The sequence below is a fragment of the Pholis gunnellus genome, assembly GCF_910591455.1.
Source record: "Pholis gunnellus genome assembly, chromosome: 8".
NCBI classification, from domain to species: Eukaryota; Metazoa; Chordata; class Actinopteri; order Perciformes; family Pholidae; genus Pholis; species Pholis gunnellus.
The window spans coordinates 5,195,506-5,267,124 of NC_136534.1; the positions used below are offsets into that span (position 1 = coordinate 5,195,506).

General features: G+C 43.1%; 4 protein-coding genes across 5 annotated transcripts in view; 3 read left to right on the plus strand and 1 right to left on the minus strand.

The window, feature by feature from the left end:
- The first annotated feature begins 3,164 nt into the window (after positions 1–3,164).
- fbl (fibrillarin) lies at positions 3,165–12,033 on the plus strand. Its single transcript, XM_079164566.1, has 9 exons — positions 3,165–3,269; positions 4,787–4,936; positions 5,256–5,387; positions 6,024–6,118; positions 6,494–6,664; positions 6,926–7,058; positions 7,822–7,934; positions 8,254–8,399; positions 10,922–12,033. Exons 1-9 carry the CDS (start codon positions 3,260–3,262, stop codon positions 10,941–10,943), a joined length of 972 nt encoding a protein of 323 aa, XP_079020692.1. The 5' UTR covers positions 3,165–3,259; the 3' UTR covers positions 10,944–12,033.
- An 838-nt stretch (positions 12,034–12,871) lies between these two features.
- Positions 12,872–50,908, plus strand: dyrk1b (dual-specificity tyrosine-(Y)-phosphorylation regulated kinase 1B). Of its 2 annotated transcripts, none has more exons than XM_079164224.1 (13): positions 12,872–13,247; positions 41,393–41,559; positions 43,329–43,448; positions 44,309–44,497; positions 44,674–44,821; positions 45,667–45,816; positions 46,619–46,755; positions 47,115–47,261; positions 47,381–47,521; positions 48,412–48,532; positions 48,838–49,020; positions 49,820–49,923; positions 50,095–50,908. In XM_079164224.1, exons 2-13 carry the CDS (start codon positions 41,491–41,493, stop codon positions 50,608–50,610), a joined length of 2,025 nt encoding a protein of 674 aa, XP_079020350.1. In that variant the 5' UTR covers positions 12,872–13,247; positions 41,393–41,490; the 3' UTR covers positions 50,611–50,908. The 2 variants fall into 2 exon arrangements, with proteins under 2 accessions (XP_079020350.1, XP_079020349.1); XM_079164223.1 differs by lacking the exon at positions 12,872–13,247 and adding an exon at positions 28,667–30,821.
- A 5,177-nt stretch (positions 50,909–56,085) lies between these two features.
- Positions 56,086–62,515, plus strand: ppox (protoporphyrinogen oxidase). The gene is made up of 13 exons (XM_079164990.1): positions 56,086–56,174; positions 57,157–57,243; positions 58,134–58,268; positions 58,484–58,599; positions 58,719–58,851; positions 59,016–59,160; positions 59,749–59,942; positions 60,143–60,203; positions 60,390–60,508; positions 60,603–60,716; positions 61,429–61,578; positions 61,702–61,744; positions 61,829–62,515. Exons 2-13 carry the CDS (start codon positions 57,160–57,162, stop codon positions 61,960–61,962), a joined length of 1,428 nt encoding a protein of 475 aa, XP_079021116.1. The 5' UTR covers positions 56,086–56,174; positions 57,157–57,159; the 3' UTR covers positions 61,963–62,515.
- Positions 62,516–62,556: 41 nt separating this feature from the next.
- The window catches only part of rbm42 (RNA binding motif protein 42), a 9,524-nt gene continuing 461 nt past the window's right edge, over positions 62,557–71,619 (minus strand). Inside the window, exons 1-12 of the mRNA XM_079164991.1 lie at positions 71,484–71,619; positions 71,182–71,238; positions 69,960–70,095; positions 69,681–69,750; positions 67,363–67,425; positions 66,914–67,068; positions 66,563–66,727; positions 65,299–65,433; positions 63,995–64,112; positions 63,504–63,601; positions 63,101–63,197; positions 62,557–62,948 (exon numbers count right to left, since the gene is read on the minus strand). The exon at positions 71,484–71,619 is cut by the window's right edge and continues 461 nt beyond it. Coding sequence (XP_079021117.1) covers positions 62,836–62,948; positions 63,101–63,197; positions 63,504–63,601; positions 63,995–64,112; positions 65,299–65,433; positions 66,563–66,727; positions 66,914–67,068; positions 67,363–67,425; positions 69,681–69,750; positions 69,960–70,095; positions 71,182–71,237 — 1,206 coding nt within the window. The 5' untranslated portion in view covers position 71,238; positions 71,484–71,619 and the 3' untranslated portion in view covers positions 62,557–62,835. The remainder of the gene's footprint in view (positions 62,949–63,100; positions 63,198–63,503; positions 63,602–63,994; positions 64,113–65,298; positions 65,434–66,562; positions 66,728–66,913; positions 67,069–67,362; positions 67,426–69,680; positions 69,751–69,959; positions 70,096–71,181; positions 71,239–71,483) is intronic.

Genomic DNA, 71,619 nt, shown 5'->3' on the forward strand with positions numbered 1-71,619 from the left:
CCCTCCAATCCTCATGACAACCCCATATGGAATAATAAGTATACTTTACACAGGCATCACATTTTATATATTTATTTCAAGGACGGTGGTTTAACAGTATATTGCTGTGATTAAACTGAGTGGAAGAATGAGAGCATTATTCAATTTAATTAGATGTATTTGTTTGGAAGTTTTCACCAATACCTTAATGGAAAGTACACCATTAAAAGTACATTGAAAATGTTACCTAAGTAACAGTACAGGACTGTTATCAGCTAAATGCAGTTCAAGAGTCAAAGGTACTCTTTATGCAGTAAAATGTCTCCTGTCAGTTTCATGATTACACTGTGGTATCAATATTACTAAGTTATTTATGTGTAAGTATTTCAATATTGTGGCGAGGGCGAGGGCAAGCTTATGTCAAGGATTACCAACTGGGCAAAGAGGGCAAATCCCCGCAAAACCCTGACACGCCCCAAAGACCCCTGTTTAAGTGAGTGCAACTGCTTTGATTAATTACACATTTGTTCTGTAATATCCATAAGGCACAATCTAAATAACGAAATAAGGACCTTAAAGTGGCTCCATCCTGAGGCTCGGTCTTGAAAAGGGACCGTTTAAAGATTTAGTTGATATTAGACTTCCATGCAGTCTTGAATACTTTTATTTACTTTTTGAGTCAAATGAAAAACAAACCGCCCTTTAGCCTCATGGCCACCTTATTCTGGTCCTGACTGTTGGGGATGGTTTGATCCATAAGAATGCCTCATTTTTACAGAAACTCATCAAGGCTTTGTAAAATCTTAGACTGCAAAGCAACAAGTAGTATATACAATCTAAATACGCAAGTAAAATATGACTATGAAATATGAAAATGTACTTACATTAAGTACTGTACTTTACTAAATGTACGTAATACATTCCACCACTGGATTCTGGAAAACTATCTATCTTTGCGCAATAGGCAGTCTGGTGTTAGTGGGCAGGTGTGGGTGAATAGTGGGGCGCTGATGAATGAATTCACTTTATTTTTACAGCACCTTTCATGCACAAATGCAACACAAAGTGATTTACAATTCAGCGACAAAAAAAACATTCATAGACACAAGGAGGAAAAGAGACATTGTGTTTCTATTATCTAAAAATTACACCAACAGCAACAAATCATAAAAGGTTAAAACGACTGGACAGGCAGAATTGCATGATTTGCTTAATAAATCCAATTTGACACATCTTGGGTGGATAAAGAATGCAAGTCCAGAAAGTGTAAGCCTGCTCAATTTATAACACAGTCCCACAACCTCCCCCATGGTTATCATCATTTGTGCCTCCTGCCATCAGACAGTACCACAGTCGTGGAGACTAATGCCTTACACTTTCAACTGCCACCATTGTCCCCTTGCTTATCTGGTCTTGTTCATGTTCACCTCCGCTTTGTTGGTATAATATTCATATTTTGTCATGGTACAAAACAGGATGCCATCTGTACAAAGTAGACTCACACTGTAATCTGCCAGAATCAGTGCAGTGTTTTTCCATTTAAGGGCACCCTAGAGGGCACAGCTGCACGTTTTCTCTACTGAAAGGGCACCCTAGGAAACTGGATCCTGTTTTCTTTACTTGAAGGGCACCGTTGAGGAAACTGGATCCTATTTCCTCTGCTGGAAAGGGCCCCCTTGAGAACACAGCATCATGTTTTCTCTATTGGAAGGTCCCCCACGAGGGCAACACATCCAATTTTCTTTCCTCTGAGGGCACTTAATCATGTTTTCTCTCCATCAAAAGGTGACCCCTTAAGTAATGAGGCGGAAAGAAATATATCAGAATCAGAATCAGAACCGTTTATTAACATGGTATGTTGAACATACAAGGAATTTGAAATGACAGGTGATGCATAACATTTAACAATACATAACAATCCACACAGTGCAAAGTAGAAAGATATTACAATTTACAGTAAAATATAAAATAAAGTGAAATATAAAATAAAGTGCGCAAACAAACAGATAACAGGACTATAAACAAGTGAGATGTAAAAGTGTTGAGTGTATTTAAATAAGAAACCTAGAAGGGATGTGCAGGGGAGTGACAATTGTCCTGGGGATGACAGAGTCAGTGGGGGTCCCAGGCTCTGTTAATGAGCCCGACTGCGGATGGGAAGAAACTGTTCATGTGTCATGAGGTCTTGGTCCTGATGGACCGCAGCCTCCTGCCAGATGGAAGGGACATGAACAGTTTGTGTCCAGGGTGAGAGGGGTCGGCTACGATCTTTCTTGCTCAGGGTCTTTGAAGCGAACAAGTCCTGGATGGACGGAAGATCGCAGCCAATCACCCTCTCAGAGCGAATGATGCGCTGCAGCCTGCCCGTGTCCTTGGCAGTGGCTGAAGCGTACCAGATCATGATGGGGAAGCAGAGGATGGACTCAATGATGGCTGTGTATGTGCACCATCATTGTCTTTGACAGGTTGAATTTCTTCAGCTGCCTCAGGAAGTACATCCTCTGATGAGCCTTATTGGTGACTTCACCACTTGAAGTCCTTGGTTATTGGTGGAGCCCAGGAAGGGGAATCTATATATATACCGAATCGACGAGGGAGTCACACAGGGTGATAGGGGCAGGTGTTGTTCAGTCCACACCAGGTCACCAGATGGTCAATCTCCCACCTGTATGCGGACTCATCCCCACCAGAGATGAGTCCAATGAGGGTGGTGTCATCCGAGAACTTCAGGAGCTTGACGGACTGGTGATTATAATTATTTGTGTACAGTTATTTTTGTTATTGGGGATATTTCACGTTTACAAGAAGAGATGGGCAGACTCCAAACCAAATTGTGGAATTACATTTTTTTTTTAAATCAAGAACTGCATCAATACGGCAACACGATAAGAAGCCTTAGAATAAGAAGGCAATTAAAACTAATGATGTGTTTGATACATTTCATATGGATCAATGATACATTATTTTGACTTTGTATTGCTTTTCTTAATAAACTTTTGTATGTGTACCCCTGGTACGATAAGTTGTATCCACTCAAACTGTTAATGTAGCTATGTTTTCTAAAAGTAGGACAATGGTTCTGAAAAAGTAGAATCCCTCCATACCAGTAGGTGGCGGTAGCGTTCGCTCGGCTGTTAAACATGAGGCATCATTGCTACAGTAGAAGTAGCAGTGAGTTAGTGTGGTCGCTGTACATGTGGTCACACACGTTCGTTCAGTGAGAGCAACAGGAAAAGAGCACAAGAGTCCCGTCGGCAGCACCAATAAAACACCAGATAACATGAGGCCAGGTAAGTTACAATAGATACCAAAGTGTTTTAGTTGTTTCTTTTATAATTTGAGTGTCTACTTTGTTAAGCTGTCCTCGGTGTGTTTGAAGTTAAAGGCGCTGATACGTGTTCGGCCTACTTCGCCACGCTGTTCCGTTAACCGTACGACAAACTGTTAGCAACTGAGAGAAAAGTGTCGTCAAGTGTATGGACGCTCTCTCCATGAATGTAGTTGACATGTAACGGCTAAAATAAATGTTCATGTTCGGTTAATGCGTAAATAAGCATTCACCAGCAGCAAGCCGTGCAGCCCACGAGTCGCTAAACACACGTGTTCATCCTCCCGTCACCAGCACCAAACCAGACACGAGCCATCCGACATTATTTACTTAATGTGTTTTATGTCAAATTATTGCGCGTATTGCATTGTTTACTGTGCAAAGTCGAAGACGTTTGACGAGGGTGCCTTTTTTCCGCGACACGAGGCTACAGCTTGAGAGTTAACGTTAGCTTCAGCTAACATTAGCCCGGGTCGGAACCTCGTGTGGCCAGACGTGTATGCGTACCGTGATTTTTAAGCTTTAGACCTGGGGTGTGGGCACACGTAGAACTTTGAATACATTGTATGTGATATGGACACATGAGGTTGAATAACACAATACTGCAGAAATACCTTAAAATCTCACTGTTAAAGGTACGCTGTGGTGTTTCGGGCTAACACGGTCACAACACGTTTTTCCTGGGTAAGGGTTCCATGTTGCCATTGGCTACCATTTTGAGAAATTGGCAACCAATTCTAGTCCTTACTTTTCAATATGTAACACAAAAGACGGTCAAAACGTCCATCCCAAATATGTACATTTTTAATTAATCAATACATTATTTAATATAAATAATATTTAGATATTGCTGTTAGTCAGAGCCGGAACCAGACAACGCTGCACGTGCGTTCAAGTATCTGTTTAGACACAACAGTGAAGCTAATTGTTTGACTAGCTCTCCGCCTGTTAACCACTACTAAAAGTTAGCACCGGGTCTCGTTTTCTCGGAGGTCCATTTTGTCTGTCTCGTGGTATTCCATTCCATACACAGTCGGGGGTGGTAGTGTGTTTTAGAAATGAAACCAGCTAAAGGTAGCGGGAAATAACAATGCTAACTGCTAAAGGTGTATGTAAACAATGCACGTTTCTTCAGAAAATAGACTTTACAAAGGAAATCCACAGAGCATGCCTGTTACTCCTCAAGCATACAAACGATATGTCCACAGGGTAGCCTGAAATAAGCCACAGACCACTCAGGCTTATTTCAGGGTCACATGTGCAGCCCTTTTTTTGGATCACATTGTCATCACTCCTTGCTCTTCCAATCAACAGCAGTGGTGATGGAGCGCCACTGTGATGAAATAAAATGATGTTCTTCGTCACTACAGTGTATTATGAATAGCCCCCGCATGGTTTGAAGAGGTGCACAGGGGCTATGTGTGTTAACTCAGTCAGTAGAACCACAGCCCCCTAATGTTATCTGTGTTTAATTTTAAGGGTTCAGTCCTCGTGGAGGACGAGGAGGCTTTGGTGACCGCGGTGGAAGAGGAGGCTCCGGTGACCGCGGAGGAAGAGGGGGCTACGGTGACCGTGGAGGACGAGGAGGGTTCGGTGACCGTGGACGAGGAGGATTCAGAGGAGGAAGAGGTGATAATATAAGTGTTGTCACTGTCATGCCATCTGTGTTATTGAATCATAGCGGTGTTAAAAAATAGAGTATCGATTGTCAAAAACACTATTACTTTTTAATTAATAGTTTAGAGACTATCTGAGTCAATACTATATGCAAAGATCAGCCCTGCATATGTGAACGTGTTTAACCTAAATACAGACTGAAATGTGTTTGACAGGAAGTGAATTAACAGCGATGAAACGCAACACAGTTTGGGTATAACCTCCGATAAAAGCATGAGTGTGTTGGTATAATCAGGGCACGGATCTATTTATAATGAGTCTGTTTTTTTAGGTTCATTCCGGTCCCCAGAAGGTGGAGGATTTCGTGGCCGTGGGGGTGGCAGAGGCGCCCCGAGAGGGAGAGGCGGCAGAGGAGGCTTCGGAGCAGGGAGGAAGGTCACGGTTGAGCCGCACAGACACGAAGGTTTGTTTTAATATGGGTTATACCTCATTTGGGCATCTATTTATGCATACGGGTGGAATGGTACCTTTTTGTACGCCCTTAACCATTCGACCCAAATGGTCTTAATGTCTACTACTCGTGTACACGGATGAAACAATTCTTGAGCGCGAGTTTCACCGGGTAGGTTTGGCACCAAGTCAAAGTGGTTGTCACTAACAGCAGTAGCATGCTAGTCGGATCATCCAGGTTAGCCACGTTAGTTAGGCTCCCTTTAAGGCAATTTGTATCACACTGTATGCCGACATAGTTTAACTGAAGTTGCCACTTAAAACATCTAATATACTGCAGCATCACCCAAATGTGTGGATTCGCGGAACAATTATTATAATAAATTCTATATTGGTCATGTTTTTTCCCCATAATGTATTAAAAAAATACCATACCATGAGTTTTATGTACTGTTTCACCTCTACTAATGCAAATGTAACGTTATGTAGTATAAAACCCAGTGAAAGCATATAGCTACCTTTTTAGGTGGCAGGGGGGGGAAAACTGTTAGTTTGCCCAAACTGTTAATTTGTTAGTTGCACACAAAGAGAATGCAACACATTTCTAATTGATTAGACACTGACTCGTGGTGTGTTTGTTTCCACTCAGGAGTGTTCATCTGCAGAGGGAAGGAGGATGCCCTGGTGACCAAGAACATGGTGGTGGGCGACTCTGTGTACGGAGAGAAGAGGATCAACGTTGAGGTGAGAACGTGGTTCCTCGCAGCACCGCAGTCAGCTCCTAGCTGCTGACCGTTGCCACATTGAAAAACGAATAGTTTCAAATGATAACTGTGGTGGAAAAAATTCCCACGCCCGCTTTGCGTGAGTCTTACTGCTGAAATAAATAATACCGAAAACCAGAGAAGGTTCAATCATCACAACAGAATGCGTACAGTCTCAGTGAGGAAGAACTGTTATTGTTCCATGGAGATTGTGGGTAGTCTCTTCTCCAATGTCCGGATTGGCGACTTTGAGACACACTAACAACAACTCTGCATCGTCTTAAAGACTTTAGGTCTTGTGATTCAGCAGCTTTTGTGGACAGACTGTTAAATCCTGTTTCTCTCTGTCTGTTAGGAAGGAGATGTGAAGATTGAGTACAGAGCCTGGAATCCATTCCGCTCCAAGCTGGCAGCAGCCATCTTGGGAGGAGTAGACCAGATCCACATCAAGCCCGGAACAAAGGTCATGTACCTGGGAGCTGCGTCCGGCACCACGGTGTCCCACGTCTCTGACATTGTTGGACCGGTGAGTACTAGGAAAAGTTTGAGTTGTCTTAATGTAAAGGAATCCAATACAACACATCCGCATTCAGAAATCACCACGCTGCCCTTTTCCATCAAACATTTCCAGGAACTTGAAATTATTAAAGTTCAGAATGGCCAAACGGCATGGTGCTAAATTCTCTAGAACACTGACTGTATCATCCAGCCAAACCATAAAAGAATATTATTTTTAAAGACCCCCCTACAGGTTTCATAGAAGTGACCCGTGTCTTGTGTGTTACAGGAGGGGCTGGTCTACGCTGTGGAGTTCTCCCATCGATCGGGTCGCGACCTTCTCAACGTGGCAAAGAAACGCACAAACATCATTCCAATCATCGAAGATGCCCGCCACCCACACAAATACCGCATGCTTGTTGGTAGGTAGTCCCGAGCCACAGCAGTAACGCTGCAGACGATGTCATTGTTCCAAAAGGGATTTCATGATAACAGTGATTCACATACTTTATCACCAAGTCAATGCCAAAATTCTGAACATGTGACGGTACCTGTTTTTCTACAGTATCAGAGGTACCTGGGATGAGGGCTCAAGACTAACGCCACCCTGTTGATACATAGTCGGCAACAAATCAGTATTGAAATCGGCAGGAGAGCGAGTGAATGTTAGCCGGTGGGCAGCATAATAACAGCAAACGGCTAATGTACAAAGGTTACATTCAGTAACGTTATGGCGGGTTCAAGCTCTTTAATATGTTAAGATATGAGTGTTGGGCAAAGGGAAATTATAACATTTGTCACAATGTGTTCAGCTGTAATCTTACATATTTGGCAAGAAACTTGAGGCAGATCATCAGGGATTAATAATAAATTCACAAAAAATGCCAATAAAGGAGTGCATCTTGAAGTACATGTGATTTATCTGTTTTTGATTGAACTAATAGTTTTCTGGTATCGTGACATCCCTAGTTCCAATAGCGGTCTGCTTTGAACCACAAATCCTACCACTTTACCTACACGGTGCACACTTGAACATATTGATCATTTTACATTATCGTCATGTAGCTTGATGTATTGTAAAGGCCAATGGACGGGGGGGAAAGCCTCAGTCAGTGGTCGGGCTCATCTCCAACATGAAGCCAGAAATGAGTGACTGGTCAGTAATGGTCTCTCTCCTCTCTATAGGCATGGTGGATGTGATTTTTGCTGACGTCGCCCAGCCTGACCAGACGAGGATTGTTGCCTTGAACGCTCACAACTTCCTGAAGAACGGAGGACACTTTGTTATCTCCATCAAGGTACGCCGGTGTCCGCAGCCCTCCAAACCTTTAACACATGAAGCACTAAATAACTCCAGCTCAGGCTCACTTAAGGCGGGCTGACCTTTTTTAAGGTGGACCTACTATTCTCCTCAAAGTGACATGCTGCGCCTGAGTTTTGCTTTTCTTTTATTATTTCTTTGAACTGTATATTAACTATATATTAAATTGACAAAGTCCCCAGTGTAAAGTACTTTGTTGTAGCTGAACTAAGCTGCTTGTGACTCATTTTAATCAGTTCCCTCATACTGAGTGTATCATCGCCTGTGTTGTCTAAAATCTTTTTTTTTAACTTCAGGCTAACTGCATAGACTCGACGGCGCCTCCAGAGGCCGTGTTTGCCTCAGAAGTGAAGAAGATGAGCGCTGAGAACATGAAACCACAGGAGCAGCTCACACTGGAGCCCTACGAGAGAGACCACGCCGTGGTGGTGGGCATCTACAGGTAAGCCACATCCCACTGTCCCCGAGCACAGCGCATTCACGCTGCTCCACTATAGCACTGTTTTAGTCTAAACATTACATTAGTCATTTAGCTTACATTTTAGATGCTATCATACCGCAGGCACAGCTACGGGAGCAATTTAAACAAATGCCGTCAAACTGTTGTAAAGGGTAAAACGGTTGACTGCAGAAGTACCCACCCTGTTTACCAAGCCACACCTAAATGATCACTAATGAAGCCAAAGTCTGCCAAAGCGAACAGAGATAATCTTTGTGTAAGCAAATGTATCCGTTTCACCAGCTACTCTGATAGCAAACCAGACCAACTGACCCCATGGTGGTGGTGCTCAGTAAGGCTGCAACTAACGATTATTTTAATAATCGATTAATCTGTTGATTATTTGTTCGATTAATCGATGAATCGGATAAAAAAACAAAAAAGCATTAATTTCTAACCCTTTTTTCAAAAACAGAGCTGACAGTGTAAATTCACAGTTCAAAACATCTTCAGAAAGTGCACAAACAGGTTGCTTGAACATCCCTGAGCTGTTAAAGTAATAATTTAAAAAAAGAAATGGACTAATATCAGGAGTGGGGTTCAGTGGGTTACCCAAAATACTCTGTCTCTTATCACCTACAAGTATAACAGTACTTTAATGAGTTAACTGAATAAACTTTACCGTGTTCGCCTGGTAGACCAGCAGTAGAATAACAGAATGGGAAGAAAAAATTCGCTGTTTTCACCCGCCATTTCTCATCTTTCTGAGCTCCGCTTAACTTCCGGTTTAATGGTCATGTTACAAAAACAAAAGCTCGTCTATCATAAGTAAAACGGCGAAGCAGTTACGAGTTTAACACAGGTACCCAAAATGGCAATACATGTAATGTATTATAATACAAATACAATAATACAAATCGCGTAAATCAACTTCCGGTGTTGTCATGGCAACGTTTATACGCCGGTCAGCGTCAGCTACAGAACCGGAGTCCTGTTCCGTTATTCCGAGCTGCTGTGAACACTCAAACATCTCCGCGACTTATTGAGTGGCGTAATAATCGCGCGACACAACGAATCGATAATGAAATTCGTTGCCAACTCTTTTGATAATAGAATTTTATCGATTTTATCGATTCGTTGTAGCAGCCCTAGTGCTCAGACACTCCTATGTTGTTTTCAGTAACGTATGAACAGATCAGATTAAGTATAACTGCATTATCGGCTTGCTCCAAGGTTCACTGTAAAATCTTGGGTCACTCTAGCCTCTAGGCGACGCCTCAATTTCAAAAAGTTGATGCATCATGCAATCAAATCGACGAGATCTTTTCTGATGAAAGTGGATGAAGTTTACGCCCACAATACAAAACTCACCAGAAGGTCGTAGACTTTCATGTTTTTGTAACGCATGTAGAAAATGTGAATGAATCATTGTCTCTCTGAACCCCATGTCTGGTAAAAACCAACCAGTTAGTCGTATTTGGACCGTCTGATAACGAGCTAAACCCCCTCGTCTTTGGCAGCTATAGTTTTTTGTCCGAGCTCATGTGTCGAGTTAATAAGTTTGGCCCATTCCTGAAAGGATTTTCAACCTTCTCTTTGGGTATTGACAGAAAAATGTAATCTGTGGTAATATTTTCATCTTAATTGATCAATGATTACGTAGGACTTGCCAGTCTGCATTAAGCTGCTGCGTTGACTACAGCTCCATCTGGTGGACTGTTTAAAAAGTTAAATTCTTACATTTACACCACATATGACACACATGAGCTCAAATGGATTGCCTCGTAGCAAAGTGTGAATAGAGAGCTGCTTCCCTCAGTCCTGTTTATGTACATGTACTCCTTGCAGGGTTTTAATGAGTCTGCATTCAGTTGAAATAGTGGTTTCAAGATAATAATGTACCACACACTATACTTGTAATAATTCTTGACAAATCTATATTCAAATATGGACCATTGTATACACCAGTGCAGCTGAAGCTCTGCTCGTACTCCTTAAAGGGATTTTTTTCTCTTTTTTATAGTTTAGATCTTCTTTTCATAGTTTTGACCATAATTTCTATCGGTTATGGCATTGTATCACTTACCAAAGTCATTCGGCGGGATCTGCTAATCCCGGGTCAAAAAGCTCGAGCAGTCAGATGTTCAGATTTGGTGGAATGTTGCTCAGAATCCCTCGGTGTAAATTGGGGTGTCTACAGTATCTGCAGGTAAACTCTAATAAAACGTTAAGCAGTTTGAGGTAGTGAGTACCGTGACCTGTTAAAACAAAAAGGCGTTAAGTTGCACATCCATGTTGTGAACTATTAAACTGACATGAACAAATGGTCCCGGTACTGCTCCGTGACCAGGTTTATGAGTTTAGAAGGCTTCCCTTTCCTACTAACGTTCCCAGAGTTGAGTTACAGTGACAGGGTTGACACACACACTCCCCCAAACCGCTGCAGTCAGCTGGACACACAGCGGCCTGCTCTTTTTCATTTTGTTTCCTACATATTGTGGTAACGCGCTCTTCTCTCTCCTCAGACCTGCACCCAAGAAGAAGTGAGGCGTGCTGAAGAAGGCTCTGGGATTTCCAACCACCATCTTCTTTTTATTCTTGTCCATCGCTCTCCTCTCCTGCCTCTCATACCACGAGACCAGCAAGCGGACTCAAACATGTCTGGGTTTCCTTTTGACTTCACTGACCAAGCATCAGCTGCTGGAGTCTTTCTATAAACGATGAGGTTGGGAGCACATCGCATAACATTTGGTTGCCAGATTGGAGAATGTCATGTCAGTAGTACAAGTTTTCATAATATGTAGAGCTTCACCACCCTTATTGTCACACCTGTTATGCACAAGTGATGCGTATATATCCAACTGATGAGGATGTTTCTGTGTAACTGCACACCAGGAAGATGAGTAGAATTGATTGACACTGTAAAATATCCAGTCTTGTGTGGTGAGTTGTACGGGAATTATTTTTTAATTCACCTGCCGCTTGCTTGTGAACAATGTACTTTCTAAGAAGTATTTAAAATAACAGAATAAACTGCTGCAAAGCTTTGTTGAATGACTTTGATGCAGTTAGGCAAGTTTAAATATCAGCGACATGGTTTTAATTTGGCTCCAGTGAGGTTTTTTGTTTGGTCAGTGCTTGTATTTCGATTTTTTTATCACTTCTCTATGCTCTCCATTCTTGTCTTATAGAATGTCTTTTTTTTCTTTTCTGATTACCCTCTTTTTATCTGAGCGCTCCTGAATCCAGATAGCTCAACCCCGCTTTGGTACGGATATCCCAACTATCCACACATCATACAGCTCAGATGGCTAGTGTTGGTGTACAATACGTCATCTGTCAGAACTTGTCTACGGGCTTAATGTTGTGTACTTATTGCACAATACCCACACTTAGTTAAGGAACCTTAATGCTGATCTGTTCAGCGGTGAGGCAGTAAATGTGTGTACAGACAAATAGAGATGGTGCCGTTTCTCCACTCTGACATGTAGTTTGATAGCAGAATCCTTTGTATTCAGTATTCAGAGTATGAAGGAGAGTGGTTGTAATTTGCAACAATGTATGCTTTGAACAGTTTATATATTTTTTTTTTTGACATATAACGGCAACTTTGTTTTAATAAAATGTTTGATTGCTATATGATTGTTTCTAATCTTTGACCACACAAAATATTGCCTTTAAACCATTACGAGCAATTCGTGGTTATTAAAAACACTGGACGCCCTCCTGTTAACAGATTTCCAAAAGTGACAGTGTCGGTTCAGGTCCCTGGTGCAGTACCAGCATGTCTGAGATGTCTATGGTATTAGTAAAACCTGGGTTTAGAACTAATACATTTGTCTTCAGTCCGCTAGTTTGAGTGAAAGTCTTCCGATGCGGAGTGTTGGCTGTAAACGTTATTAACGTTAGTTAAATGTAGCCGTTAAGCAACACACCGTTAACTCTGCCGGCTCGCGACGGCTCTGTGTCCTCGAAGCCCGTACGCGGATTCCGGAGAGTTCCGATAGGATTTTGCATGAAAAGAAAGTACAATGTTAAAAAACAACTCTTGGAAGTTACTTGGGTGACTGTCCGCGGTGGATTTGTTTTGGCAGCCATTTTGTGGGAACATTTCTCTGGAACGCGCTGGGCCGTACTTGCCTGGTGTCGGGAGTGCGCTCTCAATGCAGCCCCTCTCCTTTGACCGATATTAACATCACGGAGGGGCTGGCCAGCTCAGAGCTAGCTGTAGCTGTGCCTGCTAAAACACATTTACTTCTCATAACGCCTGCCTGGATTGTCCAGCGGCCAATCGGCTGGACGTTGCCCGACAAGCAGCCTGCAGTGTGAGGACTGTCTTCCTCTTAATTCCAATGGCAGTGTTTTATTAGACAGCTAGCATGCTAGCTAATAGCTAGCTAATGTTAGCTTCTTGCCTTTTAAATTAATATTAAAAAAAGCTGACGGCCTTGTTAACCCGACCGGCCCACGCTGTAAATGTATGGTAGCATCTTGTATATCTGAGAATAAATCTTGGAACAAGTAAATTACGTTTGCTGAGTGGAGAGAAGAAGAGTTGGAGGTGGTCGAGGTGCCCACCTCCCCTTAGGCACGGCTAGCTGCGCCGGCAATCAGTCCCCATCCACAACCTGCTCTCTGCGATCCGGAGAATAACGCAATCTTACTGGAAATTAATTTCACCGGGATTTTATCGGCAAACAATTCTGCAACACATTACTTGGATTTGTGCTGTGGAAGAGGGCCGCCTGACCCGGGGGAGGGGGCTCGGTTCGTGTGGACGGAGGGAGAGAGGGGTTCCGAACATGGCTGCTACTGAACATGGCTGGAGCTTGGTTCGACACACCGCCTGAGGTAAGACATAGCCGGTCGTCGGTGTCTTTTTTTCCCATTCATGTATGAATTTGGGGTTGGTTGGTTCTTGTCTCTAATATCTGTGTTAGAGGCGTGACAGTCCATCAGTGGTAACAGTTCTTCGTAGCATGATGTTACCGCTTCCTTCGTTATTCGCCCCTGTCACCCGGCCTCGTGTCCCCATTCCTCTGCTTGTCAGATGGCTAATGGGGGGTGGGGGGCAGGCTTCGGTGATATAGATGGGTTAATGTCGGCGTTGGACAATGGGTCGTGTTGAACAATTAAGGCTTGGCTGTCGTAGCTACAGTAGCGGAGACGTTCAGTATGATGATGGACTACATAACGTTACCCCGTTTTAGCAGCATGCAATGTCCTCTAAGTAACGATAGCCCCTTCTAGTGTACCGTGTGACCGTGTTGTTTCTAATAGCTAACCATCTGGCGACTTCACCAAGTGTTAGGTTAGTCATAAAGAGGCTAACAATTGATGCGATCAGTGTGTGTGTGTATATATGTGTGTGTGCGTGCGTGTGCGTGTGTGTGCGTGTGTGTATCTAGGCAAGCTTCAGTAGCAGAGGTATCGCGACCTGCCCTGAGTCAACGCACGACACCAAATAGAATGGGAAAGGATGCCGGTTAATAATGGGAGACATGGGAGATGGATGGATGTGTTGCTTCATACATATCCTCTCGTGTATAGTAGGTGGTTATAACCCGATGTGACATGTGGATGGCCAGCCGGCAACCCCCGACTGTCCTCTGCAGATCTGCAGCAATCATCTGCTAGAGCAGCTAAAGGCTAGCCGCTAGCTTAGCTACCGCATCAGCCCCAGCCCCTACCCTGCCCTGGAGTAGAGGGACACAGGCGCTCAGTTGCCGGGAGATGGCTGCTCCCAGGAAAGGAACAGGACTGTGAGGATGAGACCAGTGCTGATGCACAGCTGGAAGACATCTTGACATCTCCTCTGTCTGCCTATATATGGGGGTCTCCTCTTTCTGTCAATGACTAACTAGAGACGCCATGGTCTGAAATGTTGCCGATTTAAATAAGGAGGTTTGTAACAAATGATATACCCCCCCACACACACGCACACACACACACACACACACACACACACACACCCTGGCTGAAGTTGGGGTTACTGCTTTTCTTTTTTTGATTCTCAAAATGGACATTTTCCTCCAACCTCTTCTCCATCTCATTTTTTTCATTCATTCTTTCTCTTCTCAAAACATTTCTTGCTGCTTTTGAACCATGATGGTGTAGTCATTTATCCACTTCCATCAAGAGGGCCACGTATAGGCCATTATGGGAATATCAGATGGGAGGAAGGACACGTTCCCTCAGGTTGAAGCTTCCCTCAGAAGTGTCCTGCTGACCAGTGAAGACGCGCTTACTCGATATTTGAGGTTCCAGTAGAATTTGACTTATAAATCCAGGCAGTGGCATTGCCATTTAGCTACATGTGACTTATGTTGCGGGAAAAAGTCGTTCTGAAAAAAAAACACAGAGTGAAATAAGTCTGAATGTTTTTTTCCCCGATTGCTGCTAGGTTGTCCTGTAGACATCCCATCACAGCATCAGTTGCACCGTCACAGAGGATCCAGTTAAAACATTGAGTTTGTGCCGACTGCCAGCTATGGCGCTCTGTTCATAATGAAACCTGTTCCGGCTGAACCTGCTGCTAAGTTTCAGTCAGCCTCTAGTAGGCATAAGTGGGAGAAAGCACCTGCGCCCGCTCGGCGGATTAGCCGCTTTACCATCACCACGGTTTCTCTGATTACATTTACCTTCTGTGGTTGTCTCATATTTTATTATTGGACAGAAAAAAAAATGCATAAAATAACAAAAGTACAATGTCATGAATACTTATTTCATTTAAATGTATATCAATTAAGTGCTTGGTGTTTATGTTAAACTCTACTCTGACACTGGTAACAACACTGTGGCCACAATATGCACGAGGACACGATATCAAGTCTTGTCAAATGGGACTGGGTGCATAGTGGGAGTGGAGCATCTAGGAGCGTCTCTCTCGCTCCAAGATAACGCTCCATCCCACTGACACAATGTTAAGTCCATTCTGTGTCTTTTGGCCTCAAACAGCCAATGGACTAGATCCCTGACTGACAGCACAGCTGTGACAACAAGCTCGGACTGTGTGTGTGGGTGTGTGTGTGTGTGAGAGACGGGCAGCTCTGACACACTCATTTAAACATGTTCTAGTCTCCGATAGACTAATTCCAAAACTTAACCGGGAACTCTTGTGTCGCTTACCTTCCTCTTCATCCTCTACTTCCTGTCGTGGTCCCGTTTTTTTTTTGCACACAGGTCCATTGACTCACATGGCCTCACCCCTCTTCATCATGAGGCCTCGTCCACAACATTTTGCCCCCCCTCAAAGATGCGACCGTTAGAAAAGTTACAAGTTAGCCAGAGCGGCTAGCTTAGAATTCAAACGTTGACATTATGAACGAAGCGTCCAACTGTTCTGTACAGCCCTAGAATAGTCTTCTATTGATGAGTTTCACATTGTGTACACTGATTAGAGGGCACTCCTAACTGATAACCGATGTGTGTTGAATATGTATGTTTGTGCGTTGAGCTTTTTGTGCTGTGCACTGGATGTTAGATAGGGCCCATAGTATATATCATGTATGTGTTTAGTATTCATTTTCGTTTTATTTGATTGCAGTTTAAATATATGTTTTATCTGTGTGTAGCGAGAATGGGCTACAACTTATATTTCATTGTGCAACCCTGTGTTGTAAAGGGACAAATAAATGAACCTTGTTACCTTGTATACAGGTATGCAGGCTTCTCATATCAGCCAACTTTTGAAGTCGCAAATTAGATCAGCTGGTTAATGTTAATTCAGTAGCGGACAAAATGCTTGGCTGAGGTCCGTGTTTATTTTATTTAGATTGTGAGTGAAAAGACTCTCTGTAACGTGTGTCTAACATGTGACGCTCTGTAACGTGTGTCAGGTATAGGAATGTTCATCTGATCACATCACGTCTGTTTAAGAATCGCCACATTAAACTTTTGACTTTCAACATTTGAACGTGATCAACGTCATAGTTCTGAATCTGGCCCTTTTGGAGGAAGGAGCTTGTGAAGGACAGTATGCCACAGCTGTTATCTGAATGAGTCCCATACATTTGAATTAACATTTCATATATTCTGCTGCTCGTACTGTACCTGTGCTGCCTCTAAAAACTGCAGTGTTTCTGCCTTCTCAGCCAACAAGAGGAGATTTGATGAATGGATTTGATGCTGGATTTTAATTCAATGACATGCTCTCAGATCCCATTCACAGACCGAGCAAGTGGCAACTCCTAGATGAATGCACATGTAGCCTGGCTGTAGTTACTCTTTTGGAGGAGATTCCAACTTGGTTCCCTCCTGCTTTGCAGGCAGAATTAGCCTTTAGCTGTCAGTGAGGACTCAAACAGACAGAGCGAATTTCCAGACGCTCTCTTTTTGGGTTTGTGTGTAAATAGAAGAACATAAAAGGTGACCAAATAACGTCGTTCCATCCACCCACAGTGTCCAATGAGGGTATTAACCCGGCAGGATTAATATGCCGATTATCATTATGCATGCTGTTCAACATGACCCCAGAGTTTGGTCTACAGACTAGCCTTTAAATACGGTCCTTCCGATCACCTAAACTGCTGCTAATCAAAATCAAAAATACAAAACTACTGCAATGGACTGGGGATATCTTTCTTTTCTTTTCTCCTCATCACATTTCTTAGATTTCTTCAGTCTCAAAGTAACCCAGTGATTGTTGCCTCTACATCCATGGTTACAGGAACTGCTTATAGCTAATTTGGTATATTTTGAATGATGAACTATAGACTTAAAAAATGTAGCCCGCAGCTAATTAACTAACTCCTTTGCAACATTATACTTCCTAGTTCACATCTGCCAAAGCGCCACCATATTATGGAAACCATATATTACCAACCAAAATTAAGAGCATAGATATCCCCCAAATAGAAGAAGGGGATGTAAAAACAGTTAATCTCCACAACGTCAAAGAAGGGAAGTGTGTGCATCCTTGTCATAGTTCAGATAGAGCTGAAGCATCGGTTCTCGTGATATCCTTACAGCAGGCGATAACCTTGGTAGCCGACTAGCTTAGTTAGCTACTGCGCCTATCAGAGGAGTTAGCTAGCAACCTGCCAAGATAGCTAGGCTACAGGCTAACTACCAAAGCTGAATTTAACTGAGGTTCATAAAACAAGGTGCGTAACCAAACCATGTACACTTCTCATGTGGGGTTGTGGAAAATAACAAAAACAACCCTCTAGTGCTTCCCTACTCCCTTAGTAACGTTAACACTACTAGCAGTCAGAACGACCTGCTCAATTTTCTGATTGGCTGGAATTGTAGCTCGAGCGAGGGCCGAGAGAAGAGTCTGCAAGGTCACAGAGCAGGGACCGTGAGATGGGCAGTAAATTGATTCTTATTTGCACAGAATAAATATTTTATTGTGCTATAATAGCTTTGCTACAAAAATATATTGTACATTCTTGCAAAAATATATTTTTCAGTGCTCAAAACGTCCTACTGCTCAGGAATGTAACTCCATGCAGACCTTCCTCTGTAGAGTACACTGATATAAATGAAAACCCAAATCTTTCCTCAGTCCTCGTTCTGTGCAAAATTGCATTTTTTAAGTTCAGCCGGAGCTCGTCACACCCTTTATCCTTTGGCCACGTTTTTAGGAATCAAGTGTTCTATAAATCTGGATATGAATGTTATATGAACAAAGAATATAGTTAGGAGGGAAACTGGAAAGTATTTTTGAATAAACGTTCTTTAAAGACATGTTGTCAACAGGTGAATAGGGTAAAAACAAAACCACTAATGGATATCCATGAAACTTCCCCAGTTGATTACTTACATCAAGTTTCAAGAAAATGTTTCTTTAAATTTGACAATGAGGCAGAATCTAATGTTAACTTTTGGTGAATTTTGGAGAAATCTCCAGAGGCAAAAAGAAAAAGTGTAATTAAATACAGTTTAAAACACTCACAATGTGCTGTGTTGTCAATGTACCACAAGATACAGAACATTAGATTACATTTACAATTAAAGTATTTTTGTTGGTGATGACATCATCACCCCAGCATTGCCATAGAGATGCATTTAAGTGTGAGTTCTTCCATAATGAAATGAGGAAACGGCTTTATTAGCAGACGTGGACAGTGGAAGATGCAATGATAGATGGGGGGGCATGTAGTGGTGTTTTCTCTTAAGTATTTGTTGATGACTTTATCAAGATTACAGATTATAAAAATTGCTACATTTCTATTATTTTTCATGGGGATGAGGGAAAGTACAGACATAAGGATAGAGTTTGATCAACTATCATTGTCTCTATGAGAACACAGCAAACTGCTGAGGAAGACTGAGATGTGGTTTAAAGCACCAGAAAAAAAGCTAGTTAGTGGACCTTTAGCTCTCTCTCTCTCTCTCTCTCTCTCTCTCTCTCTCTCTCTCTCTCTCTCTCTCTCTCTCTCTCTCTCTCTCTCTCTCTCTCTCTCTCTCTCTCTCTCTCTCTCTCTCTCTCTCTGTGTGTGTGGGTAATTTGGGCGATGGGGTTGTTGCATGTGACCCTTCCACCTGTCCTTACTGGGACTCTATTTCTGGGTCTCACACTGAACCTGACTATGCCTCGCCTGGCAACAGTGTCTGTGTGTGTGTATATATATATATATATAATATGTATGCACGCTGTATGTGTGTGTGTGTGTACATATGTTATTCCAGTCTTGACTACAGCTGGACCAAAAGCTGTATAGGCTCATATGGACCGGCTGTAACAGCAGAACTGTGACCCGTTTGAACCCCTCAGCTATAACAGGGATGGAGCTGGTGTTTCTGTTTTGGTGAACGTGACTTGTTCTCGACGTGAGGCGCACCGTCTTTGGCTGGACCGCAGCAAAGTGTGTGGGGGGGGGGACGCACAGTTTCCCCATTGGCCGCTGCTCTTTCAGCTGGTAACGTCGTCGCCTCTGCGATCAATCCACTGATGCACTTCCTCAATATATACGTGATTGTTGTTGCTGCTCAGCATGTTTGTTGCTCTACTTTTACCTACTTTAGACGAGTAATCCAAAACTAAAGTTTTTTGAAAATAGCATGATTTATATTGTGCGAAACCTGAGGGATGGTGTTTGACCTGGGAATGAGAACGGGCTCAATAATATACAGAGAACAATACAAAATACAAAAATTGCAGATAAACGTGTGTGTTTGTGTGTGTGTGTGTGTGTGTGTGTGTTTGTCAATTTTGCTGAAGTCACGATAAGTTAGCTGAACTTTAGTTTTTCTTCGGTAAAACATTTAGCTGTGAAAACAGGATTGGTGTCGACTGTTTTCAACAGAGGAAGTGGCAGCATTAGACAAGCTTTTGTTTCCTGTCCACTTGGTGGTGTATAAAAAACAAAAAAGCAATAGACTTTTCAACCAGACTTGCTTAGAGAATTTGTTTGTATCCACATGTGTATATTTCTTTTACTGGGAGGTTGACCTTTTCAAGGTATAACTCACCGAAGCTATCAACCCTGTTTGGGTAGCCTAGTATTTAAAGGGCAAGGCTTTTTTCCGACGAACAGCTCCTTAAATTGATTTAATTTAGATTAAAAACTCTCATGTTCCAGCTAGTGGTAGATAACATGTGACTTTCTTTTGGCTTTTGGGCTTCAGCTGAATGTAAAGTAACACTTTGACAAACCGCTCTGATCACAGCTGAGACGCCATGTACAGTAATTTCCAATTTGCTTTAACAAAATGACTACTAACTACCAACAAACACTCTAAAAAAAACATATGTTTGTACCATTGTAGCCATAGGAAGTCTGTCACCCTTAAGGTGTCAGATCAGCACCTGTCGGTCACAATATTTGCTGCGTCTCCCATTCATGTCAGTTGAAGCCCATGTGACTGACAACAATTACCCCCCTTATATTTTAACTACCCACATTGAAACGATGAGGACGAACCAAAACAATACAGCTGTAGGCAGCGAAACCCAAAAACAATGAGCCGAAAGAGCCTCTACAGAGCTGAGGGGAACTGCAGTGTTGGTGTTAATTCTCTGTGAGTTCATCACTGTTCATCACCTTTGATATTAGGCTACATGTTGGCCTTTGATCCATTGTTCAAATGGAAATATGGACTGCTGCCGTTTGAAGTCAGAGCACAGCTGAAATGCCAGTAACCGATCAGCAGCCGCTCACGCCAGCTGTTTGAGTTTACACTGTCATAGTCACAACATATATATTTTACAAACAATATCAACCCTTCACATGGAACTTGCGCCACCGAAGCAATATCAGATATTTATTAGCATATAAACTGTCAGTCAGTTGTTGTAAGTTTCAACTACAGGTTTGTCGTTTGATATATCATAAGGTCATATATGTCATTGACATGTCATTGTCTAACTGACATACATTATTTTGGTGTGTTCAAGCATTATTTCTGACACAAAGGTAACGATGTTTCTGGAACAGAGTCACTGTTCGTGAGACCTTGATAAGTTCATGGACCTCATCTTGGACCAAATGTTCCAGGAAACTGTCCCGTGTGGATTTGGTTTCGGAGATCTCCGAGCAAAATTGTGCCCAGTTTGACAGGCCAGCAAAGGAGAATCAGAGCTCAGAGGTCCACTTACCAGCTGTCAGAACTCTTCCAGTTTCCTCAGACCAAAACCAGCCACAGTCATGGACCAGGAGTCTGTAGACAGCCGGAGAAAGATCGAGGGCCACATTAACACCCAAAGCCCATCAGTGATGACCCCCCATCTACAACCACCTCCTGTCATGTGACCAAAGTCCATTGGCTATATGAAGACTGTGGGATGGGTTGAAGGCTAGTAAGTGAGTCTTCGAGTTTAGATTATTTTGTTACAGCTCCAAAAGGTGAAGAACAGACTTCCATGCTCAAGTGCAATGTTGTTGCCGGGGAACTGTGTTCATGATGCTTAGATGAGAATAAATGTTACATAAACTCATACTATAGATTCTGTTTGTGACTTGTTTGTTGTCTATCAGCATAGGAAACAGGTTTAGTTTGTTTTTATGAATCTACCAACGACGTCTATCACGTAATTACTCGGGATGCACTGATCCAAACCGGCATTCAGCTGGTTGCCCATGACAGGGGACCCGCTGGTCAGTTTCATATGTTTCATGAGTCCCTTACATTTACACAGGTATGCTGCGTGGTAGTTTTACATTGGCACAATGCAGCAAAGACGGTAATGTCGCAGACACACACACACGCAGAGTGTTGTTCACGTCGATCAGCGTGAGTGAAGTATGCTCGCAATTTGTCTCCTTGGCACAGTCACACTTATAACCTAGCTAACGCAACGTGATGTGTATCTCATAAAATGACGTTTTTGGTGAGAAACTTGAATAAGTACAGTTGTTTGAAGGAGACTTTTTCACAGCAATATAAAAAAAAAACTGAAGGGTCAGATTTTAAAAAAATTGGAGAATTGGTGCATCTCGAGTAATTACAAATTGTGTGATGCTGCATTGGAGGTATGCGGTATCTATTCCCTCTGCTACACGTTTTAATTTGTTGTAATTTCATCTTGTATTACGTTGTAATTATGTTGAAGTTAGACGAATAAACATCGGAAAAGGACAAAGTGCAGCGGACCTTGAGAGGATCAAAGCCCACGGCATCTTAGAGAATAAAAACCTGTTACACATAATTATGCCTGTTTATAACCACGCCCTTCACTGGTTCAGGTTTACTACCATGTACGGGTACCATATTGTATTATGGTATCTAGGATTGATGGGTAAAACTACAGAAATATAACTTGGGATATAACAAAGGATTGAATAATTAATCCGAATTTTATCAAAATCACAAGATAGCCTATTGCAATATCCAAATCGCAGGAGGTGCAATATGTGGTATTGTGGTGCCGCAGAAACGTCCCGTTATACAAATCATATTCTACAAACAACTTTGCTTGGTACAGATCCTCGCAAAAAAAAGACCATGATCATTTGAATACATTTTAAATGAAAATGACAATACTGATGCAAAAATCACATAGCAATGGCATTATCAGCTGTAGTATTCAAGGTAATATAAGGGCTGGGGGCCCATTTACAAGTCTTAGTTAAATGTAACCTTAAAACACATGCTTACATTCACGGTTCATAGAGTGAAAAATGTAGTTTTGCCTCAGTTGTTCATCTTTCATAACAAAACTTTAATGTTTCTCAAAAACGATAGTTAAAGGCAAGTATTCACATCTTTATTTAAGAAAACAATATTTGTATACTGTACTAAGTAAAAGTCTTGCATTCATAATTGTACTGAAGTAAAAGTATGTAGGTATTATTATCAGAATGTGAACACTTGTTTTTCTTATTTGTGTTTTTAATGTTTTATTACATCATGTAAAGCACTTTTAACTGCCTTTGTGTATGAAATGTGCTACACAATTAAACTTGCCTTAAAAGTAAAGGCACTGGCCCCTGCTAATGTCTTACAATGTTATGTATTTTGTTATTGACTTAATTGTTTTGACTGATGCATTAACATATTTGCAGCATGATATTATTGTACTATGTTATAACAGTATTTTATATACTCTTGGGTATTTTGATTTACTGTAGAACAGTGCGACATATTTTATATGCTTATTATAGGTTCTGAAAAGTTTAACTGCAGTTACTTACTAGAACCGTGATGGGTTAGGGTCGGGTTAGTCTTGGGAAGAACTCATTCTTATGATGTGAAAAGGGTGTCGGTTTCGTGAAGTTTTCCGAAATTGGCGTTTGCAGGCACATGTCACAATTGGGAAAGCGGTATGCTACAGTAAACGGTACTTGAGTAAATGAACTTAGTTACATTCTACCACTGGGTAGTGGCAGGCGTTTGGAAAAGCCGTTCATCCGGAGTAAGGATCGGCGTGTACCAAGTCTGATGTGAGTTTGTCAAACGCCCTTTTTCTCCCAGTATGGAGTGACCAGTTTCCTTCTGCACGTCGGCTGCAAGCAGACAGCTGCACGTCGGCTTTGATCCATTCAGAGTCAGCAGCCACTTATTCTCACTGATCACTGAGGATGTTCAACAGGAGGGTGTGTAATGTGTGTGTGTGTGTGTGTGTGTGTGTGTGTGTGTGTGTGTGTGTGTGTGTGTGTGTGTGTGTGTGTGTGTGTGTGTGTGTGTGTGTGTTCGCATCGCGGTGAGAGTAGCTGGGGAGGAAACACTGTGTAACCATATACTGTACACACACACACACACACACACACACACACACACAGTGTATATGGTGTGATACAGGGATGTCAGCGAGCTGAGCCCAGACCAAAGGAATGAGAGAGGCAGTTGTCATTTATGCTTCTAGCTTTCTCTGCCGTCCAGAAGAAGTGATATTTGAATTTATAAGTAAATGCACTGATTTCACATAAAAGTTAAGTACATATTTAACAGGCCAATACCAATACAGATGGAATATGCAACACTCAAATGAACATGACAACATGAGAATCCATTGCTGGGCTCGTGAGAGTCGTCGGGTCCTGATAAGAGATCATTAAAACAGAAATCCAGAATGGTTTTCTTATCTGAAACAACCATCAGCAGTACTGTCACCATTCAATGTGGAACATGACTTCTTATAGCTGACTGATGCTAACAAACTGTATTAATTTACCACAGACTTAAAGTCCGTTTGTATTAGAATATTTAAACTGTTTTTTATATATTATTTACATTAGTAGGTTATTTTTTTTATTAGATTTACTCTGTTTCAGTGTGGAGGCAGCATAATTCTAAACTTATTTTCAAATAATTGTTTCAGTAAATCATATCATTGTTTGAAGAAAGTAACGGTAAAATAGGTTGCTGGTTTTCTCTATAGGCTAGCTTCGTGTACATTAACGGCATTTGTGCGTGTGGAACAATGGCAGCACCGTTCCCACAGGCTTTCTCCCCGTCTTTTTATTTTATTCCGCTTTGCCTGTGTCATTCCCGCTTCGTTTTGTTTTTTGTCTCTCTGGCACCGCCAAGTGAGAAGGGTATCTCCGAGTGTGAAGCGCTCCCTCCTCCACTCCTCGCTGAAATCACCCTGCAGTAGCAGCATGGCAATTCTGCTCCTCTATCTTTCCTCTGCATCATGTTTACCTAGCAACAAGCATCACCCGCGGCTGGCCATCCCATTGGTCATTTGAAAACGCACCGGGGACCAATGGCAGGGCTGTTGCCATGGTACAGCGTATAGTTGCCGGGTGGAATTTTGCTGCAAGGCACGTGAGTCTTGAGTCTGCTTGCCTCCTCGCGCTGCCGTTGTAATCTCCGCTGTCTGGTCGTTAGTACAGCTGAACGTGATTTGGTGGAAGCTTGTCAGTAATTCTGTGAAGGGAAATACTAATCAGTGATATAGTGATATAGGCATTGCAATGCGTTTCAGAAGTAGCAACAGACAGAAGAGAAAGACAGGAAACGGCTGCATCTAATTCCACTGTTGAGAAGCTGCTTTTCCTTTTTTCTGCCAGTGCAATATGCTGTATCACTACCCAACAATGTAATGAAGCAGAATTTGAGGTTATAATGAGGTTTAACGCTATCGGAACGATGTTTGATATTTTAAATCAAACAAAGTAAATCATCAATAAAATTGCATAAAGGAATAACCTCAGAATGAGGTTAAACTGCTGGAAAAAAAGAAGAAAGAGTGAAGACAAAAAATCAGAAAGACAAAACAATTTAGTTACTGATGATTTATGTTGGGACAACTTGCAGCACAAAAAGCTTTAAACACAGAGTGCTTATTCTTTATATGCATTTATTTATTACTGCAATAGTATATGTAAATATATATAAATCCAAAAAAAGTATTATTAAATCTTTTTGAATGTGCATTCCAGTAATGTATGTTAAATCATTTCTGTTGTGGACTCTAACAATGAAGCAAGATTGTTTTATACAGGGCATTGGGTCAACAAGTATCTTACGTTATATATACATCTGATAGGTGCCAACATATTAGTTCAATGATTTAGACACTGGATATGAATATTGCTTTATTCTTTCCACCATGAGGATTGTACTTTCAGTTCTATTTCTTTGTCTGTTTGAAAAAAAAAAGAAGTTATTTTCATAATTTGTGTTGAAGGGCCTGTGCTTGGTAACAGTCATTTTATTGTACGAACTCCCTTATAATTAACAGAGAAACTACTGAACAATTATGCAGGTCAGCCGTTGTGTGTGTTTGTACTATACAAATGTCCTGTCATCCCCAGCACACACACACACACACACACTCGTTTACCTGTTGCTCGTCTGTCTGTAATTGTGGAGCTGGTATAATTGTGGGCTTTGCATGGCATGATAGGGGTAGAAATGCGGCACACTCCAATGCTTCTCCTCAGTGCAAACAAACATATGCACACAAGCTGCCTGACAGTAGAGTTAAGCTCCGTCTTTTTGTCTTCATACATACCTGTGTGCCCGACCACCTTGTTGGCCGTGTATCATATCTGCCCAGGCAGAGCACAGGTGAAATGGCCTGTTTGTGGCCTAAAAGAATGTGTCAAATCGTCACTGAAAACCTCAAAACACATTTTCCTGCATCTGATCAGGAGTGGCTTTTTATGGGTTTTGTATGTGTCCTTTGAACTACATATTTTACAGTTTGTACAGTCCTTGGTTTACATATTTCCAGTGTACAATCCCTGCGATGTGTTGATGCCTATCATTCTCTTTCTGTTCTCTAATTTTCACATTTTAGTCATGAAATCAACTGGTTTTCGTTTAAACCAAACTCAAAATGTCAAGCTATGCATGATGTAGTAATGCCATATGGTCATGAAGTCCATTATGTATTTGCTTTTGTGATTTATCTATTATGTCCGCTCCTTCATCACAGCGTGCAAAGTCCAACTTCTAGAGGTAGACGGACAGACCTTCAGATCCAATGACCATACTGGCATTTGCACTCAGTGCTGTCCTTTCAACCTTTCAACTCAAGTTTAATACCATTTGGACGATATAGGAGCCTCCTGGGTGCCAATCGCACAGAAAGGGTCCCTAAAAACATGGCACCATCCGCTGTCTTCCCAAGTGTGGCAACGTGCTTTACGTTATCCTGGCTCCCAACTCAGACAGATCCAGTCACTCTGAGCTGGGCATTAGGCCTTTTTTAAAGCAGACCACCTGTAGTGATGCATCTGCATGTGATTAACATCGTTAGCGTACATTGCCGCCGTGCTGTATTGCTGTATAATCTCACTTCCTGCTTGTTTATGGGTTATCTCTTAATGCAAGGCCTATAATTATAGCATGTTATTAGGCCACGCTATCTTATTTTAGCTGTGACTGGTCAGCTGTTTTTCAGTGTGTGGGATTGCAGTGATTTGAACCATGGGTTCTGGAGCTTGAGTAGATTACCATGGAAAGCTGCAGGACCTGGAGTCTATAAGGGACATTGCGAAGCCAAAATGCAGTAAAAACTTTCTGAGGTTTGCCTTTGGAATTTAGCTCAATTTTGCAAGCGATACTAGACAGTAAATTAAAGATTCCTAAATCAGTTATTACAACATCTCTAAACAAATTGTTATTTTACATGATCATTATAGGGCTTTATGTGCAGTATTGGCGTATTACGGCTCATATACTGTTATTGAGCATACTGCTGTTTCAGTCTGATGTGCATTAGTAGAGGATTATCAGGGGAGACCTTACCTTTGTACAGTCGGTAATTACAGTAAGCAAGCTTCTGTGGACTTTTCACCATCACTTTTTTTTATTACATATTACTGAGTGATTAATCTCCACACGTTAAAGATATAAAAAAATCACATTAAAAATAACTCTGGTGACACACATTTCTCGGTGCAGTGTGAGTTGCATTGGAGGGTAAGTTTTCCTTTAAGGAGCCGTCAGCTGGTCTGTGACACGGCTCGTGTGCAGAGCTGTTCCCAGGCAGCATTGTGCCTGATTTAGCCGGAATGGCCGGATAGCAACAGTAACAACTTTTAGCTTTGGCTGGTTTGCGAGGAAGGAGAAGTCGCACATCTCAGCTGTAGAGAGTCACTCAGTGACCATGTGCTCATGGAAGCCTCTCGCCCCGCTCCCCCGGCTATATCTCCACCCACAGCCCCTCGGTCTCCCTCCCTCCCTCTCTCTCTTTCCATTTCTACCTGACATCTTCAAACTATTTCCGCGTCATTCCTGCCTCGCGCCGTTTGAAGAGAGACTGGGAAACTAAGCCGACCGCCCCGCCCACAGACCCGTCCGCTACCCAATCACGGCCAAGGATGGGACTTTATGTAGCCAATTGGGTTGCAGCTGCCTCCGCGTCGGGTAGCAACAGAGCCCATAGCGGGTGTGTGCTGAGTGAGGGTAGAGGCTGCGTTTACCCGAGCACATAGAAGTTCCAACATTTTGAAACACTGAATGAACCAAATGAGCCTTTTGTGTGTAACACGGTGGCAATAATATAACATAGTTATCCACTTAGTATTAGTGCAGGTCTGTCATATTTGCCTGAGTCACATAAAAGGTTATAAAAATGGTCATCAACGTCGGTGTCTACTGTTTTAAACTTCACTGCAAACTAGCTCTTTCTTCACCAAATATGTTTGCAGCTATAAGGGCGGTATATGTATTAAGATATGAATATGTTGTAGAAGGGGAAACGTGCACGTTTTAAAGGCGGTTTGTCAATATCTCCTTGTCTCCTTGTCCCTTTCTCCTTCCCCCTCCCTCCAGCCCGGGTCTCCTTATAAACATTGCACAACTCGCTTGCTTATGAGCACACCACAATATATTTCTGTCAGACCCTTAACTGTTTTTAATTCACGATTAAAGCTGTATTTTGCTAAACCTTTTGGAAGTATATTCAATGTATTTTAGAATGTTCTTCTGTCAAGTTTTGGTTAAACGTAATACCTATCCTTGGCCTGTAGGAAGTGGTTATAAGTATGTAGCAACTCGTTTTATTCGGAGCTGTATCCATAAAACTGGATAACGAGTTTAAGTAAAGGTTGTCTAAGTATGCGTGAATATAAAGTTCCAGTATATATATCCTGCTGTTACTATAAATGGCCAGGACAGCGGAGGTCTGCTTGGAACAGACCACTGTGGTCAGAGGGGGGGTTACTGTCCCGCTAACTCACTTGGGTCGTTGATAGCGTGCCATAAAATAAGTTGCAGTCAGATTAATGGATAATGTGAAATACCCCATGAAATGTCAGTAACGTCGTGTTTCCGTCCCGTATGCGTATCTGTCCTGGTATCACCAGGACTACGCGAAGCTGCGCCAGACAGGCCCGCGTCGACCCCCGCCACGGGCACATGGTACAGTCCCCATCGCAGGGTGGGGGAGCAGTGTGGGAGAGCAGCACAGATTCCGTCTAACGGAGGAGCACGGAAAGGGAAACGGGCGACAAACATGAGTCCAAATCGCCCTTGTGAAGGTTTCCACCTTGAAGGAATAAAAAATCTCCCGCAATTGTAAGAAGGAGGCGTAAAGGAGGACATTGAATGTGAGAAAGAAGAGAGAGCGGAAGCAGACGAAAGAAGAGGCGCGTCAAGAAGCGATCAAAGGCGTCTGACAGCAAGCTCAGGAACTTCACTGGATCTGCTTTCTTTACTTTGGAGACGTGTCTCAAGTTTTGGTTCGTTGCTGTTCAGACGCTATTTGTGTTTTTTTATTTTATTTCGGCGAGATTACCTCAGAAGCTCGACTTCTTCCTGGATCGAGCTATGCTTTGGTAAACAGAGGACACCGTCGGAGTTTGGGAGTACAATGCAGGCCGCCAGCGGCTGGTTCTGTGCGTTTCTTCAACACGGGGAGACATTTGGCATCTAATCCCAAATACCGGATCTAAACTTTTGTTCCCCGACGTCTCCCCCAGCTTTGCCCCCAAAAGGGAAAGCGGTTTGCGGTTGAGGTGCAGTGTCCCTGCTCGTGAATGGTACGTCACTTTGTTCCTGCACACAGCCCCGTTGGCCCGTGAGTTGTGGATATCCAGTTAGCGGAACTTTCTCCGGAGCCGCACGTCTCCGTGAAATCAACACGTTGCAGCGGACTGGTTTGTTTACAGGCGTTTGTGCGAACTGCTTGTTGTCACAGAGACATCCCCGCGCAGTGTATGTGGGATTACGTTATTGTCTGGCTTTTCTAAAAAGGGCTCCTTTTCACCCTGGCAGAGGCCAGCCACCTTCTGCTGTAGGCGGGTGAAGAGGAGCTGAGGCTCCGAGGAGCTCTGGCTGTACAGGCCCTGTGACATTGCCAGTGGAGGGCCGCGCGTGTGTGTGTGTGTGCGTGCGTGTGTGCGTGAGTGCGCGCGCGTGTGTGTGTGTCACTGGGATTAATCCGAGTGGTAGCATCACTCCCCACTGCCCTACTCTGTCCAGTGACGGGTCCACCCCGAGAAAGCGCCAGTAATTGGAGCTATTTTTAGCGTAAGGGATGGGGTAAAAGCAGGCAGCTGGAAACCCAACTCCCCTCCACCTCCTTCTCTTCCACCCCTTCTGTCACACCACCTCGCTCAGCCCACCTGGCAGCATGCTGGGCGAGCCTGGTTAGCACAGACTTGACTTGCAGCTAGTTAATGTGTTTTTAGTGTAGCAACAACAATTGGATGAATTTATTCCGCTGAGTAACATATGATCTGTTGGAACCATGCTGACCGTGGAGTCTTATTAACCTGGGAATACTAGCTCTACTGTGTTCTACTGGTGAAGGCTGCACTGGACACACACAACCCTGTACTGGATTACTACTAAGATGTCTGAAGAACTATTAGCTGTGTACTTTTGGTTCAACCTGCCCTGGACTAAGTGAACCTATCACAAGCAAGTAGAGTCTATTCTCAAACTCCTACTCAGAGTAACCACTCATTACCATACTGTAATAGAAGAAAGGCCTACTTTTTAACTCATTTAAAATATCAGTCACCAGCGCTCTGGAGCGGTACAAACCTCCAGCACACAGAAAGAATGCATGAAACTGCCGAAACCAACGAAACAATAAAGCTAACCTGACTAACCAAATATTCTATTTCCCCAGACTCCCCATACCCACAGAGAAACAGAATATATATGTAGAATGAGAGATCTATATCTATAGTGTAACTCCACAGAAGACAGAGATTACATCCTTTATATTTTTACTTCAGAGAGACAAGCTGCCTGTACACCAGTTGGTTGCCTTAGAAACCACAGTCACAAAAAAAAAAAAGGAAAAGAAAGAAGCCAGAGAAGAAGGTGCCTTTTGATTGGTCGGTCGGTTTCCCACCATTTCAAGATTCATTGATTCAGTTGGATGTAAACTGTTGAAGCGAACTCTGGGATTGAAAAAAACGCGTCTCATGACAGACTAAAACTCCCTTCACAAGCCCCGCCCACCGTTCAAAGCGTTTTGATTGACAGTGTTTCCCTGCTGGATTGATCCCTTGCCGAGCATTTCCATGGTGATCACGTCATCCACCGTGGAGGACAAGCCCGTGCCCTCTCTCAGGATGGTCCAAACTGAACCCTGGATCTCCTCTGCCCTGCTGCGCAAGAACAAGAGTCAGTACACACACACACACACACACACACACACACACACACACACACACACACACTCCCACAGATAAAATCCCTCTCCCTTGTACAGCCACAAGTGTGTGTGAATCTACTGTCATAGTAATCTCTGTGTTGATACTTGTGTGTGTAGTTGTATGATAATAATGTAGTTTCTGTCAGTAATTTAAAGAGGTTCAATGTGCTTTAGTTGACGTTTCACGACGACGACGGTTGTGTGTGTGTGTGTGTGTGTGTGTGTGTGTGTGTGTGTGTGTGTGTGTGTGTGTGTGTGTGTGTGTGTGTGTATGTGTGTATGTGTGTATGTCAGTCAGTCAGTGTGACGTGTTGCCGTGGCGTTGCGCGTGTCCGCATGTGTCGCCGTTGAGTCGTAATGCTGAAGTTTGCGATGCATGTGTTTTTGACAGTTTGGCTGTCCGTCAACATTGTTTCAGCCCGAACTTGAACGATCAGAACCCTGGCTGCTCTGGGTCTGAATAGGCTCTTGGTCAATGCCCGCAGTTGGAAGCACCACCCTGGTCAGACAGTTTGGCAAGTGTGGTCAGCCAGCCGGGGACACTGAGCTGAGGGACGGGATGCGAGGACGCTGTCTGTGCTGAGCATCAGTTTTTGACCATGACTAGATGGCGTTAGCGTTACCGCTGTTTGAATACTCCTGCTTTCATTTGCAATATTAGTTCATTTATGCCAGTGGTTTCCAACTGGTGGGTCATGGATCAACTTTGTCAAAAAAACAAAACAAAAGACAACAACTCTTCATTGAAGTGTAGTGAATTTCCACAACAACTATTTAGTTAGTGGTCCCAGAAAATGCAACAATTAGTCTGTCAATGCTGGCTCTATGATGCTCGTAGTAGAGAGTGAAGAAGCTAGCTCGCTCCACAGCCTCACCAAACACAAATTTACACGGAATATATTCAACTAGATGTTACTGGCATGGTATGAAAAGAGATACTGGCCTACCTTGTAAGTTTCCTTCCTTCATCATTTTAAGTTAAGCAGCTGTTTACCAACTTCATTAAATCAGGACTATTACATGTTACGATTAAAAACCTTGTAGAGTCACGAAGAAGCCTGAATTAGTCCTAACTGCTGTTTCAAAGCTATTTCATTGAGTTTTCAGCCTCATTCTCACTTTAATTTTTTAAAATGTTGTATTGAGTAAAATTCAGTTGTGAACTAAAAGTAAGATAAACATGAGGAATAGTTAGCTAAAAGTAATTGGTCAACAGTTGAAATAGTAAGCTAAAAGTTAGCTAAACATAATGGGTAAATAGTTGAAACACAGCAGCAAAAGGTTAGCAAAAAGTACTGGACAAACAGCTGAGATACTTAGCTAATTGTTATCTAAACGTAATGGGTAAACTGTTGAAATAGTTAGCTTGAGGGTTAGCCTAAAGTAATAGACAAACAGTAGAAATAGAAACTGACGCCAGACAAGTGTCACACCTAGGACTAGGTGATGTTTTGCATTTTGACATACCGTTGTCATATTTCTTGGGGATTTAAGTTGTTGTTGGCGTTATTTATTTACATAAAGAATAAGTGAAAAGACTTCAGTTGCTGACCTGATTGTCTGACCAGGGTTTGCTGTTTAACACTTTCATCAGTGACGAGTACAAATATGCATGTTTCTATTAATATGGTGACAGATGTTCATGTGACATTATGTGTTCTTGTGACTTTAGTTGTTTGTGTTTGTGAGAGAGTGTGAGGACAAGGCTCACTTGATGTATAGTTCCATTCTATTACGCTGTACTGTGCCAAACACTGGTCTTTATTGTTGTGTAAAGGCATGATAGTTTATGCCTATCATTGCTACTTGTTGAGAATGTAGCATTATCAGGAACATTCGGTTAGTACATCTGAAACAGCAGGCTGCGTGAATTTTTAAATTTGTTTTATGGCACAGTCTGTGTAAATGATGAAATCAAGGCTGAATGTTTTTTAAACTCTCGCACATGATTTGTGCGTTCATTTATACATATTGAGATGCAGGACTCCACAGAGATCTACACGTTTGTTACACAATGTGATAATGTACCATAGGGGTTAATCGTTTGTTGTACTCCATTGTTCTTGACTTAATGTTGACGACTGTACCGGTACAACTGACTCCCTGTAGTGAATATGTGACCCCTCATGGCCAGAAAAAAATGTTCTGCAATTCCAATGTCATTCCCGTTTCAACCTCACAGCGCTATGCTTTGAAGGACGGATGGAAAGTTTGCATGAAGCACTTAAAAAGTGTTGATTTAGCTAATATTACCTGTTATGGTTCCTCTAAAAAATATATTTTTTGGCAGGTTTAATTAATGTAAAGCTTTCATTAGAGTTAGAAAACAAAACTATCAAGCAACATAAGCTGCTGTGCCTATTCCTTGTTTTAGACTCATTGGACGTGATGGTGCGTCCGCCCTCGGGTCATGACAGGGAACATGGAGCTGGGATCATGGAGCGTTTGTCCGCGTTGATAAGTGAATGAAACGCTCTGTCAGAAAGCTCCGGTAATGACGAGGCCTTCCAGCCTCATCTTGATGCGCGCCACCATCTTCAGTAGTCACATTTCAAGCAGGACACAGGACTTTCTTGCTGTCCGTAACATTTACCAACGGGTTGTGTGTCGGTTGGTGTTCTACAAAGAATGGGTTTTTAAGGGACAGACAGATGATTTGTATTAGTGAAAACAGTAGCAGTCATTAAACTCATTTAGGAGATATCAATAGTGCCAATGGATCGCCTACATTTTCAAAAACAATATGGCCTCGGGTCAGTAGCTGTCTTGAATCTTTCGGTCTTATCACATGATCTTTATTGGGAGACTGCATTTTGCTAGTTGTCATGGAATTGGTTTACAAGCTGAGCCGTAATAATTTTTTAGCCAAGGCATGTTCTCATTTATTACTTTTACCCATACAGTCAATGAGAAAATCGTCCGTCTTAATTAACGCGGAAAGAAGCAGCACTATATTGAAATGTAAATAGTTTTGTCTTTTTAATCAAATATTTCCTGTTTTTACCTCTGTGTGTAACTAGCTTGTCATACTAGTGGTTATATTTTCTGATTTAAATGTTGCTAGCATGAGGTAGTATCTGGATCAGTCTGTTGAATGTGCTGTTTGCAAGTCAGAATCACTGGTAAAACATTTGTCAAAGTAAATTATCCAGTACTCATTTCGTCTTCTGGGGTTGAATTATTTCATTTGCTACTTGAACTGTCACTGAGCATTCTGGGAAAAACGTGATAGGGTCTGATAGCTTTTTGGTCTGGTACTACTTTCTATCAAGCTGGCATTATACTTCACGTAATGTCGGTACTTGTCGCTGGATATTTCTAACTTTCTATATGACTACAGAACCTCCCAATACAGATCCCAATGAGTCACCCTTACTCAACCATCACTGGTCTTCGTCTTGGTTTCTATGTTAGCAGTTATCAGTAGTTTTTTTTCCTCTCTATCATGAGTCAGCATTTTTGCACTTCCGGTTTTTCGTCTCGAAGTCAATGTTGTCTTTTTTTACTTCATGGGTTTTTGGTTAGATGCCTGAGATAAGTTCTCTGCTAAATACAACTTAAAGAGATTTTCACGTTTTGTTTTACGATATCAAATATGTCAGTAAATACCCCTCTTGTGAATTTTGAAGCTTTTACTCAGCTTCCCGGCCTATAATGAGCCTAGAGGTGTGACCACATCACATGCTATCAGTTAAACATTTAAGATATATTAAAAAAAAACTGAATAACTTAAAGGAGCCGCTTGTCACTTAAAGCAGAATAGCAGGTCCACCTTAAAGGTCAGCCCACCTTAAGTGAGCCTGGGCCGGAGTTGCCGCTAACTTTGGGACTAACCCTCCTCACTTTAATCGGCAGGTGGCAACAACACAGGAACTTGGCTTTGGTCTTGAGGAGTATTAGCATTTATTCATCGACAAATATCGGGGCTGCCGACTCGTAACAGTTTCCTGTTATGTTCGTGCACTGCAGCTGGCGATAAACCTGTTATCAGGTTATTGTTGCAGCTTGTTAGCATTTCAAACACAGCATCCCTCCATGCAGAGCACTGATGTTGTCAGTTAACGGTTAATGTTCGGTGCTCAACGGTACAAGTACACAAAAGAAACAACTTTGTTTGAGTGACGAAAGTAAACGTAATCTGATACTTCCACGACTAGCCTGATCACATCCTTTGTGGACACTGATAGAAGGCTGAAGCTGCTGCTGCTCTGCTAACGTGCTGCTCACGCTACTCCTCCCACGAAACGCAATGTTAGCCTCACTCCATCCAGCCAGCTATCCATTTCCCCCATTTATCCAACCATGTGTATGTTTGTCAGGCCAGTTTGTGTAATGGCATAAACATGGACTGTGGTGCTGGCCAACACTTGGCCTATATGCTGTGTGGAGTAGCCTCAGCTACACTCTGTGTGCTGAACAGTTCAGACTCTGCAGGTTGTATTATTCTGATTGGCTCCGATAAACTGCTATTCTTTAATTTACACACACAGATGATCAGATATCGCTGTGTCCAGTTGCTCTTTCTTTGTTTTGCATATACACTCAGTTTCCAGTTTATCAGGTACACAAACCAAAACTGAGGCAGTCTAATAAAAACAGTTTCTGTTGAAATCAAAGAATCAACAACGTGTTGATTCAATTGTGTGGTCCTTTTGGCAGCTACAGTAAAAGTGCGGTTGAATAATAGTTATACTGAGATATGCTTCTTATATTTTCTATACTTCATTTTATCAATATGGATGGTGTTCAACAGCACTGCACACAACAGCCTCCAAAATGTCCATATGGTAGAAACCAAATATGGCAAAACCATCAAATAGTTGTTAAGTGCTCAACCAACAGAACGACACTGATGTCACTACAGCCACAACGTTAGAAATGTTGAATGGCTGCTGGTTAAATCTTACATTCATTTTGGTCTTGGAAGAGGAGTTGGTCTTTATCTTGACTGTTTTTTTTGTGTGGGTGTTTTAAAAATGTATTTAAGAGCACAGGCTTGCTGTAACCTGTATACTTCACAGTTTTCAGTAATGGCAAAGTATATGCAGAGTATTTTCTGTGTATAAACATATAACTACTGTCTAATACAATCGAAACGTTCTCCCTTACTTTTCTCAATCATCGGAGTGTGTACATTAAGCTGGTGTAAGCCAGTGTACCGTATGTTAGCTGTTAGCTAACAGTATGTATATGACCGCTGAGACCCACTCGCTCAAATCTTCCAGTGAACTTCTGTTCCGAGAGCTTCTTTCTTTGACCGTCTCCTTGTCCCTCTTGGATCTGCGCAGTCGGCAAGTGGAAACATTTGGGTGAAGTTGAAAAGTTGATCTTGACTGACTTGACTTTGTGTGCAGTTTAGTCTCAATACATCTTTAGATCGAAGCTCCACGTCGCTGTTTAGGATCCAACATTTTTCAATAAGGTGATTATGGCAATTCCCTGATTTTATCTGCCGTCCATGCTGAAGCAGCACTACGAACTCTGGCCACTGACGGCTCCATATCAGTATGTGTTTAATCACTGAGCTTTAGTAAATGTATGTGGAGGTTTCCTACATTTAGTGTCCGTGTTTTGAGCTTATTCGGTATAATGTTTACATGAGAAACCTGGTCGTTCATGTCCCTGTATACAAAATTCTAACAGACACTTTTATGCAATTGTCTTTTTGGAGTGCTCCAGGTAACATGTCCAGGTTTCTGATGTCAGGTCGATGTCGACACATAACCGGGATACTCCAAAAACCTGATCCCAGCCAGGATACCTGTGCACATGTAAACACTCACTAGAGATGGAAAGTCTTTCTCCATTCAACGTGTTGTGTAGGTTACTTTTGATATCGCTAGTGTGAGTTATAGGGGAGAATTTAAGCATCAATAACAATTTTGTGATACAAATCATTTGATAAGTGTGGTGCATCAAAGACTGTAGTCCTTCTTTAACCTCTCACTGTGTGTGTGACACGATACTATTGTGTACTTATTCTTTTAGTTGTGATTGTGTAGACATTGTGTTAAGATCAGATGGGCTGATGTTTTCAGATGTGGAAATAGTAGTTACTGTATGTAACTATGCATAAGCGACGGCTGGAATCAAATCAACAGCTTCTTTGAAATATTGCATTTGTTTTGTGTTGCTGTAGTAGCTAGTTATCCTGTCAAAAACTGAGTGTAACTGGACCAGCTGTGTTAGTGGGCGGGGCTTGAGGCCTACGGTGGCTTTAGCTCCATATTTTTGGAATATGTCTTTAGGGGATCTGTAAAAGAATTGTTCATTGGGGTTTTTGGACCAGGGATGTTGTTTTTGTATCATACTTTTCGCTGAGTTGTAGCAAATGCTTCAATTCCTGCAGGAAGAGCAACCTCTGAGTTAAACGGTATCTCGCTGTAATACTCTGTTAGCACCGTTTTGTTTGCTTGGACTCTTGTCTTCACCCGATCTGGGAAATACTCAGACTTGGACTTGTTTCTGACTCAAGTTCTGTTGACTACAGTCGTGCTTAAATAGATTTGTGTGTACACACTAGTGGCTCAGAGACCCCTCTCCAAGGCAGTGTTGCACAACCGTTGGTTATCGCCGATGGACTCTGGTACGCGCACAGTTGGCCCAGCACTGTTCCTCATCATCCAGCAACTTGTTGTCGAGCAGGAAGCATCGGTCTCTGCCTGTACTGTGCGTTGTTGCCGTGCTGCCTGGAGTGACTCCTCGCCGGTGCCCTAAATATTGTTACATCATTGTGCATCAACACAATGCTGATGGAGAGATGAGACAGTCTGCGAAAAACAAGGAAATGTGTCATCGGATTGAAGTCGGGAAGGATTGGAAGATGGGAGTGAGGGATGACGGACGGGTAAATGGAGGGGAGAAATCAAATTCAGAGGTAGAGAAGGTTTGAGCGAGCAGGAAGGATGATGAAGGAAAGGGGGAGGAGAGAGCGGCTGGTAGGGTGGGTTGGGTTGCTAGGGGAGAGTATGTCAGACTGCTGCCGCTGAGAGCCAGGCCTGCTATTGGAAGCTACTTGCTTAGCAGGAGAGAGGCGGAAGAGGGGAGAGAGAAGTAGCTAATGAGTATTGTAGGTTGGTTGCTGAGACAGCACTGGGTTTATTTATAGAGCGCTGGCCAGCCAGCCCTTAGATACCAACAGCGAATCAGCTGACAGAGAAAGAGGGGGCCCCGGCCAATGGCAGCGCAAGAAGGGGGATGCCAGATTGAGGAAGTGCTGTGAGTGCCTCTCAGTCTCTTAAAGAGACGGTGCGGATTTCTCAGTACTAGGCAGATATTCTCTCCCTCTCTCCAGCAGTGTCATATCTGTAAGCAGGCCAGGACCCAGAGCACCACAACAGTCCCAGTGACGGTGATTGGATTGCTTTCTCTACCTTATCGCACAGCCCAACACAAGTGCAGCACACACGCAGTTCAACAACAGAGGTTCAAAGCTGCTGAGTGTTTTTTTTTTAAACTTCACAAATAGAACCTCATTTAGCCACAGAGCTCTATTTAGAAAAAAAAAACCTCTCAGGGAGCCGTTTGGAAGATGTTGAGCGCTGAATAGGAGAACTGTCTACACCGTGTATGGTAGATAATAATGGCGAGGAACCTATAATTACAAAAGTTAGGCTATTCTTACATATTCACAGAAAATGTCTGCCCTGAATTATGTTCTAGTGATATAAGAATAGACCTGATTCTGCAGGCCTGTAATATCTTAAACTTTGACTGGTATAGAGAGCAGTAGCACTGTTTTTACAGCACAGGAGCTCAGCATTACAAACCCTGTTTATGTAAATCTATGGACATCTAATTCCCAGAGACCCATTCTAGCCTGCTTTACCCACTCTGACCTGCAGTAGTGTCAACCTGTTTGGTAGCAGGGCCGATCCATGCATCTCCTTCATCAGTTGTGTCTTGGATTAAACTGATTGGATCAACACCTGTAGTCATAAGGCGTGCACAGTTATTAGAATATCTATTGCGATCACGATTTTGGCCTCCCAAAGGGACAGGGTCGACTGCGATTTCGATGTTTAAAATGCGCGCTCTGCGCTTCCTAAAGACGAGTAATATACCGCTTATAGTAAGGGAAACATCAAAATGCACTAAATTCAGGTGAAGAAGAACCGTATTTTAAAGCTTTGCTCTGGTCATTTAAATATGAAAGTTGCAGAAAAATATTTTGTCCCCAAAACAATGAATAATTGCGATAAAATATAATGGATGGTGCAAGTAAATATAGAAAAAGTAGTATTTCTAAAAGTCTGGCTGTGTTCAGCTCAGTACTTTAGTAACTTGTAACCTACTTTCATTTAATTTAAATAATCCTCCCCCGATTGTAAACTGTATTTCCTGCTGTTCTGCTGCTTCACAATAACAGCTTTACTTGTATATAGATCTTATACAGGGACATTTGCTATTCATTTTACACAGGTAGGTCCAACTGTTTAATCACAACATGAATTGTTGTCGCTGAGATTGCCTTTACACGAACCCGCCTCATTCTTGGTGGGTAAAAAAGTCAAACATTCATTTTTCATGTCCCACTTTATGCCATAGTTTTATTTTAATACTGCCGCCTCCTCTGTTATGGAAAGCTCACTCTTGCCTGAAACTGGAGCATTGCATTCATTTAGGTGAGAGTCGTATAGATGCAAAGACTGATTCATTTGCATCTGCACATTTTGAGGTACTCTTACATAAAAAGTTGTGTACAAGAGGGGGATTTTGGGCGTTTTTGAAGACTTTCTCCACAGAGGCTATCGGTGAGTCCATAGATGGAGGCCATGTGATGGCGACACGTACTCTAAAGTACATGTGAGGGGCAGCCAATGTGACCAGTCTCTATGTGACCAGACATATTTAACAGTGAGTTAGAGCTCCTGTTGTCTTCAAAATCGTTCACTTATCAGGCACAAATCAAATCAAGCCGTCACTAATTAGGCCGTAAAGCCTGGCTTCGTTCTTACCCACACATGTTCTTTTTATGGTAGCTAGCTCACTTGCTATGTGAGCTAGAAGTAGGTGCTTAGCCTAGCTGGGGAGACTTACGTTTAATGATGATTTTACCAGAATAATATTTAAAAAGGGGTGGGGTTTACCAAGATGAGCGTCACTGATTGGTCAAACACACGCGGCGCATCCACGGTCCACCAGAATGAGTTAACATCGAAAAGTCAAAGAGCAACTGTTATTATAAACTCTCGCTCTGATTGGCTATCTATTTGGTGGGTGTGTCCATTCCCCCACCACTCCCCACAGAAAGAGGCAGAAATGCTGTGTGTGCGTCTTTGCTTTACAGGATGAGACTGACAGATGCAGAACTCAGCAGCCCTCATGTTGTCGTGCCGACCACCAGCTGTAGCTCTTGGAGTGTGTCCGACTGTTAGCTCGGCCCAAAGTGTCACCCCAGTGTCGGCCCATGGAGCCCACTGAACTGGCATGAGAGGAAGTCGGTAGAGGGAGCTCTTTGATTGGCTGATGTGAATCACTGATTCACCCATTTAGTGCAGATTCTTTACCTCAGCAGTTTTTTTTTCTCTTTTGTAATTTTATTATCAACTGGTGAAGTCTTACAGTCCAGGGATGTGACAAAACCGCTTAATCAGAGTCAGAACGACATGAAAATGTTTGTCTAGTTGGTTCTTTTCTTTTCTCCTCAATGGTCTTCTGACTACAGGTTGCAGATCATTCCTTCATTTTGGTAGCCAGCTGACCGTTGGCGGTTTTAACTCTGACACGATGCTCATCTTTATTCATCTGACAGCTAGTAGGGCTGCATGGTTAATGAAAATACCATCACAATCTTGATTCAGGCCTCTATGCCATCTCATTTTGACTTAACGATTCAAAGACAAAGATGGCGGTCAGAAGCTCCCACGTCACTTTGCAAGCAAAAGTAACGGTGCAGTTTTGTACAACCAACTGAAAAACGTAAGAAAACAGCCAGAAAATTCCCATCACCCCAACGCACTGAGAAAACAAGAGAAGTCAGAGATTAGGCAGCAGACTTGTTCGTGTACAGAAGTTTGTATTGGAATCTATTTCAGCATGACATAGCAGCCGCTTTAAGGTCGTCACAGACACATCCGTATTGTATCAGTACAGGAGATGTCAGTACAGACATCTTAAAGGTATGTTTGAGGTCAGAGTAAAACATCCTGCTTAGTACATTTTTGCATTACAGCTCTTTAGTGACCAGATTTAAGGGATCCTTCTCAGACTTAAAGGTGTTGCCAGGGTGACAACCAGACATCAGCTTTTGTTTACCCAAATCAAAGCGGAGAGTCCTCTGCTGCATGTGTTTAAAATGGTCAGAGTGTTTTTGGAACTTGGTAAGGAAAGACTGTCCTGCTTCTCCAGCTGGACGTGGTGAGTAGATAGTACTGTATGTATGGCCAACATGGAAACTAATGATCAGCGACTGTGTGGTTTCTGATCAGTTGGGATCACTTGTACCATCGATGGAGGCAGAGAGACGGATTAGAATGTTGGGGTTTCCCTCTCTAATCATCTCTCTCTCTCTCTCTCTCTCTCCCCTCTCTCTCCCCAGGTGTAAGCAGCTCAGGATGTCCGCCCACCTCCTCCTCCTCCTCCTCCTCCTCCTCCTCCTCCTCCACTGCCCAGGGCTTCTCCCTCGCTGAGCCAGCCATGACCAGCCAGCACACACATACACACCCCTCCTTCAGCTCCATCCACTCCATGGCCGAGCAGCAGCAGGTAACACACACGCACACACACACACGCGCGCTCGGTGCTGCACCGGTACACGCCTCTGGCACAGGAACTGATTTATAGTTTGCCTGTTTCACCTGTTGATTGTCACAGCAGCGCTGGGCGTGTTTCTTTAATTCACTTTTTTGATGGAGATTAAAACAATGTCTTCTGTAAATGCTACTGAAAATGAGTTTACTGCCGTGTGATCATTGATGGAAGAAAAAGTCATATTGTGCAGAGGCAACCGCTTTGCTGGATCACAAAATATATATAGTGTTACTGAAAAGGAATAGATTACTTTTTGAATGTGACGATCAATAAACGTACAAGCTCCCATGTGGGTCATGTGGCCTCCCTGATTTTAAGGGGTGTGAAACTTATATATATTTTTTAAGATAACTAAATGAAATAGTTATCTTTTAAAGTTTGGATCATTATTTAAGATGGAAACACAATGAGGGCTACATTCACTGAGCCTCCTCTCTGCTAAACAGCTTTGTCCTGCATTAGACGAGTAGTAGGCAAAGGTGCTCAGTGAATCAATGAAATAAGATGTCATCAGTAGCGGCTAGTGACTCAGAAGAATCCTAAAAACGAGGATGAATCACACTGTTTCCTGGAGAAGCTCATGCTCATGTCCAGGAAAGAAGCCAACCGTAGCACCTCCGATCCAGGAAGTGCGGCAGAGCACCGGCTGAGCAACTTTTCTATCCTCGCAAAGACAATCCGAGGATCATGGGAATCTGATGACCTCGTTAACGTGTGATCCGTGGATCCGTAATAAGGCCAATGGCCGCGTCCCCCTAGCTGTTCTGTGGGAGGGTTGTGTTGACATGCATGCTGAATATGTGGAGCACGAGCCGTGCATAAGATATTTGGGTTGAGTCAAGAATAGCATTTGACTCGCGCACGGTTGGACTGTGGTGGAAATGTACTATAAGCAGCAAAACATGTTTTACACACCTAAAGAATCAATATCGGTTTAAGTGTACGCTTTACTTACAATATTTCTCCCCCCGTTTACCTTGCCGTCCGACAGTCAACCAGGAACCGAAGCAGTTACCTGTGCTTTCACCAATGCCATCGACAAAAACTGTAATTTTACCAAAGATGATTTTTTTTGTAACTGTGGGACTTTGGTTAATTCGAACAAACCAGAATACAACAAATGAACTAACTGATGGAGGCAGCGGTAGACCAGCAGCTCCTGTTCTCTGCGATGTGAAAGTACTGTTTTTGTCAGTGGAGTCTGTGGCGTTGGAGAGAGCACAGATGACTATAACAACTTCAGTTCCCCGCAGTCAAAATATTCAAAATATAGCGTACATGTCCTTTGAGTTGGTAGATGATGGACTGACTATGGATAAGTACCTCATACAACTCCTCTTCAAAACATCTGAACTATCCCTTTAATTTAACAAACATTTTACAGCATGTAAGCACCAATATGTGTAGCATATCTTTTTTTTTTTCGGCCTGAAAGTAGGTGGGACGTCATAGATTAATAATTTAGATAATCAGTCCATGTTATATGTGTGGCAGTAGTTTCTAGTTGTTAGTATCTGACTTAAATGTGGAGGGGTTCATATTTGTCTTGGTCATAATTTGGCTCAAACTCTGGTGGTGTAAATGTGAACTACGTGACATTAATACACAATGTTTTCAGTCATTAAAAAAATGTATTGTGATAGTGATGTCCTGAAATGCCTAAATGTTTTCTCGATTCTCTGCTGACTTGAGTCGCGTGTATGACGTGTTGCTGCTCTCTGTAGGTGCTGTCTGATATGACCATACTCCAGCGGAGGATCCCCCCTAGTTTCAGAGACCCTGCCAGCGCCCCACTGAGGAAACTCTCTGTTGACCTCATCAAAACTTACAAGCACATCAATGAGGTATGACACAGGCTATACCACACACACACACACACACACATTTGTGTTTGTCTTTTCTTTGATCACTCTTTCAGGTTGTCCGTGTGTTTGCCTGTTTTCCTGAGATCAAGCCAAAGCAGAGATAAAGCATTGTTTAAGGCATGCACAGCTGTCGGTGGACCACCACTAGTTTGGGGTTTACTCTTTTCGGGGGGGGGGGGGGGGGCATAAAGTGAATCCTACTCATTATCAGCATTTGCCTGAAGGAATCAGGTTCGACTCAGCACTGTCAACTGAGCTAAAAATGTGCCCGAGTATTTGAAATGACCAAACACTACAGCTGTTGCTAAACTGCTTTCTGACACGAATGTCTTGTTTCCTAACGTCAGCTTCAACTCCTTGTGTTGTAATTGGCTCAGACTCCAAGCACCTAATACCCTGAGAAGAACAAAATAGTGGATAGATAGAGACACGCAGGTGATTTGGGAGTCTTTAGGCAACCGTAGGCATGCATGCCACCATTGGTGTGCGGTAGCTTAACCAATGGCACACCAGCAATAAGTGTGCACGAGAGCTTTTAGGAGCCGTTCATCCGTTTATTGCTGATGAACATGATTGGTGGAAGGTTGGTCGGGTTCATGATTTCCACTCAGATGTTTCCATAAGAATGGCAGCCTTACTATGCACGTTGCCTTTATGGATTGAACAAAATGACAGATCCTTTTGTGACGCGGTGTCATAATGAAACTTAAGGCTTAATATTGATGTGACACAAGAAAAAAAGGCGACCAAGAAAATGTAAAAATGTCCGACGGCTAAGACGTGAGGCAGAGCTGGGAGCCCAAGCTGCTTTTTGTTGATGCATTTGCTCCGACCCACAGGTGTACTATACTAAGAAGAAGCGACGGGCCCAGCAGGTCCCTCCAGAGGACAGCAGCACCAAGAAGGAGAGGAAAGTCTACAACGACGGCTATGACGACGACAACTACGACTACATTGTCAAAAACGGAGAAAAGTGGCTGGACCGCTATGAGATAGACTCGCTGATCGGGAAGGGCTCCTTCGGACAGGTATGAACACTGAATCCACATCCATTGCTAGTTTACAAAGTCTTCCTCACAGATAACTGCTAGCATTATTATTATTATATAACAGAACATAGCCTGGGACATCAGGCTGTCAGTCCTTCCCTGTCTAATGAAAACAAATGAAATCCTAAAGCATGTGTTGTTATGTGTGTCTGCAGGTGGTGAAGGCCTACGACCACCATGAGCAGGAATGGGTCGCCATTAAGATCATTAAGAACAAGAAGGCATTTCTAAACCAGGCACAGATTGAACTACGCCTGCTGGAGCTCATGAACAAGCATGACACTGAGATGAAATATTACATAGGTAAGAACACACACATTACAGTGGGGTGTGAGAGTACAGGGGTCAGATATGAAACATGTACAACCTCTGCTTATACTACACTGGTCATCTTCACACACGGACGTGTTGACACAGGTTTGTTGTGTGGATCCTCAAACATGGACAGAATGGTGTCAGACCTCCCGGTGTTGTATACCGTCACACTGCAAGACATGTGTCAATAGTTTACTTTTGTCTCTAAGTGCGTCTATCCACACGATAGTGTGAGTATCTGATCTGCATTCTCTGCTCAGGTATACATTACTCCACTATATCTCTACAGAGATGATAGTTAAACAAATTTAGCACCTTTAAAAAAAAAATAGTACACAAAGTCAAAGTACAGTTGTCATCAACATGCTTAGCTCACAGGTTGACGTGTGAGCCATCTCATTCTCATTCTACAAAACCTTCATCCACTGATGAAGACTGTGAGACATCATTGAAAGCTCTAAAACAGTTAGTTAGTAAGGGCCCTTGAGCTGTTCTATTAGGATAACACATACCGTGACAATGCAACATGGAGGTTGAGGTAAGAATGGATTATGAAAGAACACATTTATTGACACCTTATCTCAGCTCTGATATGAAATGTAGGAACTTAATTGGCTCTTAGTTCTGAAAGCCAAGACTCAAGAAGTGGCGAATTTTCAAAGAGCAATTGACAGTAAATGATTTTATTGTTGTCAAGTACTTTTGCCAAACCGGATTCTTGTTTGAGTTCATCTATTAACCTTTTTCCTTGTCTCCCATCTGTCTTTGTGTGTGTGTGTGTGTGTGTGTGTGTGTGTGTGTGTGTGTCTCTGTCTCTGTCTGTCTCTGTGCAGTCCACCTGAAGCGTCACTTTATGTTTAGGAACCATCTCTGTTTGGTGTTTGAGTTGTTGAGCTACAACCTGTACGATCTGCTGAGGAACACCAACTTCAGAGGAGTCTCCCTCAACCTCACCAGGAAATTTGCACAGCAGCTCTGTACAGGTGGGTGCATGGAGACACCGACACGTCTTTATGAGTGTAGCTGGTTGTTGTCTGCCCCCTAGTGGACAACAAGAGAAGAGGACGAATGCAGTTTGAAATCGTCTTCAAATCAGGAAGGAAGAATATTGTCGGTCAAAGACAAAGGACTACATTGACTAATAATGGAAATATTTATCAGGGGGATGATGGAAGCTTTTTGACAGTTGCCTTTTCCCTTTGAGTGCAGTGGTAATGCCCCTAGAACATCAAGACACATGTGATATATACATCATCTTAAAATAGGTTTCTAAATATACAAAACAAGTAATACGAAAACAAGATAGTCGAGAGAAAATTATGATTGTGTCACATTCCCTTTTGTCTTGTGTTATAAAGCCTTTTCTTTACAGCAGTTTTTTTAGTGGGTTGTGGCAGTTAACAATGACAAATATGATCTAATTCATATTTGACTCATTTATTTAAATGTATTAGTTTATATATTGAATATTTATGTTTATGTACAGCATACTTAAATTTAATCTATTTCTATTCAATTTATTTTATTTATTTTATTTATACACAATTAAGTTTAATTTGTAATATTTATTTACATTTGTTTTTCAGTTGAATTATATTTAAAGTTTAATAAAATCCATGGTTTATAAGACAATAAAAATTTATTAATTGCATGATGTTTCCAAAGTCAATGAGTTTGCATTGAATAATCTTTATGTCAAGAGTTGACCAAAATAACATGATAATGATTTTTTTTTTGCCAAGATCGAGCAGCCCTAATATAGAAGATGTCTGTTCTTGTCCACAGCGTTATTATTCCTGGCCACTCCAGAGCTGTCAATCATCCACTGCGACCTGAAACCAGAGAACATCCTGCTGTGTAACCCCAAGAGATCCGCCATCAAGATAGTCGACTTTGGGTCCTCCTGCCAGCTGGGACAGAGGGTGAGCAGCATCCACATGTTTAAACACACACACACACATACACACACAAACCTTACAAATATGCCTGTTACAGTACACAGTTTACTTTATATAAAATGATATATTATAATTTCATCCCGCCAGTGACCATAATCCCATGGACGTATCACATGGTCAGCAAGGTTATTAGGGGTTCTGTATAGAGTTTGTATGAAGGGAACATTTCCTGACTGGCAGTAACCAGACTGTGGACGAGGACTATCCTACACGGCTCCTCACAGTGGGCAGCCACTGAAACAGCATGAGCGTCATTTCACTTTTAGACTTTCTAGTTGTTACTGATGCACTCCTGAACTCCTCTCCACTCCCCATCCTCTCAGATCTACCAGTACATCCAGAGCAGGTTCTACCGCTCTCCTGAGGTCCTGTTGGGAATGCCGTACGACCTGGCCATCGACATGTGGTCTCTGGGATGCATCCTGGTGGAGATGCACACAGGAGAGCCTCTCTTCAGCGGCTCCAACGAGGTAACAAACATATCAGCCAAGTAGGGCTGAGCGATGATTCAGCGCTCTCATATCCACATTCACGTTTGATTCAGCATGTTGTCACTAAGCTAATCATGAGTGTGTGTGTGTTTGTTTAGGTTGACCAGATGAATAAGATTGTGGAGGTTCTGGGGGTCCCGCCCAGCCACATGCTGGATGCAGCTCCTAAAGCCAGAAAGTATTTTGACAAGCTGTCAGACGGTCTGTGGACAGTGAAGAAGAACAAGGACGTCAAGAAGGTATTTGATTCAGATCCATTCACAGTTTGTTTGATCAAAAAGTCAACTTTCTCCTGTGAGTCTTGTGTCTTCTGACTCCTGGTGGTGACCTGATGCTCAAGAATCCAATGTGGGACTTCTAGTTAATGCAAATACATAAGATCTACCCGAGTAAACAAAAGCATGTTGTAAGGGGAGACACTGTAACTGATAGATATCTCTATGAAACGTCCCCAGGTGATTACTCACATTCAAGACAATTATCTTTTGCATTACAAGTTTTCTGAAATATGCAAATGAGGCATTATCTAATGAGAAATCTACAGACACACATTTATTACAAAGTAGTACAAAAATGAATGTTTTCTTTCCACAAAAAAAGTTATGGAAGCAAGATAGTCTATAATCTCAAAATCAACAATAGAGGGCAGCAGGTGAATGAAGTCACTGTGAAGCATGTGAAAAGCATTCAACTGAAATGGTGTTTAGATGCTGCGGACGGGTTTTTGGGAGCACTGTGTCAAAGTGTATAAAGGCCTGTTTTTACAAATGTTGGCCTTTTTAATATTTTAGCCACTTTTTCAAATTGTAGACAGGAGTTATCATTGAGAACTACTTTCCGCTGAAGGAAAGGAGTGAGAGGACCGTCCTCAGCCAAGTCTGTGGAGGATGCGGACGGTGGTTGTTGTGGGTTTTTATTCACCTTTTATTGTATTAGTGCTGGCACAAGTCTCAGTATCCAACAGTGACAAACCTCAGCAAAGTGTAAGAACAAAATAATATACACACGTAGTATTAGAAACAAGCATGTTTCAAGCTAACTGCTTGCGTATCGTGGTAGTGGGAGTTAACGGAGGATCCTGATTCATATCTCTCTGTTTCTAAATAATGCGTGTTTGTGTGTTTTCCAGGAGTATAAGCCCCCGGCCACACGGCGTCTTCATGAGATTTTGGGTGTAGAGACTGGGGGCCCAGGGGGGAGAAGGGCAGGGGAGCCGGGACACGCCCCCTGTGACTACCTGAAGTTTAAAGGTAAGCCAGCACTTTGTGTTGATCTGAAGGGATAGATGCCGTATTGGTTCCCTAAAAATGATTGGTTCGTATTTATATTTCCAAGATGTCTTTCCATCGATATAAATACAGCCAACATGGCAGCGATCAGTTCCTTATAAATGACGACGAGAAGTCCCTGTGTGTCAGCAGGAGATGGTTTATAATATGTTTAAACAAGCTGAGCATCTCAACATGTTAATGATATGTCAGAGCATGTGGTGAGAGTACCAGCCTCTTCACCCTGTACAGAGCCTAAACAGAACCTGTCCTTTGTCCTCCTCCAGACCTGATCCTGCGCATGCTGGACTACGACCCGAAAAGCCGCATCACGCCATTCTACGCCCTGCAGCACAATTTCTTCAAGAAGACGACAGATGAAGGAACCAACACCAGTTCATCTACATCCACCTCTCCTGCCATGGACCACTCCCATTCAACCTCCACTACTAGCTCTGTTTCTAGCTCTGGTAAAGTACACCAACAGTGACAGTGGCCATCTACAGCTGAGAGGGAAGATGGAGCTTGGACTGTTGACCATGTCTATAGGAAGCTCACTCGCTTTCATCTGGCCGTTAGTGTAAACCACATCCAATCAAGATTCGTATCTTCGAAGATTCTGAATCAATTCACATCTTCCAAGAATGATTTTTTAATAATTTCTACAAAAGAGCCTAGATATTGCGACTAAAGGACAGTAATGCTACACACCAAGTGTGAAGCATTACTGGGTGATTGGTTGAAAAATCACACCCAAAAAAACCAGTTTCACAGTTTGGCAAGTTTCTCAGAAATACAAAAGGCAGCTAGCCGAAGCTACTATGACAGGCAGCATTTACATACCTAAAACTTTTTAGTAAAAGTTGTTTATATGTGTAACATGTGTCTTAGAGTTGTGTTTTACATTATTGCAATCAGTTGATAGAACTTTTTCAAATATAAATACACACTTTATTCTGCGTTCCTGCCATAATTTGCCACACCGCCTTCATAAAGCGCACAGCGGACTGGAGCAAATCCTGAAACGTGCTGAATGAATTTTGAATGGAATGGCGAGATACCGACAGATCCACATGTAGCACCCTGCAGCATGACACGCCCCCAAACTGCACCCGCATGTCCGTATGAGTCCATTATTATATCGCTTGATCACTTTGTGAGGTGGATGTCAAAACTGTAACAAAGTGAATAAACTGTGTCTCCACCAAAACAAACCATCAACGCAGCCAACAGCAGTGTGAGTTTAATGCCGGTCTGTTTTATCTCCAGGTGGCTCCAGTGGTTCTTCCAATGACAACCGCAACTACCGCTACAGTAACCGCTACTACAACTCTGCTGTTACACATTCAGACTATGAGATGACCAGCCCTCAGGTATGTTTCACAGGATGTCCCGTCCTGGTTCATTCAAATGCAGCAGTGAAACGTCTCTAACCCCTCAAAGGGTTCAGATCTTTGATCCTGAGCAGGGTCCACATTTACTCCAGCAGATACTGGATCACTTTGAATGCGTCTCACCTCTGTGTCCCCCCCCCCCCCCACCAGGCTCCCTCCCAGCAGCAGATGAGGATGTGGCCAGGCAGTGATGGTGGAGGTGGGGGTCAGGACCCAGCATACACCCAGTTGCTGCTCCACAAGCCGGCTGCCTCCCAACAGCACCAGCGCCACTTCCTGGACCCGCCCCACCACCCACACCCGACCTACTCCCACCACGGGAACGGCGGGCGCGGCCTGCGGCAGAGCGGACAGACGGGCATCGGCGGAGGGGGGGGCCAGCAGGGATCCTCGCCCCAGATGAGTGACAGCATGGATGTGGGCGTGTCCCTAGGGCTGCACCACCTGGGGGCGGTGTCTTCCATGGAGGCCTCTCAGTTCGGCTCGGCCTCCCTGCCCCTCGCTCTGCCAATCGGACTGTCTGCCTTCCGGACTCGGACGGCCCCCACCGCCCCAGGGCCACAAGCCCCGCCCCCTGAGGACTACTACCCTGCCTCCAACAACAATAACCCCGCTGCGGGGGGCAGAGGGAGGCCGGACTCAGACGAGGGGCCAGCCAACTCTTGATAAAACCTGAACCATGCCCTAAAGCCATACAATTTTAACTACAACTACTACAACTACACACATACAGCCAGAGTTCAGAGACAAAGAGGTGAACTTTGTGCTGAAGGAGACAGTTTGTACTGCATGAGAGGAGGAGGAGGAGGAAGGAGGAAGATGCTGGGGGAAACTCTCCCTTTTTATCCCGTTTTAGTTTGTTGTCCTTCTGTTGCGACTGTAATTGGAAAGGAATGATTGTGACGAGTTTGTTTTTATTAATATTATTATTATTGTTGTTTAATATTATTTGATTTTTCTCGGGTTTGAGGAGTTGCGTGTTCTACTTGGTTGTTGTTTAAGCCTGGAGAGGAGGAGGAGGATGAAGAAGGAAGAGAGAGAGAGGAGCCATGCTTTTCCATTTTACTCCATGTGGTGGCTGCAAGTGGAAGATCACATGTCCATGGTCACACTGGTTAGTTCTGACATTAGTGTATTCATATTTACAGTCCCTAGAGACGAGCAGTCTTAACACACACACACACACACACACACATCTACTGCTGCATCATGAAGACAGAAGCTGGTTTCAAAGGGAGAAAACGCCAACCTGTGTGTGATTCAGGACTCCTGTCTGTGTTAAACTCACTTTTTCTTAGAGTTTTTCGCGTCCTCCCTCCGTCGCTCTCCACCTGGTCTCGACGGCGTGCGGAGAGAGGGAAGGAGGGAGGGAGGGAGGGAGGAGGAGGGAGGAGAAGGTGGCAGGACACTGATGCCTTCCTGGCGCTCATAGGGATCTCCTTCTCCTCCTCATCCCCTCCCTCTCCCCCTGCTCTCTTTTTCCTCTCCTCCTCCTCCTCCTGTTGTGTTTCTCCTCCAGACAGCTCCTCCTCTCTGTGCTGCTAATCACCATGACAACTGGTCCGGATTGCTGCTAAAGATCCAACACAGATCAATAAAGAAATAAAAAGAAATAGAAACAGAAATAAAAAAAAATAAAAAAAACTTTTTAACCCTTCTGCTTAAGAGAAAAGGATAAAGTAAGAACCACTGCATCTCAATGTATTTATTACTATTTAACAAGAAAAAACAAACTGAAAGTAACCCTTTTTTCTGCTCTTCTTTGTTTGGTTGCCTTCTTTCTGCAGGTGAGCTCTGATTGGCTATTGTAACAGTGACAGTAACTGGTGACATGGGAATGCCACCGGTTGTGGGGGCTGGGTGGAGGGGAGGGGTTTGGGGCAAAATAAAGTTGGATATATAATAAGAATAAAGAGTATACTTTTGCACACCAAAGTCAAACAAACATGGGATCTCCGCTTTTCTTCCTACTAATCTGATCCACCACCTCATGACCTCATGTCTTGTCGGGATGACGCTCCACGGGTCGCTCTCGATGCTCTGGTTGCTCCTCTGGTGCCTTCACACCTCCGAGTGGAAGTGAAAGGGGTCCATATTCAATAAGCTACATAATCGCATGAACCATGAGCAGGCAGCCAATCACAACTTGCTGTTATTTTGATTGACAGACAAACAAAAACAGTCATTGACAGAATTCAGAAAGAAACACTGATCACACAGTTCATGGAAGAAAGTATAATGAGCTGAGCTTTATACATTAATTGGATTAATTCCTGATTTTGTGGTAATATTTTTTTGATACTTTTTATTATTTAATGGAAATGTTAAGTATAATTTTGATCGGATTTGGTTCATAAAATTCTAAAAAAATATTTTTTTCATGTTATTTCTGTGGGACGTTCCTAAATGCTCAATGTAGGAATAACTTTAAGATACAAAGACTTATTGAAAAGTGACCTTGATCTTTTGGTGGCTGTTGCATCCCCTGTAGTAACTGTTCTCTATTGTTTTCATGATGAAATCCAGCTGTTTCTTTTGAATGTAAGTACTGTGGGAGGCTGAACAAGGAGACAGAGTTTCCTCTGCAGCTACAACCTAAAATCCACCCACAGCGGAGTTCATCATACTGAGGGCAACAATGAATTGGATCAATACTGCACAGAGTTTCAGCCGACTCCATACTAGAGAAGTTAGACAACAGCGACCAGAGATGATCACCATTTTGACCAGAGTACATCACCATGGTAACCCGCTCCAGACCAGGAGCCTGTACCCGGAAGAGAGATCAGCGGGCTCACGAGCGGTCTGTGGGCTTAACTGATCAACCTGACTGATCTGAGATCTGATTACCTTCGAAAAGTCGGTTCTTCATCATTCCTACAGGATCCTGACGGGGACAAATGTACTGAGTTTATAATAAAGCGACAAATAACAACAAACAGAACGATAACATCACTAAATACTGCAGCTACATATGAACAGGGATCATAGCTGCATCTCTAATGTGCTAACTTGACACTCTTATTCCATCCCTGCCGTTCTGACTGACACGAGGCAGCTTTGTGATTATTATTGTAGAAACAGGACCACATGTCCTTTATTAGAAAACAATCCAAACACTGGTAGAGATCTGCTCTGAGAAATGTCACATATTCATAGCAGTTTGTTATGAAACAAAAACATACAAATAATCTACTACTCTCCTGAAAATGTTAAAAAATGCTAAAGGCAACGATGATTCCAAGATTCCAACTTCCATACCTTTATTTATATCTCAGGCAACACTGGCTAATACTAAAATACTTCATGTTGGTTTGCTGGTCTCCTTTCCTAATAGTACATGTAACACTGCATAACCATGTTATTTACATCTCTTTATCAGCACAAACTGGGCTATCAGAATATGTCTCGTGGATATGTGAATAGTTATATCCCCATAAATACTTGAGAAAAACAAAAATGGAAAGATCACACATAACACAATAGTGAACAAGACTTTTGGCTTTTGAAATGTATTCTTCTCAGCCTCGGTGATCAGGGGAAAAATAAACAGTGTAACCAACAAACTATTTCCATTACAGAAGCCAAATATAATGTAGAAAAATATAATATAACAGAAAAACGGAGCAAAAGATTCATACAGAATGCTACAAAAGAAGCTACAAATATACAGACATCCTACGGGTTTTTACCACATTTATCAAATCAACACTGGATCACAACTGGAGTTGTGCCCCCCAATATTCTGAGATGTAGTGGAGTAGTGTTTAGTGGCAGATTGAAAACCACCTCTAACAGACCTGGGGTCTGCGTCAGACTGATATCCGGTTTATCCAAAGACGAGGATTGTAACCAATTAGATGTAGAGATACAATGGAGACTGGGTCCGCCCACTTACTGCCAAAAAGATAAACTACTCGCGAGCGAGCAGGTTAAAGTTTCGCGAGCGACTTTTGCTCGCACATGAGGGAATTTTGCTCGCGCGAGAGGGAATTTTGCTCGCGGAGTGATGTAAAAGCGCTCGTCAAAGCAAAATACACGCGCGGCTGTTTGTTTTGCGCGCGCGCGTGGATGTCATTTGGCTCTCGGATTTTGACAGTGATTTGCCTTCATATTAGCTCCATTCCTCTTCACCATATACATCTCGGACTTCAAATACAACTGCTAACTGCCACCTGCAAAAGTTCTCTGACGACTCTGCAATCGTCGGCTTCCCCACCGCCGGTGATGACAAGGACTACAGGGAACCGAACCAGGACTTTATAGGATGGTGCCAGCGGAACCGCCTCCAGATAAACTCTGGTAAAAGAGCTGGTGGTGGACTTCCGCTGGGGTAAACGCTCTCCTCCGGTACCAGTGAACATCCAGGGAACGGACATGAAACTGGACTGGACTGATCACACACACGCACTTTATAAAAAGGGTCAGAGCAGGCTCTATCTGCTGAGGAGACTCGGGTCTTTTGGAGTGCAGGGAGCTCTCCTGAGGACCTTCTTCGACTCTGTGCCATTTTCATCAGCCATTTTTTATGGAGTGGTCTGCTGGGGCAGCAGCATCTCGACAGCCAACAAGAAGAGACTAAACAAACTCATCAAGAAGGCCAGCGGTGTGCTGGGGTGTCCACTGGATACGGTGGAGGTGGTGGGAGACAGGAGGATGATGGCTAAACTATCATCCCTGATGAACAACACCTCCCACCCCATGCGGGACGCCCTGGCAGCTCTGTGCAGCTCCTTCAGCCACCGGTTGTTTCACCCCCGGTGTGTGAAGGAGAGGTACCGCTTCCTGCTGCTGTCAGGCTGCACAACAAGCACGTGCTCCCAGTAGACCACACAACACTAAAAATCTGTGCAATATAAGTAGCTACACGGTGCAATACAATTATTCTGTCTGTATATATAATAGTTTTTAGCGGTAGTTATTTTTTTAGTTAGTATTCTTACTATGTATTACTTATTTATAATACTTGTTTTGATCTTGATTTTTTACCATATATCTTGTGTGCACTGTCCACTATGCTGCTGTAATCCTGTAAATGTCCCCACTGCGGGACTAATAAAGGATTATTTTATTTTATCTTTACATCATGAAATGAAAGGAACTGGTGCACTCAACAAAGATACAATATATCAGCTTTTATTTAATCAAAGTAATGTCAAGATTCATTTTAATATCAAGTGACTGTCTGTGCGGACATTTTCTAAACTTGGATGATTATAAAACACTCAAAGAGTTAAAATCAGACATTTGTCAAAAGTGAAGTGAGAACTGGTTCTCCTGTACAGCTAACACAAAAGCTCTAACAGAGGTCACGTTTTTCAGACCAAGAAGACTGGTCCGATGAATGGTGGTTAATGAGTACGTTCATACAGAGGAAAAAGACGTAGATGAGGTAAGTGAAGAAGCTCGGGCATCATCAGTTTTGGAAAGGAAAAACTCTGGACTCGTCTGGGCGGAGAAGAAGAGAAGGAAAACATAAAAATTAGCTTCACATTCACATTCATGTGTGACTACTACAAAATCAAATACAACAGATTTCAAAAACCAAAAGTCTTGTTCACTCATGTGTGATGTATGATTTGAATAAATATCTGACATTATCTTTCCATTTTTGTTTTTGTTTTGTATTGATGGTGATATAACGGTTTATACATTCACGTGATACAATAGTGTGCATATTCTGATTCTGTCCTGATGAGATGTGAATAACATGATAGTGCATTACAGTGTTGAGGTTTTACATTAATTATTAGAAAGGACTGAAGAGAGAGAGAACTAAAACAGAAGTGTATTAGTATGTAGTCAGTCTTGTCTTAAATATAAATAAAGGTATGGACGTTGGAATGGTGTTTGCATATATTATCCAGTCTTTATATGAATGGATGGTATGGAAATGAGAATAACTTAAAAACTTTAAAGAATTTCGAAAATCTGTGTCAAACCCCCAAAAGATAGCGCAGTAGTCGTAATAGGGGTATAAGTAGGGGTAATAGTATTTGTCCGGATTTATAATATCGAGCCACACTCCACACCAATAGAGGGCGATAATGCACCATGTCATCGTTTGCTGCATGCCGTCAAACATCAAACAGAAACGAGGCTTTTATTCTGAAGGAGTCCGGTCGGAAGTAGTTCGGTTGCTGGTGTTGTAACAGAAGGTCCATGGAGCCGTACAGTCAGTGCCTGAAACAGAAGCACGCTGAACGGGGACCCCGCTCTCAAAAATAAAGGTAACGCCGGTAACCTTTCATCCTCATTGAGCTAACTAGATACAGCGGAGTCAGTGTCGTGTGTCTGTGGACGTTACACCACAGTAGAGGCTCCGTTAGCTTGACTCCATAACTCTGCCCTGAAGTTACAGTGTAGTTAGCGGTGGCTGCTCTTGTTCCATAAGGTTAGGGTTAGACGAGAGGGATCCTCCGCATCCGGGTACTTCTCACTGTCTATTAACGCTAACATTAATTCAAAAACCACAAAGTGAAGAAGTGTCAGCTCATGTTTAGCCCCTCACACATCACTTAGTGTTGTTTTCATAAGCACCAACATTCACAGAACAGCCTCTGTTCACTGTGTGAATTATATTTGTTTGTTTGTGATGTATTTATTCGCATTAACGTTACATAACACTGGGCTAAAAAACACATTGTAACAATATATGCATCCTAACTAAGTACCGGCATATCAGCAAGTCATAGCGATGTCATAAAGCTTTAAAATATATATTATATTATATTATGAACAATATGGAAACATCACCTTTTATAATAATAATAATAATATATTATATACTAAATGTTTTATATAAATTTGGTTGGTTAAGTAATGTAAGTGAGACAGGAAGCAAAGAAAGTAAGGTAGTGTAGCGTCTGCAGACAGATAACAATGGAGATATGACGTCCTTTGTCCAACGAGCAAATATGAGGGAAACAGAGCAGTTAAACTGGTGTGTAGGAGAGAAGATGGAGATGCTGCTTCAGCTCATTTCGGCACTTTTAAATAGTTAAAAAGAAAAAGTCCCAGAAGTCCTCAGCCTGAGGCTGAGCTTTAGTCTGCAGCAGACAGACAGTTGGACAGACAGCTGGGGGACAGAGTGAGACGCCTTATCATTATCAACAGGCCTCATGTAGCAGACACACCCTGGCCCACTACAGACCTGTACAGACCACATACACACTGAACCGTCCTTTTGTGTCACTTGTGTTTTGCAATCAGCCAATGACAACAGTTGCCGTCCTTGGAGGGGGGATCGGGGGTCTGGCAGCATCTTACTACCTGTGCAAGAGCCCCCAGGTTACCAAGGTAACACACACACACACACACACACACACACACACACACACACACACACACACACACACACACACACACACACACACACACACACACACACACACACACACACACACACATCTGTGGATACAGTACCGGGGCTTCCTAAAGTGTTTTACAGCAGACGCAGCCTGAAATGAAGAACATCTCCTCCAGGAATAATCAAATAAGTAAGAAATAATAATTCTTAATCTTTGTAGAAAAATAAAAACACAACACAGGACAGCTATCTGTAGATGGAGTGTGTGTGTTCTGTCCGTCGGCCACAGGAGGCAGTACTGAGCTGGTTGTGGTGTAGCGTGTCATAAGGAGGTGAAGAAGATGCACCCTGCCACATATTAGGACAAGCCAATCACAACTAACCATTTTCAAACCATGCTACTGTTAGGAATATTAATTTATGAATTAATTAATTTATGTTAAAAACTTAAATATATATATATTAAGATTAATTTGTGTTTCAATTGTTATTTCAATTATTATTAAGTGATTACTTTATTATTAATAATTATTTTATTATTTCTATTTCTATGAAGAAATGCATTTCAAATCAATCTGCACTTGCTACCAATAATAATCCCATTGTCATTACAATATGTAATGGGTGCCTGGATGAAAAGATAGAAATGTGCAGGCTGTGTTTGGAGATGATCAGAAGAAATCAGAGCTAAATATATAGTTAAGCAGATAAAGCTTGTAATTGTAATGTGTTGGTCCATGAACAGGACAACTCGCCCCCTCAGCACTACGTTCAGCTGCATTTCTCTTTAATCTGTGGACTCTCTCTCTCTCTGTATGTTCTACTTCAACATCGTGCTGACTCAACTTCTCAGAGTTTATCTCTTTTTGTCCTCCTCCAGGTCATTGTATTGGAGTCCAGCAGTCGCGTCGGAGGTTGGCTGTGGTCCACCAGGAGGTCTGATGGGGCGGTGTTTGAACACGGACCCAGAGGGATCCGACCCGCTGGGGCGGTGGGACGCAACACACTCAATATGGTGAGTTTAAAAAGCATGACGAGGGAAGACAGGACTTCATCCCTTTATTACTACGGATGAAAACGACTGCTGGTGCATCATAAATGATGACTTTACCCTATTTTTGGAGACATTCAAAATAATGTCATTATTAAAAAGTGTGTGCGTGTGTGTGTGTGTGTGTGTGTGTGTGTGTGTGTGTGTGTGTGTGTGTGTGTGTGTGTGTGTGAGTGTAGGTGGATGACCTGGGTCTTGGGGGGGAGATTCTGCCCGTCACCTACAGCCATGTCGCCTCCAAGAACAGATACGTGTACGTCAACAGAGAGCTCCACAGGATGCCTTCAGGAATCAGGTCAGGTTCGCTGAGTCAGCGCTGAAGACACTCTGACAGGATGGTTTGACTGGTGACTAACATGTTCAAACCCCCGCTTTATCAACTCCCCTGGCTCTCCGTCTCGTCCTCCTTCACAGTGGACTCCTGCGGACCGTGCCGCCCTTCTCTCGTCCCCTCCTGCTGAGCGTTGCCATGGAGATACTGGTGAAGAAGGGCAAGGAGGACGACGAGTCCATCCACTCGTTTGTTTCCAGGAGGCTGGGGAAGGAGGTGGGGGGGGGGGGGGGGGTCAGAGCGGTCTTCATTCAGATTTTACTGTGATTGACTCAAAAACAACGTGAACTCATCTTTTAACAATGATCACTTTATTCATCTCAGCCTAAGATAAATATTGTATTGTCTTCCTGTGTGTGTGTGTGTGTGTGTGTGTGTAGCTGGCAGACATAGCTGTGGACAGTTTGTGTCGCGGTGTGTTTGCCGGCGACTGCAGGAAGCTGAGTGTGCGCTCCTGTTTTCCTGCCTTGTTCAATGCAGAGCAGCGCAGAGGCTCTCTGACTCTGGGCATGCTGCTGGGCTCAGGTACGCTGCTTCTGTTTCTTTTCCCTGTTGAGCTTTGTGAGGGGAACATAACACTAAGCAGCAGAGACACCTGAATGACCCCCCCCCCATACAATCTAAAAATCAGTTCAAAACAGACAAGATCTTATCAACCTCTTTGTTGTGGGTCTTTACTAGAGCTGGGTGTTGACCGATATAACCCAGCACCAAGTAGTATTGAAACTCTCCCAGTCAAACAGTACCTGATAGGATATGCATAACTCATTGGCCTGGTTCCACATCTCTGAATCACCAGCAGCATGTCTGTAGTCTGTAGTTTGTTTGGTGCTGCTGTTGGAGAAACAATGGACCAATCAGAGCTTTGTAGGCGGGATTAGAAATGTGGATGTCACCTCTCTGTGCCACAGCCTGAAAGAAGAAAAAGCGACAGAAGAACAGAACCTGGAGTCAGATGCTGCACACGGATGTGATGAGACTTTTATTGTCCCGTATTAAACCTATTTATTAAGGCACTGGATCTGCTCTGAAGCTGTAGTCCTTCAGTCTTGTGTCTGTCTGTGATCTTTTGGGCCTTATTGGACTAAAGTCGTATGTGTGAAAACCCCTCAGGTCCGGCTCCTGTGGTCCCCCCTGGCCCTCTGGCTCAACGATCTGTTGAGGAGTCTTGGGCCCAGTGGTCCCTGAGCAGAGGAGTGGAGTCCCTCCCAGAGTCCATCACTGAGTACCTGCAGCGGAGCGGCAGAGTGCAGCTTCACAGAGAGGCAGCTGTTCAACACATCAGTCCTTCAGCCTCTGGGTGGACGGTGAGTGAGGAACACTAAATACATTTAACTGAATGTGACGTTGAATGGGATGGTAGCTGGTTTTGCACGGCTAGTTAGTCCCCCTGTCTGCAGGACTAGCTTATAATGGAAATCATCAACGGTAACTTTTAACGTTTGACAATGTACAGTGCACCGAAGAGAGGAGGAGATTTGAGAAGCTTGTGTGTGTTTGTGTGTAGATCACATTGGAGGATGGAGTCATGTCAGCTGACCACATCATCTCTGCACTGCCCGCTAAAGGCAAGTGCTTTTGTCTTCCATGACGGGAATAGAGAGGAATGCACACTGGATCACATCAGTCGGCTCTCCTGGTGTCCTCTGATGATTATTATTGAGCTAATCCGAACACAATGGAACCCACAAGAAAAACGACAGAAGAAAATAATAAATCATTTTCCTGCCTTCACTCCTCTCTCTGCCCCTCAGCCCTCTCCTCAGTCCTGCCCTCCTCCTGTCAACCTCTCATCCAGCTGCTGCAGGACATCTCCACGGTAACAGTTGCCGTGGTAAATCTGGAGTATGAGGGTTCCGTCCTGCCTGTAGAGGTGAGAACTACAGTCGGAAACACACACACACACACACACACACACACACACACACACACACACAGCCCGCTGACATTGTGTTGTTTGTTGTCAGGGGTTTGGTCACCTGGTTCCATCGTCAGAGGATCGGGCTTTACTCGGAGTGGTCTACGACTCTGTTCCCTTCCCTCAACACAACAGGCCCGACGGACAGACTACTAGACTGACGGTACGCTACACTCACTCACTCACACGTTGACCCGTTTACCTGGGCAACGTCTCTGATCAGCTAGTGAAACACATGATCTTCTGCTTTGTCGTTGCACTAAAACAAATTAAGATTAGTTAATTAGAGGTGGAGACAGACAGAACTGTTTGAGATCCAACAACAGTTGTTCAACACTAAACCTTAATATTGAAAATGCTTTGTAAGCATCACGGTGGCCGTAAACACATCTGACATATTATAACTTCATACAGTTCTGTTGAACGTGTTGGCAAACAGTTACCCTTTTACACACACAGAGAAACATCATTCATTTGGAGACACGTTTGTGTCCACATGATAAACGCAAGTCCTACGTTTACTCTGGTTTGATCTCCACCAACATCTGGCTCGTTTTGGTCTTAAATTTGCATAACGTTCTGGTGAGGGTTACAGAGCTGTTCTGGTTGGGTTCAGGGAAGGTGAAACACTTTGACGACACAACACAGCAAAACCAAAACAATGAGCTGAAGGACACTAAAAGGCTCCCCGGTGATAACTCCGTGCGGCCTCATCACTATGTGTGACATAACACACAATCATTTGATCGTATAAAAATATGGATTATTGCAGCTTTAAAAGCAAAGCTGCTGATTGTCAAAACCTACAGCGAAGAGCACGTAAGCAGCCCAGCCATGCGGCTCTGGTCCAGCTCACCTGTGAACTTGTCTCCTAGGTGATGATGGGTGGCGCCTGGTTCCAGGAAGCGTTTGGGGCCCCAGAGGCGGTGACGGAGGAGCAACTTTTAGCAAGAGCCACGGAGGCGGTGAGCAGCCACCTGGGAGTCACCACAGCGCCCCGCTGGAGTCGGGTGACTCTACAGAGGGTAAGACAGGACTGTGTCTGTGTCCATGAATGATACCTCTGAACCAGTTACCCACTCATGTTAAATACCGTTACTGCATCTTTGTAAATGTGATGAAGTCTTTGGTGTTTTTCCTCTCGTCAGGACTGTATACCTCAGTACTATCAAGGACACTATCGGAGAGTAGGTGAGTAGACATTACACCTGAAAACTAAACCTTCACAGCTTGTGGTGAAACGTCATTGTAAGGTGGGTCTGTCTGCCTCTGCAGAGTCCATGCGCAGCTTCATAAAGGAGAAGAGTCTCTCGCTGTCTCTGATTGGCTCCTCCTATGACGGCGTGTCAGTCAACGACGTCATCTTCGGCGGACGAACCGCTGCAGAGGAGCTATTGGGAACAGTCTGACGGAGCTGGTCAACACTGGAACATGACAGCATGTAGAAATATTGTTTTTTTTTTAAAGGACGAGTGTTGAGAATCAGTGTCCTATATGTAAAACATTTTATATTTCTTTATCTTCCCCGGAGATGCCAAGACTCATGACTTTCTTCAGCACCACCGCGTAGAGTCAATATTGAATTGTAATATTAGTGTCTTAATATAATGAGGTTGTGTTGATAAACAGTGTCTGAATATTCACACATTATCTGGTTCAAACAGGCTTTATCATTATATTTATTATAATTAATGCTTTTCAGCACATCTGATTCTCCTGCTGATGTGACTTGCACTTTAAGTACAGTAAAGCCCGATTGTTTTGACGCATATGACCTGCTGTTATTGACATCCACTCATTTTTACAGATTTCTGTTATTGCTTTCAGGGTTAGATACGTTGTACATATGTAAAGTCCTCTGAGGAACATTTGTGATTTTGGGTCATATAAATAAAAAGTAAAGAACAAGTTATTTGACAGACTGTCTTTTCCTCGTGAAATCCTGGATTCTTTCACCTCATGTCCATAACGAGGTCACAAGCCAAAAGGTGAATAAGGGAACAACTAATATAAATACAGCGACCAACCAATGACTTTCAATCCCAATCAGTACTCGTACAAGTAGTAGAAATGTCTCCTGGTAAAATGAACAGTGACCATAACAACTAAGAAATTATGGTTTTATTTAAGGAAGAAAAAAGAGTCGACACCTATACAATCTCAGTACGTCTCCTGATCGAACAGATCCCAATGAGAGTCACGCTCTACGCAATGTTGTTGGTCCACTGGGTAACACAACACACACGCGCGCACACACACACACACACACACACACACTGTCCCTATCTGAGGCCCAGTTTCTTCTTCTCTTTCTGCTTCTTGCGCACCACTTCCATGTTGCGGTCCTTCCACATGCTCTTCCTCAGTTTGATGGGACGACTGCCGACATACTTTCCTGTACAGAGAGAGAGAGAGAGAGAGAGAGAGAGAGAGAGAGAGAGAGGCAGCAGATTACTGACCAACTCCAGATCTACAGCAAGGACCATCGAAAGCCCCCACGTGCCAACATGACCCTGTGTGTGTGTGTGTGTGTGCGCTCAGACTGACCGTTCATCTCTCGCATGGCTCTGACGTAGTCGTTTGGATCCTTGAAGCTGACGAAGCCGTAGCCTTTGGTCTTTCCTGTGCGTTTGTCTCTCACCACCTGATGAGGACAAATGTCGTGAGCGTTTCATTTGTCTCACGATGTGCACACGGTGAGACAGACACGTCTACTCTCTGCTCTGCTAAATGCTCAGCGAGCAAAAGAAAAATGAGTTTTTGGCGCGTAATATTCACGCTCTGAAAGTACACATGACATAAAACGCCAGCTTGAAATAAATGTATTGACGTATATATTAATCACGAAAAAGGCTTTAAGAAGTATTAAAAAAAACAAATATGTTGCGTTTCCATCAACTCACGTGACTGGGTAAACAAAGCAAATAAAACATTAAAAAGTCACGCCAACCTTAGCTTTGAGGAAAGACGGGTATCTGCTGAAGGCTCTGGCCAGGATGTCATCATTCACCTCGTTGCCGAGATCACCGCAGAATATACGGAAGTCATCTGCAAACAGGATTCACACAAAGGTGTTAAGACTCAGACAGTGTTACCTTTAGCCTGCAGCAGGGGATCAGGAAGTAAAAGCATCGACATCACCCGGCCATATGTCATTTAATTACTCTTATTTGTTCCAGACAGCAGCTAAGTGACATCCAACATGTGTGGAGTGAAAGAATGAGTCGGGTTTCCGTACGTCACCACAACAGTTGGTACATTTTTCTGCATATGGTCATATTACACAAACTGCCAATTTTATCTACGTCTTCTTCAGACCCCTGAAACTAGCAGTGGTCATGTGGAAACGTAATGTATGTCGTTCCTAGAACCTGCACCTCTCCTGGTGACGGTGCTGTTTAAACTGAAGACAGAGTCCGTCTGTCCCAGCAGCCTTTGTACCTGATTCCCAGTCCAACAGACTGGCGTCCTCCCAGCTGGTCCCCGCTGCAGTACGGATACACTTCTTCACCTTCTCCGCCCTCGCTCTCTTTTTGTCCTCTGTAGCACTTTCCACAGGCTGCGACACACACACACACACACACACACACACACACACACACACACACACACACACACACACACACACACACACACACACACACACACACACACACACACACACACACACACACACACACACACACACACACACACACACACACACACACACAGGGTTCCTTAAAATGTGTGGATATCGACATTCTTTATAAATTGAGCTCCGCAACCTTGTGAAATTGTTTCGCCTCCTTGCTGTCCTCTGAACTTGTCCTTTCAATACTTAAGAGGTGATATTTCAATAATGTTTTCCATTTTTAAAGTCTAGGTGCTAGACTGCGGCGAATTTGCCGTCCAGTTATTCAGCAAACAGTTTCTAAGAGCATGAAAATGTAAGTTCTTTAAATCCGTCTATGTTCCTCCAAGTCTTTTTTTATTTGAACAAAAAAACAAAAGACATGTGTGAGGGAGTCACATTTTAAACCTCCATCTGAGGAGCTGGGGTCAAATTATGAGTTTAGTAGATTCTCGTCATTTATCAATACTATACTGTCTGTATCCTAAATTAAACATTTCGTTGTGAGTTGTAAACGTTCCTTCCTTCATTCCACTCTGTTCTGTAGCAGTTCTTCATTGCTCTCAGCTTTGGTAAGAACATTGTGTACACATCTACTAATCGTCTCTTCTTAACCGCTTTTTAAAAGAAAATAAGTCCATTGAAAATATTAATGTTAAAATTGTACGTTATCCAGTTTTTCCAATTGCAAATACAGATAGCTGCGATGACACACGCGGCGGTAATACATCATGCTGTATCACAGTCTACGCTTCTCTCTGTGGCTCAGAGGGAATGTTGCTCGGTGACGCTAAATATTGTGACCAATTTACAAAAAAGTGAAACCACTTTTGGTGGACGTTGGATTGGTTTGGGTGTCAGATTCCCTGATTCTGCATCTCAGAAACATTTCCATCTTCAGTGTATGTTCTATTCATGGCAGTAGAGCTCGTGACAGCAAACACACACATCATATACGCGGGGATGGCAAAAATAAATCCCCTATAAAATGATGACAATACCATAAATAAATGTTTTTTTATGTAACTGAATTCCCAGCTAATTGTCCAAGTGCAATTAAAGTTAATAATGTAATCAATTACCAAAGTGTCCTTCAACTATCACATGTGACTAATGTCTGTGTTCAGTGTACCTCGGTGTGGGGGGGGTCGGGCTCAGGCATGCTGGGTCCAATGACGGCGCCGCTGTCTTCGCTCTCCTTCTTGTCCAGCAGACCCGCCGCCATCACCGCTGCCTGCTGCTCTGCTACCCGCGCCGCCAGCTCCTCCTGAAAGAGCCACAAGAGCCACATGAGACACACGTGAGACACACGTGAGGCACACGTGAGGCACACGTGAGGCACACGTGAGGCACACATGAGACACACATGAGGCACACATGAGACACACATGAGACACACATGAGACACACATGAGGCACACATGAGGCACACATGAGGCACACATGAGGCACACATGAGACACACATGAGACACACATGAGACACACATGAGGCACACATGAGACACGCATGAGGCACGCGTGAGGCACGCATGAGGCACGCATGAGACACACATGAGACACACATGAGGCACACATGAGACACACATGAGGCACACATGAGACACGCATGAGGCACGCGTGAGGCACGCATGAGGCACGCATGAGACACACATGAGACACACATGAGACACACATGAGGCACACATGAGGCACACATGAGACACGCATGAGGCACGCATGAGGCACGCATGAGACACACATGAGACACACATGAGACACACATGAGACACACTGGATCACGCCAACACAACGGCAGCAGATTCCTCCACACACACCACGCAGCATTACGTAAAGCCTTAATCCACCAACATTACCTGCAGCCTTTTTAAACACGGGGCATCCCGCTAGAAACTGAATTCTGTCATATTGCCACTGGACCCGTATATCTTTCTTTTCTGGTGTGTCACGTTTGACATCACAAACACACCCGACAACAGGATGAGTAAACAGTTACGGGGGTTTCTTCTTTTTATTAAATTGATTTTATTCATTATATACTTCAACGCACAGAAAAAGGTGCAAAAGTCAGGGAGTCCATCGGGCAGTCATGTTTACATCACTGTCCAATATCAATGTCCCGGGAATGAACGCTGATTGTAACTTCTCCCACTGAAGACAAAAGCCAGATGTTAGAGGGTTTCATTCCAGCGGGAAAGGGACTTTATTCAAATCAGAGTTATTATAAAAGTCTAGTTATTCCTTTAGTCCTCATGTTTACCTCTTAAATACACCATGACACAAAAGGAACCCCTCTCCGTTCAGGAAGCGATTCCATCACAAAATATTTTAAAAAATCACATGAAGCGACAGATCAAGCACACAAGGTGCGCTCATGACGCTTCGACGTGCAAATACCATTCTGGCTTGTCTCAGAGCTCGAACGTCAACTCTTTTGTGTCCAGACGAGACCGGAGGAGCGGAGTACACGGTCGGTGCCGCTTGGATGATCGACGGCGTCTGCTTGACGGGAGGCGGGGCTCCCTGTCTTGAGGGCGGGCCCATCGAGACCATATTGCGGACCTGGACAGACACGGAGGGAACTTAAGGCAGGTTGCAGGATAACAAAAGCAATGGTGATGACACAAGAGAGAAATAAAGTTGAACCCCATATTCTTTGTGTTTGTAGGAAGAGTAACTGATGACAGTGTGCAATCACGCAGACTGACGAGGTGAAAACAGATGTTGTGCCAAACTGTGAGCTCTGACCTGAGGGTGGGCGGCCATGTGCTGGTTGGGGTGAGGGGCACCCGGATGGGTCTGGCCCTGCATGGAAGGAGGGAGCATCATGGGAGGAGGTGGAGGGGGCCGGGGCAGAGGAGGAGCTATTGGAGGACCACGCATCATCTGCATCCTCGGACCAACTGTCAACACACACACACACACACACACACACACACACACACACACACACACACACACACACACACACACACACACACACACACACACACACACACACACACACACACACACACACACACACACACACACACACACACACACACACACGGCAGCAGAGTCAAGCAGGAGTGCCAGAGGAAAGAAAAGGACGTTTAAATATCTTAAATTCAGACACATCACAAACCCAGAGTGAGAGACAGGTTCTCATGAATGTGGGATTTGAAGAGGAAACACTTCTCTAGAAGGAACCTTACCAGGTCTCTGCAGGATATGGGGGACGAAGGCTGGTCTCAGCATGGGAGGACGTACTGGAGGGACTGGGACGGACACAAGTCACACAGTTAGTGTCAAGGAGACATGTCTCCATTATAAAATGATATATGTATATATACTTTGAATGATGATGAACATAGTACAGTCCCTGACAAAAGTCTTGTCGCTTGGGTACAAGTTGACCTTAAGTGCCCCTCAAATATATTTGTAATCTATTTTTTTTACAAGAAATGGCTAATTTCAATCCCAACAGCTTTTGAAATAATGTTTTGGTGCCAAACAAAACTGCTGAAAAGCATTCTAACGTTCACAGTTTGGTAAAGCCCACTGAGTCAGTTTTTGCAAAGACAAAAGTCTTGTCGCCTTGTCATATGATGCACCCAATCCTAGATTACAGTCTCACCTGTGATCAATAATTGATCAATCAATTAGTGGGTGTGTATAAAAAGAACCCCAGCACACCAGACCTTCACATCAACTGCAACTTGACCTCTGACATCATGCCTAAGATTCACCCTGAGACCAAAGCGTTGATTATCAAGAGGCTGAAGACCAGATCCACTGCTGAGGTGGCTGACACCTTCAATGTGTCTCAGCATCAAGTACAAAGAATAAGAAAAAGAATTGAAGAGACTGGAGATGTTTTTGACAAGCCCAGGTCCAGCAGACCCCGCAAAACAACTGCTCGGGAGGACCGTTTGTTGGCTCGAAAATCCAAGGCCAGCCCCTTTTTCACTGCAGCAGAGCTCCACCAGGCCTGGTCACCTCAAGTCCCCGTGTCAGCCAGGACAGTTTGTAGAATTCTGTCTCGAAATGGCCTCCATGGTCGAATCAGTGCCCAGAAACCATCACTAAACAAAAGGCAATTCCAAGGCCCACAGCCTGCTAAAAGGATGGACGCTGGAAAAGTGGCAGAAGGTGGATTTCTCAGATGAATCTTCGGTTGAATTACATCACAGCCGCCGCAAATATTACAGGAGACCTACTGGAGCCCGCATGGATCCGAGATTCACCCAGAAAACATTTAAGTTTGGTGGCGGAAAAATCATGGTCTGGGGTTACATCCAGTATGGGGGTGTGCGAGAGATTTGCAGGGTGGAAGGCAATATCAATAGCCTACAATATCAAGAAGTATTAGCTACCTCTTACATTCCCAACCATAAAAGGGGTCAAATTTTGCAGCAGGATCGCATACATCAAAGTTCCTCAAGGCGAAGAAGATCATGGTGCTCCAGGACTGGCCAGCCCAGTCACCAGACATGAACATCATTGAGCATGTCTGGGGTAGAATGAAAGCGGAAGCATGGAAGACGAAACCAAAGCATCTTGATGAACTCTGGGAGGCATGTAAGACTGCTTTCTGTGCTATTCCTGATGACTTCATCAATAAATTGTATGAATCATTGTCGAACCGCATGGATTCAGTCCTTCAAGCTCATGGAAGTCATACAAGGTATTAAATATGGATCTCACAGCACCACTACTTAATTCACTGATGTTATGCAACATATTTTTGTATTTGAAGTAAATTATTTGTTCAATTTTCGCATTAGTCTCTGTAGGCGACAAAACTTTTGTCTTGCCAAAATCTGACCTTTCTGTGTTCATTAAATGATCAATCTTTCTTCAGTGAAGCAAATTTATTTTAGTATATTAAACATAATTTGGGAGGGTTTTAGCTTTCATATGAGCCATTTCTGAAACCAATGGATTAATTAAAAGTCAGGTTATAAGCTGCTGTTTCTACAAAATGGATAAGTGACAAGACTTTTGTCAGGGACTGTACTTGCCGCATGGTATATTCAGGGTTATTATAATAAACAAAATGAAAATAAGAGGTAATAAAATAGTCATAAACTGAATTTAAATAAAAAATGATATACTTTAAGAAAAACTCTGAAATGATAAACTGAAGTTATATTGGTTGCCTGGTTTCAAACACAAATGAAAATACATTTTAAATGAATGTAACAAGTGTGGTAGTGAAAGAGTACAAGATTCAAACATTATGGCCATTACTACACAGTTCTCCATTCATGTATTGTGTATGAATATGTAGCAGCAGACATCACACCTGGTCTTAACTAAAACAAACCAAGAAACGGTGAAACTAAAAACTACATCAAAACTAAAAACTACACCTTTCTGAAATCCTGAAACTAAACTAAAACTAGCAAACACACTCTGAAAACCTAAATTGAATAAAATAAAAACAAACTCAACATAATTGAAAACTATCATAACCGGGTATATTACTGTAAAACCATAGTTAGTGTTTACGGATAGAGTTTATGTTCACCTGGTCCTGCAAAGACCGGCGGTGGAGGACCAACGAAACTAGCAGCTCTGGCATCTAATGTCTGCTGGACCTAAAAGAGAGAGAGAGAGAGAGGACCAACGGCAGCAAACAAGACGACAGGGTCAATGTTGTTCACAAAGAATCGGAAACATCATTTTCTCCATCAGCAGCTCTATTTTACAGCAGTTTGCCATTCAGACAAAAGAAGCACATTCATGACTGAACTACGAGCAGTCTGGGGAGTACACCACTATCAGGTACTACTAGCGTGGTACAAACCTGTCTGTAGGTGTTGGTGCCGATAATGTGTCGCACCATTTCAACCGCTGGGACAGAAAGAGCTATGGGCAAGGCCTCCATGAGAGGGGGGCTTCCTGGCGCTGGCACCGGACCGCCGAGAACCTCCTGCTCAAAACTGCAGCAAGACAAGCACGGAGACAGACGGGCATTTACACTGGGGGTCAGATCGCCAACAGTGTTCTTCAAGGGTTAACGACAAGATTCCCTTTTGGGCCGTTTTACCCCAAGATGAAGCAGACAATAACTTCTTATTTAAATGCATACCACAAATAAATGAGTTATAAAACATGAAGAGAAATCAAAGAATGACATTCTTGCAGTTACACTTAACAAAGAGTATGTTTGTCTGAATTTATTAGACGTCGATCAATAGTGGAGTTTTAAAGGCTGGTATAATGACGACAGGAAAAAGTCGATACCGATGAATCGGCCTCAGACGATCAGACATGGCCCTTAGTTGTGCTGAGCTTGCACTTACGGCGAGCTAAGTTGTAACGACCATGCCTGTGAACTAAACACAGACTGCATGCATTCGGTAGAGCAGCAGTTATTTTCAGTGTAATAAGAATGGCGTACTATAACCAGCAACCTCATCATACTAATGATTCAGGAATAAAGCTGTCTTGTATCAAGTTAACTTTGATTTAAATGCATCTCAGGCCCCCAACTGACTTCGTGGGTCGAGCCTCCGATTAATCGGGCCAAACCGATCAACTGGTCGACCTCTACTGTCTGCAAATAGAATCAGAGAGTTATAGTCGGAGTCGCTGAGAGTTTGAGATGTTTGATACGTGCCTGGGTAAGAAGGCATCTAAAAACTGCAGCAAATCTGCCCCACAGTGAACTCTCAAACAGTTTTCTTGTAATATTGTGATCATTTTATCCAGTCTTAGGTTTCTCCAAGTGAAATGACATTAGTGAGTGACACCTGGTGTGAGATCAATCTAACATTGACATGACATCAGCCTGGGACAACACGAATATCTCGTACTGTGAGCGGTAGAGCAACTCATAGATTCTTGTAATCCGCATGTGTCTTAATGATACATACCATCATTGTATGGTAACAGCAACCTAATTGTGTTGGAGTTAGGCCCACCTGATTTTCTCTACGCCCAGATACAATATACTTGCTAGTGTTGCTAGGTAGCACTTGGAATAAGTTAAAAACGTAGAGAGAGTATAAAGCAGTTATACTCACAGAGCCATCTCAGCCTCCATCTCTTTCAGACGCTCCTCTCCTGATTTGAGCGCCATGCTGTGAAACAACAACATTAATCAAAGAGCAGCCAAACAATGCCTCAATCTAGATAACGTGCACAACAATGTAACTACTGAATACTTGGAAATATAATCAATTGTCATTTAGCCTTCAAAAAACAATGCGCTACAGCTTTTAGAAAAATAGCGGTGTTAGTAGTTGCACTGGGGATCATCGTTTCATTTGAAGTCTATCGTTATTTGAATGATGACGATATGAATGTTACCAATTACTGTGCTTACCTTTCTGTATATATTGTTGCCGCTTTCGATATGAATCGCTGACTGAGTTGACTTAACACGCTTAGCTTCTTTACTGAGCTATGTAGCGTTAGCTAGCACAACAGACGGTAGCTAAGCTAGCAAAGAACCAGCAAAG

Bases quoted from the DNA above. Each gene is read 5' to 3' on its own strand.
- fbl (XM_079164566.1), top strand. The intron at 5,388-6,023 runs GTTTGTTTTAAT...GTTTCCACTCAG, and splicing joins TGAGCCGCACAGACACGAAG to GAGTGTTCATCTGCAGAGGG. The intron at 8,400-10,921 runs GTAAGCCACATC...CTCTCTCCTCAG, and splicing joins GTGGTGGTGGGCATCTACAG to ACCTGCACCCAAGAAGAAGT.
- dyrk1b (XM_079164223.1), top strand. From the start codon at position 30,719: ATGGTGATCACGTCATCCACCGTGGAGGACAAGCCCGTGCCCTCTCTC. The intron at 44,822-45,666 runs GTAAGAACACAC...GTCTCTGTGCAG, and splicing joins TGAGATGAAATATTACATAG to TCCACCTGAAGCGTCACTTT. The intron at 46,756-47,114 runs GTGAGCAGCATC...CCATCCTCTCAG, and splicing joins CCTGCCAGCTGGGACAGAGG to ATCTACCAGTACATCCAGAG.
- ppox (XM_079164990.1), top strand. From the start codon at position 57,160: ATGACAACAGTTGCCGTCCTTGGAGGGGGGATCGGGGGTCTGGCAGCA. The intron at 57,244-58,133 runs GTAACACACACA...GTCCTCCTCCAG, and splicing joins AGAGCCCCCAGGTTACCAAG to GTCATTGTATTGGAGTCCAG. The intron at 58,269-58,483 runs GTGAGTTTAAAA...GTGTGAGTGTAG, and splicing joins GACGCAACACACTCAATATG to GTGGATGACCTGGGTCTTGG.